The 67,296-nt window shown below is 39.6% G+C and overlaps 1 protein-coding gene across 1 annotated transcript; it reads left to right on the forward strand.

The window, feature by feature from the left end:
• Positions 1-6,794: 6,794 nt before the first annotated feature.
• On the forward strand, positions 6,795-36,056 carry LOC131234003 (rhamnogalacturonan I rhamnosyltransferase 1-like). The gene is made up of 8 exons (XM_058230947.1): positions 6,795-7,457; positions 26,719-26,786; positions 27,956-28,044; positions 28,139-28,301; positions 29,057-29,346; positions 31,065-31,269; positions 33,464-33,621; positions 35,485-36,056. The coding sequence occupies exons 1-8, from the start codon at positions 7,178-7,180 to the stop codon at positions 35,750-35,752; spliced, it is 1,521 nt and encodes a 506-aa protein (XP_058086930.1). The 5' UTR covers positions 6,795-7,177; the 3' UTR covers positions 35,753-36,056.
• Positions 36,057-67,296: the final 31,240 nt, after the last annotated feature.

Consider the following 67,296-nt stretch of genomic DNA (forward strand, 5'->3'; position numbering starts at 1 on the left):
ACTTAATAATTACTCGGCTAACATGATCATTTATCACATCGCATTAGTTTAGAATATGGTGAAACAAGCGTTGAAGTCGCATATTGAGGAAGTGTTGTCATTTGCAAACCAGGTGGTCAGAGTTGCGTGTGAGAGAGTGTTGTTTGGAAAGGGCATGCATCATGTCATATCTTCATATCCACTTTTAATAAGAGTATTTAGGAATTGTTTGATTTCTTGTTTATTATTAATTACACTGATTGTGTCGATAACATGTGTAACTTTGAACTAATGGAACCATTGAGTTAGCTACTCACTCCCACCTCGGACAGTGTTTTAAAACACCAAATAGACGTATCATTGATGCAGGTACTAGTGAGACCTCAGACCAGTAGGCTAATATCAGGTTGTGTCAATGCTGTTATGTTTTGGAGAATTGGCGTAAACTGAAAGCTTTATACTTTAATAATCTTGGGTATGTATATTGTGGCTTGTATAATCCTCATTTTGGGCGATCATCAGTACTATAATTGTATTTTTGACTCTTAGCCCTATATTTCTGAATCTTTTGTTATCTCTGCCTCGCTTTGGTTCCGTTAAGTTAAATTGTGCAACTTTGATTATTTATGTGCGGACTTAATGTGAATTAGAATGAAGACGCATGTGTATTTTATTAAGTTAACACCTGAGAACTCGGGATCGGAGTCTATGTACTCGGGTGCCGATTTTCGGAGCGTTACAACACATGTCCTAATATAATCCAGCAAAATAGATGGACAAAGTGAGTTTCTCATAAACATCACTGCGGGTCCCACCTACATTATTGTTGTAGGAAGTGGGAAAGGTTTCGTTCATTAAAAATGAGGAAGCCTAATGTGACACCATGACCTCCATTGTATTTTGACGTACCAAAATTCTATGGGCCCAACCATAATATATGTGTTAGATCATTTATTTTGCAAGATTATTTTACGACATGAGCCCAATACAGAAGCAGATCTAAACCTTAGGTGAACCACACCATACCAATCTATGGGGAATGAACGCCTACCATTGAAAACTTCTTGGGAGCCATAGAAGTTTTGTATCAAGTTGATATTTGTGTTTGCTCTTCATCTAGGTCTATGTGACCTTATGAATAGGTTGGATGGAAAATAAACATCATGGTGGGCCTTAGGAAGGTTTCAATAGTGGAATCATTGTCTCCGCTCGTTAGAGAAGGATATATTGTTAAAGATTTTTTATAGCATAATACGAACTTAAAGACTGATGAAAGAACTCATTTAAAAGTAATTAACCCCACCCTTTCTTAAATCGCTTGAACATAGTGCAAACCAGTAGTTGAGAGGATAACTAGATCCTGATCATGTCTCTAATTTTTCCATCTCAACGCAAGAGAACATCAGCATTTCAATCATAACCTATAAGTCAAGCAAACTTTAGTACATACATGCATCTCACTCTCACACGAACAACTAATCCAAGCCCTTGTTTACACGTGTGGCATAATTTAGTTGAATTGACAGCAATAGAAATTACCCATGGCAGAGCACCTGTGATAATCTTTTATAAAATAACCAAGGCAAAGCACCCGCATATCCTAATCTTTTAAGGAATAACCCAAGGTAGAGCACCCATTTTTTCATTCATTAAATTCTTCTTTTTAGGTATGACATATAACATGTAACATATTCTAGTAGCTGCGATATACACTAAATAATATATTCACAAGTTTGGAGCATAAATAACTATACCTACATTCACGTTAATTTCACATGACAATACATCTAATGACAATAATTAAACAAGCGTGCTAAACATAATTGGAATTACAACATCTACAAGCATCGAGTGAAAATGTGATACACATGCTAACAAAATTTGAAACAATGCATCCACACATAAAGAGAGAAGACAAAATCGCATGTTAAACATAATAAGAATCATCACATCTACCAACATCAATTAAGAAGATGTTGACATGAAAGCTTAGCGTATGTTGAATGTGAAATATTGCACATTTCCCCTACAGTTGTGCATTGGCTTTATACGCATAGATGTGCTAAGTTGATTTAAATATGTGCATTTTTCTACATGAGGTGATCTGGAGAGCTAAGATGAAAAAGTGATTAACGTAATTATTTAAAGCTCAAAGAATGATAAAGTAAAGGATTGAATGTTTAGAGGACGATATTGAATAATTTAAGCGTCCAAGATCCAAGAAATTCAAATGTTAAAGATGAAAAAAAAAAGTTTGAAAAACTACATAGTCAACTAATAGACTGTCTAGTCCCACCAAAGTCAGATTCAGTTCGACCGAAAGTACCAACAACAGTCTGTTGGTACACTAATTTATGTATCTTATTTGTTAATCACGTGAGTCTGTGTGTCATGTAGTCGGTTGAGCCCTTGAAAGCTAAAAACATAAGACATAAGAGGACATTGTTATGCATAAAAATGGGATGACCGGAACATCCGAAGTAGGAGAGTGCAAGCGCAAGTAATGGAGGACGAGTAAGAGCTCGGTCCCCTGCCACCGACTGAACTCTTATCCGAGCTGAGCATCGACCAGCATGCAAGCCACGTGAAGCATGAAAAATGAGATTAGCTCGGTCTCTGCTGCCGAGCCTTACCTCTACGATCGGCCCAAGAACTGACCGTGAGGGGTGTCCAGTTAACACCCTACTATCAAGACCAACAAATGATTGTACCGAATCGACCTTAAGGGTGGATCCCGACCATGATCAATGATTTTTCTTGGTCCATGGGACCTTGACCAGATTAACTTCAAGGTCACCCTTGGTCATCAAATACCGACCACGAACCTCGACCACCCCGCCTATGAGGTCGGACTCGGTCATTAATCTTGAACTCCTCGGAGGCCGACCACTTAGAGATGATGTTAAGATAAGATCTCCCTGAGATCCTCGCCCAAGATCTCAAAAAGATGAGGGCGACACACCAAGAAGAAAATTCCTTCTATGATACACACCTGCCAAGTGGGGAAGTTTTTCATCCACAAAGGAAGAAGATCCCTTCTATGATTACACATCATATTTGATTGGCTAAATCTCTTAATTAAGATTAAGGGGTGAAGCTTTTAGTTATTTTAAATATTTTAGTTTACTTTAATTCAAGTTTTATGGTTTGAATTAACGGTTTGTTGATTTTAGTTTGAATAAAGCTTTGATTTTAATTTTTTTTAATTTACTCACAGTCGGTAGCTTTCAATGGGGAAGATGATGTGTTGTTAATGGCAGCTTGCCATGCGATGACTCTTTCTTCATATGATCATTACAAACAATCTAGATGGGTCATAGGAAGGTTGTGGAGTCCACTTTTTGAAGGTCTAGATTGGTTTGGCGGGTGGGTTCTGAACTTGGAGGTCCCGGTTACCGCACACACGCTGTTTACAAAGAAAACGATAACCGAAAGTGAGGAAGTATCTAGTTGTTAGTAGCATTTTATTATAGGTTTTCTCAATGATGTGGATGATCGAGATATTCCTAGATGAACAACTAAGATGCATGGAAGATAACTCCCGATTCGGGTGTTACATTACAATTCCTTTGAAATGAGAAAGAAGCATAGTGCAGTTTCACTTGTGGGGGAACGAGGGTTGCTCCAGAAGGCCAGGAAAGCTAAGTGGGGTCCACTATGATGTTTGTGAGAAAGCCAATCAATTTGATTAGGCTTGTCGGATCTTACATGGTCATAAATCAAAAGATGAGGTGGATCTCTTAACTTCGGCGGGCCATAAGATAAAACAACTGGTTAATGATGGTCATTGAAGGGGAGACTAATGAGCGGTTTGGATAGCCTTCATGGGTTCGACATATGATGAGCAGTGATGGATAGGTCAATAGGGGCTCTCAATATCATGGTTGTGATGGTTTTATGATATGAGGTGTCTGATGGTTTGGAGCTCGATTTGCATAAGGAAACGACCAAGGTTTGGTTCTCATAAGGTAATCACTTGTTATGACCTTGAATGGTTTGGATTTATTACAAGCTAATTTTTAAGTCAATTATTCAAAATCAGATAGTTAAGAAGTTTATATTTGAAATTTGTAGTTATATTAACTTTAATCACAAATTAAGGGCCCAAGGGAATGTTGTAGTATAGATGTAGGGTCTACTTCTTCGATTCACGGTTAGATCATGACTTAATGGTGTAGAATGTTTAGTAATGCCTTAATATTATGATGGAATGTTTAGATTCATAGATGATCGGATATAAAGTGTTCAAATTAAGTCTTTGTTAAATTTCATAATGATGTGATGGTCCGAATTGAGATCGAATGGTTGGATAGTCCAATAGGTTAAATATTGGTATTCCAAATAGTTTAGATTGATCATAAATCAAGTGAGTTATGATGTGAGGGCGTAGGATGTCTAGAAGGGTGTGTATGTGTGTGCATGCACTCGTGAGCAGAGTCATTAGATGGCAATCTCAATGGTTGGATATGCTTATATATGGATGTTAGACAAGACAAATTCATGGTTAGATGGGTACTTGAATGGATGTGATTATCCTTAGATTGATTTTCTATGATCAGGTGGTCTGAAAGCAAGATGAACAGTTGGATTCTTAATTTGGCGATGAGTAACTACTTTGATGGTTGGTTAGATGGTTGATGGAGTATATACAAGTATGTTGGGTTTTAAAGGATAGTATAAGGTATATGTGGGTCTAAGAGTGCATAGACGGGTGTAAGTCCATGTGTCGTTCTCCTAAAGGCATGAGTTCCAATTGGGATGCACTATGATACACACCTGTGTACCACATGAACATGCAATTATTTTGGGGTATTACATGATCTCACTGGGCTCCTAGCTCGCCCAAATTTGATAACTCTTATAGGTCTATGAGAGGAGAGAGGAGCAAAGGTTGAATAATACTTGGATCATTATTCTATTAGAGTTTAGATTTTAGTTTGTTTTGTTTATTATTATTATTTTGTAATGAACTTATCATGGGAGTTATGAGAAGGGATTTGGTAATGATAGATTGGTTGGACCTTGGATTCATAAAGCTTAATTTAAAATTAAAGTTTAAATTATAGTTTGGATGATTTAATAATGGTTTAGTTTGGATGTATGATAAAATGAATGTCAATGTGATGTATGAATGCATAAAAAACTAGTTCGCACCCTAGAACTCAGGATCAAGGTCATCGTACTTGGGTTCCATAGTTCGGGGCATAACACTTACCCTTGAGATTTAAGACTTGAGTGATCTTACTCACATCTCGTGTTTAGAGGCGTGACACCCTGACCCATCAGCATCTGCTAGGTGGACTGCGGGACTAATGAGATAGCCAAATACCTCATAATATGTTAAAAAGGCAATAGAGGGTCGGCGCCCAAAAGTGCTCGTTAGCTCTGATACCACTTGTTGGGGAATCACAAAAACACTCATAGACGAATCAAGCAAAGTACTCACAATCGCACAATTAAATCAAAACAAGAATAATCCAAATTTTACGTGGAAAACCCCTGCGGGAAAAAACCATGGCACAAAGCGATGAGTATGCACTATGAAAGCATAAATTACAAGAGATAGAGTATTACCGATTCAAACAAGTCTCGAATCCACTTCATAAACCCTAGCTACGTCATTGAGACTCTTGCGGACGAATTAAGAAGTGCTAGAACACCTCTTTTATTCTCAAATCCCGATCACGCCTAATATATAAAATATCACCACTCGAATATGAAACAAATACTGCACTTATGCAATTTTGCACGACGCTCAATGAGACATTTGATGGCATCAACATCCCATTGAAGGCCTTGATGGCATTGAACACCTTCGATGTCATTGAGTAGCAACACCAAAGCGTCCCCGCAACCAACATGGAATTTTCCTATGGCAACGTGCACTTGTCGATGGCATCGACAAATCCTGTTGCTTACTGATTTAAGACATCAATAACAATCCTTGATACAGTTCTAGTCATGTGCTACTAACTTCATGCCACGACTATCTAATAGTTTTCATAGTCATTTTATCAGCAGAAGCTACACTAAGTATTTTATTATCTTTTATACCTAGTTTATTTCTTATTGGTTGATTGTACTGCTTTAACTTTCAAAACAATAAGATTAACAATTCAGCCTTATGTTTTATTTTGTTCAATCTTTTACTGCTTTATTGACAAACTCAATCTGCCATTAATATTGGAAGAAAAGTCCTTGGTTTCAAGACAAAAAGATAATATTTAAATGGACTAATTCTCCATTTATTAAATCATTTGATCGGTAGCTGAAATTTGATATTAATTGGACTAGTTTGGTGGTACGGGTCTGGAGGGTTCAATTAATTTGAATCCAATATGACTTCAACATACCCAACACTAAACCTGACGTGGAACATTTGACCAAATTCGAGTCACTTGTAACATGAAAAACAACTAGAGAAAAAGAAACAAAGGATCTGCATGGGGTTCAGTGGAGCAAATTCGAGCCTACCGAAACTACGGCTACCAGGATAGAAGAGGGCGAAGTGTTTGGGGCTCAAAACATGGGGTTCAGTTGAGCATGGATCTGCATAATTTTTTCGCTCATATCCTAAGATGACATGACATAATGGATATACGACGTAGATAAAACCCACACACCACGGTGGGCCCACAGAGTCTCGGCTTCCCTGATTCTTGGCAAAAAGCATTAATGTAGTGGTGGCCCATTCCGATGGATGGATTGGATCTGGGACCCATTAGACCATGTTGTAACATGTGCGGCGCGTGCATGAGCATTATTGCACACGTGTATGCACATTGGAAAACTTCCAGGAAGAATTCTGGAGTTAGGACTGCATTTTTTTCGTAGGACTCGTTTGCCCGTTTTTGCAGGTCAGGCTTTCATCCCACAAAGCCTTGTAAAGGATCGGAGAATGAGAACTCCCATTTCCAGTTCTTGTTAGAAGGAATCAAAGGCGAGAGAGAGAGAGAGAGAGGGCAGATGCAGTCTTCATTTCCAGGGTTATTTCTCTCATATTCTCCACTCGATAGGTTTTAAGAGCGATCCCCAATCCCCAGTCGGAGGAGGCGAATTTCCAGAAATCCTGAATCGAGGCGAAAGGGATAACGGAATCTTCTATGGTTATGGTTCCTGAGAAGGTTCTTTCAAATAAGAGATATCGTCATTGTTATTTTTCAACATCAGTGTCGAATGAGGCGGGAAGAAACGGGAAATGGAGGTCAGATCTGAGGTGTTCGGGCTGAAATGCGATAAATTGTTCTCTCCGATGCTCCTACGTAGGAGTCGTCTGCAGGTCTGGCTTATCCGTATCTGTTCCTGCATTTTGCTCTGGACATGCCTCATCCAGCTGGTTGCTGTTGGGGAGCTCTGGCATCCCCGCTTGCCCAAGGCGTGGAACATTCGTTTGGGTTTTGGAGAGTTGTCCAATCGGCTGAACAAGATCACGATCCCTTTTGATGCTGTTCCCGCTCCGCCGCCCCTCCTCCCTTTGAGTATCTTCTTCTTCTCTTTTATCTCTTCTCGTCCTTTGCAAAAGCTCGAATTTTGACACTTTTCAATTGAGGGGTTGCATGCATTGTTATAAGGTATTTGGAAAAAAAAAACATAGAAACGATATGTAGTACATTCTTTATATGAAACAGTATCTCATATATGAAACCATTTTGATCAGCAACTTCTAGATGATGTCGATCATCTTCTCAAAAAAAAAAAAAAAAAAAAGCACGTCTTTTGCTCCCCTGGATTTGCATGCCTGTACTAGGGCTGCAACTTGGATTCAACCTGAGTTTGGGTCAGGTCGTCAAGGTCCTCGTGTTGGGTTGGTTTTGTGTTGAAAAACGCCAACCCTATTTGAATTCTGGTTGGATTCAGGTTGAGCAAATTTGGTCAGTTTCGGAATAATCACATCTACTTGGATCAGGTTGCGTTGGGTCAGGTTGAGCATAGAGGACTTTGGGTTGTGCACCTCGTGTTGGATTTTGGGTAGAGTCTGGTTGTGGGTTGGGTCCTCTTGAGGTCAGGTTGGGCTCAGGTTTACCCTCAATCCTCCCAAGCTGTACCTCTAGCCTGCATATGCTGCAACTGGCGCTGATGTTTTATACCATGGATTAATGAAAGCATCCCACTCGAAATCTCCAACATGAACTCCAGAAAGTCCTACCTTTTTTTTTGGACAAACCTTTTCTTGATTTCTCAATTAGGATGAATGCAATTATGAACAAATATGAATACATCAGTCTGGTGGCTTCTAGGGCTGCAACTCGGGTTCATGTCAACTCAAACCTGATTGACACAATTGAGTCTGGGTTGAAAAATGCCAACCTGATTTGAATTTGGGTTGGCTTCAGGTTGAGTAAATTCAGGAGGGGTGAGGCTGGGTTGGGAATAATCACATGTATTTGGGTAGGGTTAGTTTGAGTATAGAAGACTTCGGGTTGGGCACCTCATGTTGGAATTTGGGTCAGGTCAGGTTGCAGGTTCGGTCCTCTTAAGGTTGGGTAGGCTCGGGTTGACCTGTTGGGTTGGGCTTGGGTTGACCCTCAACTTGACCCAACCCGCCAGAGTTGCACCCCTAGTGGCTTCCACTTCACTCTCCTTTATCATTGAAAATCAGGATTCCGAATTCCTTTATCTCCTTCCTTTTCAGTCTAAGGAATAAGATAGAAAAAAAAAGAAGAAATCACTTCTAGATGATGCATAGCAAATTTGTGAATGAAAGTCACTTTGGAATGCCTCCATGTAATCGCAATAGTTTACAAAAGGAAAACAAAGATCTGTTGAATGAGATTTCAACTGTTTCTAGGGCATCTCACCACTAGAAAGGATAGAACTAGGGCATCACAACACTAGAAAGGATAGAACTAGGGCATCCCACCACTAGTTTATGAAGCATCACTCACCACAGCACTTGTCTATTTATGTTGAGAGATAACACCACAATACTTAATTCATCACCAACTTTTGGAAAACGAAAGATTTTTTTAATCACCAAAATAACCACGACTGGAGTCATGGGCATGACCTTATACATATAGGTCTTCGTAAAACTCTTTCCTTTTTTAACCATGACTCTTGTGGTTTTAGCTTTATGAAAGAGATTCCTATTGAAAATAAGGAAACTTAACTTGAATAGAATAGGGGACTAACCTTTTGTAACTAGGCTAATCTGTGCATATGTATGGATGAGAAATGCAAGTCTATAATCCAACTGGAGTGCCAGCAAGGCCCCCTAATCTGATCGGATCGCTTGTGGGACCTACACCTTTGATCAGAGATGCCATGGTGAGGCAGGCTGGTTGTATTGAAGACATCTTTGTTGATGAATGGTTATCCATTCTCTAATTAGAATGAATCTTTGCCTGCATCAACAACATTGCCCAACTAATATTTAAGGAATCTTCGCCTCACCTAACAATCCAAGACCTCAACCAATTGGACGAGGAAGTGACATTGTTTGTTGCTTGCTGTATTTTGGGTGGTTTGGGCGGAGAGAAATAACCGAATCTTCAGGAATCTTAGTATGTCTTCTGCAACGGTTGCTCCAAAGTGTTGATTCTTTTCAGGGATTGAGTGCCGTAATTGGGTTGGCTGCCAGGGTTGAGTCTGGGGTGTAGCCTTTGTTTCTGCCCCTCTTCTCTACTAGTTCTGTTAGTTTGCTTCCTCTTTTCTTTTTCTCTCCCCTTTCTTTTGCTTGTTTGTTTTTGCTGGGGGGATTTTTCTGTAGCCCCCTTTTAATTAAGTCTCTTATCTTTCAAAAAAAAAAAAAAAAAACCAATTGGACAAGATCATTTACTCTTTTGCAAACCTAACAACTCTCTTTAATGCCTAATGATGGATTGGAATGGAGAAGTTTCAAATCACCCCAATGATCTCTAAAAAGTACCTCATTGATCTTTAAGTGAGCCTAATCTCTCTAAAAAAAATAGAAATCTTTAAGTGAGCCTAACCTAGGAGGTTTTGCCATCCGTCTTATATATTTCTTCCTTATTGTGAGCAATGTCTCACTCATGGAAAGAGTTTACATATGTACACAGAGTCATTAACAAAGAGTTGTTGTTTGTAATTGTTTGGGTATTGGGAAAGTCGTACATGCGTTGATAAGATTGTTGGGGTATTACGTATCTCCTTGTTGGTATTTAAATTTCAACGGTTAATACAAAATTATAAATACTCGATACATGGCATGATGATGCAGGACAACTAACCACTTGCTCTAAAAGCTTGAACTGATAGAGTATGGCGAGTCCATCCCTTTATCTCATAGCCCAAGCCCCACTTCACATGGGTTAGGCCCTCGGCCGACCTCCCCCTGCCGACCTCCCCCTCGTGACCCCCACTTCACATGGGTCTCGCCTCACACGAGCCCCCCGCCTCACACGGGCCAAAAGCTTGAATTGATAGAGTGTGGTGAATCAATCCCTTCATCTCATAGCCCAGGTCAAGCCCTTGTCCGAACCCCCCTCGTGGGCCCCAATTCACATGGGTCTCGCCTCACACAAACCACGCACCTCACACGAGCCGTCCATCCCGAGTGTGCCCCCGCTTCACACAGGCCACCTCACTTGAGCTCGATATGAAAATGCCCCTGCATTAATCACCCTTGGTGAGGAGTCTCGAACATGAGACCTCTTGCTCTGATACCACTTTCGATGCAGGACAACTAACCACTTTCTCTAAAAGCTTGAACCAATAGAGCGTGACGAATCGATCCCTTTATCTCATAGCCTAAGTCAGGCCCTTGGTTGAACCCCCTCATGGGCCCTACTTCACATGTGCCCACTTCACATGGGTCTCTCCCCAATGAGCCACCCGCCTCACACAGATTGCCCGCCCCAAGTGTGCCCCCGTTTCACACAGGCCACCCCACTCGAGCCTGGTGTGAAAATGCCCTTGCATTACATGAGTGAAATAGTTTGCTTCAAAAATTAGTAAGCGTATTGGCCATATTTGTATCGATACACGCTACTTATCACCCTGCAAACGATATGCCTACTAGAAGTTGTCTTTTTTTTTTTTTTTTTCCCCACCTTTTCCTCACAATTTTTTGGGTGCATTTTCTTCATTTTAAGTAAGGCTAAGAACTCATTTTCGACTATATCTAGGCCTATTTGGGAGATTAAAATACAAGATTTGTATGTGACTCAATAAAGTGGAGTGGAAAGTAGCTCATTTGATATTCATGTTTATGGTAATTGATAATATAGACTTGACAGCCTCTTGATTTGGGTCCACTTCCTATTGCGACTAGACTAATCTAGGTTACTGAGGCTTTTTTATAGCATTTGAAGGAAATGCATGAGGAAGTTGGGCTGGAGATAACCCTTAATAATAGAAATGACAAAGGGCATGCAAATGTTTGGTGGAGCTTCCAACAACTTCAATAATGAGGTGAGGTAATGGTGTGCCTTGAACCTGAGAGATTCTTAGCAAGAACGTATAACAAGCTCAACTCCTGAAAGGTGGGTTCTTATCTTGTTATGAAGAAGCTAGGTGATAGTGCATGCTTGAGCTTTAATCCGAAAATGAAGATCAACCCTATTTTTAATGTGGAAGACCTTACAGTTTATCTCGAACATGGAGATGAGAGCACAAAAAAGCAAGCTATCCAAATCCCCAAAGTACTGTGTTAATTTATTGAAATGTGATGGGTGATCAAATAGTGTCCACATGTCAAGGAGGGTAGAGGAGGTCGCCCGAGATTAGACAACACGTGGGTTTCAGCTAACGATTTCAAGTGCACACTCAAGCTCTATAAGGAGTAGATGGCCATTAACTCAATGGAACCGAGTCCTTTCAAGTTGAGGGGAATTAATGTAGTCGCATCCCATCCCACACGTGCATGCTCCAACTTGTGTGCAAGAAGGGGCCCAGATGGGTACCTTGTTGATCATACCTAGCAGCCTACTGAAGGAGTAGTTTCCTTTTTATTGTTTGACTATGCTAGGAAAATACATTGTTAGGGTTATTTTGATAGGTCTTATTTTGTAAATCTAGATTATGCTAGAGATTTTTTCCAGCACGGATTTCATATTTTTGAAACTCTATATCATGCTAGAGATTTTTTCAAGAACGGAAACCTTGTATGCCTCTCTTTATAAATAAGGCATAGACCATATGTAATAGGACAAATCGATACTATTTTTCTTTGAGCCGAAAATAAAATAAAATCTTTATTTCTTTATGTTAGTAGTATTGGGGAGTTGTATGATCTTTAGTGCAAGGTTCGAGGGCTATTGAACCTGCTCATGGTCTTTGCTTCTTCTTTCTACTCGCACCTTGTGGAACTTCCCACAGTTTTATGTGATTTTAACCTTCAATTTGGTGCGTAGAACTTCATCTTGTAATTCGGATCTTTCTTGATCTAGTTGCATAATTTTGATATTAGAGCAAGTTCTGCTCCTGAGAGAGTCTCTCCCTCCCTCTTCTTTGCCAAAATCTGTCTTAAACTCCCTCTATCAGCCAACCCAAACCTCGCATCCAAAGTCCATTAACCCCTTACTTAAACCTGTACTTCCAGCTCAAAACAGCCCATAAGGTTGCATTTAAACAAGTTCCAAGGCAATCCATAGTGCTATTCAAAACCAAATCTGGCCCCCAACAGCCCCATAACTTATCTATTCTCAACCGTAATCCAACCCAGAAAGGTTGACCCTAGATAGTCCATGCCCTGTCTAATTCTAGGTCTCAATTTTTATTTTTTTATTTTTTGAAGAACAACACGATTTTATTGGAGAACAAATACTATACAAGAAGATGATATGGCATCATGTAAGATACAATGCTGAATGAGCCCCCCAACAAGAAAGGCTGTGATGCAGGACATGAAAATTAAATATGCTATGCAAGATTTCAGGCTTTAGATCAAACTAATTTTAAAACAATCACAAAAAATTCCACATCCTACATAGAAGTCAAGCATTCAACAAGGGGAATCTATGCGGGTCCAACCCTACACATGTTAGAGCTGGATCAATTAAAAATTATAGACTAAACAATGCTCGAAGGAGAGTAAATTCATCCACACATGCAAATGATTACGTCCTAATCCAAGGGATTCACATGTTTCAAATTGGGAAAACCTAGGGTTTGCAAAAGTGGAATAGGACTTGGGATTTAGAATTATATAGGTTTAGGTTAGGGAAATAAGGCGAGAGATGAGTGAAATAAAAAAGAGAAACAAACCCAAGATGATCCACACATGTGGACAGCGGCCCGAGCCGACGCACATGCGTGGGATCCTGCCCACACGTGTGTGGGGCCATGAATCTGAAATCAGTCAGCTAGGTGTTGGTCGGCCAGGGGAGGTCCACCTTCATGCTACGTTTCACGCCGATTGGATGTCTGGTTTGTGCACGGTGTTCCATCGAAGTTTCAGCCCTCCTGTAGGGCCAGATTCTGGAAATCTGTTGTAGGGGAAAGATTAGTTGCAAACGTGGGTGGATTTGATGAGGGGATGACTGTAGGAGATGAGGAATATGGATGGTAGGAGATGTGGACGATTTGGGATGGATGTGGTTTTGCACCACGGTAGTTAGCCCTTCGAAGAAGGGAGGGTTTTGCGCCCAATTAGGCTTCACAACTTAGAGAGGAGCAGGAAAATGCAGAAATTTTATTCAATTTTCAATGAAAGAAAAGACTACAAGGGGTGCCTATTTATAATAAAATCCTATACTCCAAAACTCGCGCCATGTGCGCACCCTATTACTTGGAGACGAAGTAATTAAAAATAACAACTAATCAAAGCAATCTAAATCGTCCATGATATTCCTAATAACAATAATAAGCAAAACCCAAAGTACTAGATCATCTCGAATAGTGGGCCACGATCATGAGATCCCATGGTAGGATTCACATGACGATCGAGTCCACCCCAAGGAACCAAAACAGTCCCCTAGCTAGGGGGTCCCCCTTGGACGTCGACATCGATCTAGATCGATGGTGGGGCCCTCCTTAAGTACGTGCATAGGGGGGCGCGCGTGTGCGCGAGATGTCCCCATCAATTCTCCCCGGCTGCGAAGGTTTCGCCATTGGCGAAACAAAACTCCTGAATTGCTTCGAGATGTTAGGATCAAGTCTCTGAAGCTCCTCCTCAGTGAGTCACGTACTGTTTGAAGCTGGGCGTGACTTCCACTTGACCAAGAACTTTTGAAATCCGCCGTCCGATGTCGATACTATCTGATTGTCCAAAATATTCTCTATCTCTTCTCTGGGTGTGAGAAGGGTAGGTATGGGAGGTAGAGGCTGAGAAGATGGGTCGGGAGGGGTCCATAGATCAAGGGAAAGGTCTGAGGAATTAGGATGGTTAGGTGAAAGGCCGGACAATGTGTCAGTGGTCCCCTGAAATGCAATCAGATCCTCCATATTGAATGTGGAACTAATTCCCATGGAAGGTGGAAGATCTACCACATACGCATTAAGACTGTTTCGTTTTATAATTTTGAATGGTCCAGCGCTACACGCGTGTAATTTACGAATAACTCCCTGACGGTACCGCTCTGGCCTGATGCGGACCATCACAGAGTCCCCTACATTGAATTCCTTGAATCGTTTATGATGGTCTCCAGAAATTTTGTAATGTTCATTACTAGTTGTAATCTTTCGCCTGATTTTTTGATGCAATGAGTGAATGTGATGCGCAAAAGACTCTGCAGACTCTGATGGCCTATGAGACAGTGACATAGGGACAAGATCAATAGGTTTCCTAGGTTTATAACCAGTAACGACTTCAAAAGGACTTAGACCTGTGGACCTATCGATATAACTATTAAACGCAAACTCGGTTATAGGTAGTACGGTGTCCCACATCTTGGTGTGCTGTATATCCCTCATAGGGGGAAACTCATTCAGTAGATCATTAGGAAAGACATCATGAAACTCATCCACTATCGGAATGGCCTCAGTGGGTAACTCTACACTAGCCTCTAGTGCACTCTCTCTAGCCACAAGGCCGTACATGTCATACAACTCAAAATAATAGTCCATGTCTGCCAACTAATCTAGAAAGCTTTTGGGTCTAAGTGACCATCAAACTTGGGAGCATTTACTCTAACTCCTTTGAGAAGTTGCGCATCGGGGTCATAGTGGTCTTGATGTCCCTCATGGGGTGGGTGCAGGGGTGTGTGCCCATGACCGATTCCTGGGCCACCTCCATTCCTTGGTCTATCCTCCTGACTACCTGCCTGAGATTGGACATCTTCCCCAATGGTGGGGTTTGCCCTGGCGGAGGTCTCTAGTTGGGTTATGCGCACATCAAGCTGTTCAAAACGTTGGTCAATACATTGTTCTAAGCGCTTACCCAAAGAATCAAACTGCTGGGTCATTTTGTTCATTGGCTCTTGCAATTGCTCCATGTTTAGTGTAGGGTGCAAGCCAAAACCATGACCCGTACGTGTGGGCATACAACTACTAACTCAACTTAGAGACCCTCTACACAACTATATGCGTCTAAATGAGACTAAATGATCCTATAGGACTCTATATGAGGGAAACTACGCAACGCTCCTAAAATTCCAGCAACATAACTGTCCAAACAGTTTGTTAACAGAAAATTCAACAATGAAAATTTGGGAATTTTTGATAGTAGAAAATTCAGCAGTCTATGTTGTGAATGAGGGGTCCTAAACAACCCTATATGATGAAATTTAATGCAAAATAAACGTGAGTAGACTAAACCCCAAACATGCAATGCATTCCCCTATAAGAACCCTAAGCTCTTATACCAAATTTGATGCAGGACATGAAAATGAAATATGATATGAAAGATTTCAGGCTTTAGATCACACTAATTTTAAAACAATCACAAAAAATTCCACATTCCACATAAAAGTTAAGCATTCAACAAGGGGAATCTATGCGGGTCCAAGCCTACACATGTTAGGGTTGGATCAATTAAAAATTATAAACTAAACAATGCTCAAAGGAGAGTAAATTCATCCACACATGCAAAGGATTACTTCCTAATCTAAGGGATTCACATGTTTCAAATCGGGAAAACCTAGGGTTTACAAAAGTGGAATAGGACTTGGGATTTAAGATTATTTAGGATTAGGGTTAGGGAAATAAAGCGAGAGAGGAGTGAAATAGAAGAGAGAAACGAACCCAAGATGATCCACATGTGTGGACAGCGGCCCAGGCCTGACGCACGTGCGTGGGATCCTGCCCGCATGTGTGTGGGGCCCACGAATCTGAAAGCAGCCAGCTAGGTGCTGGTCGGCCAGGGGAGGTCCACCTTTGTGCCAAGTTTTATGCCGATCGAATGTCTGGTTTGTGCACGGTGCTCTGCCGAAGTTCCAGCCTTCCTGTATGGCTAGATTCTGGAAATCTGCTATAGGGGAAATATTAGCTGTAAACGTGGGTGGGTTTGATGAGGGGATGGCTGTAGGAGATAAAGAACATGGATGGTAGGAGATGGGGGTGATTTGAGATGGATGTGGCTTCGCACCACGGTAGTTAGTCCTTCAAAGAAGGGAGAGCAATTAGGCTTCACAACTCAGAGAGGAGCAGAAAAATGCAGAAATTTTATTCAATCTTCAAAGAGAAAAAAGACTACAAGGGGTGCCTATTTATAATAAAATCGTATACCCCAAAACTCGCGCCATGTGCGTACCCTATTACTTGGAGATGAAGTAATAAAAAAATAACAACTAATTAAAGCAATTTAAACTGTCCATGCTATTCCTAATAACAATAATAAGCAAAACTCATAGTACTAGATCATCTCGAATGGTGGGCCACGATCATGAGATCCCATGGTAGGATTCACATGACGATTGGGTCCACTTCAAGGAACTAAAACACAATCCCCTAGCTAGGGGGTCCCCCTTGGACGTCGTCATCGATCAAGATCGATGGTGGGGCCCTCCTCCTTGGGGGGGGGGGGGGGCTGCACACAGGTCGGTTCGGTCTGGTTATGGGGTGAAACCGGAACCGAACCGTTCCTAACGGTTCTACAATTTTTGGAACTGGAACAGGACCGTTAGCACCCTAGAATCGAACCAGAACCGGACTGTGAAAAATAGTTCGGTTCGGGATCGGTTCCACGGTTCTGGGTTACCTGCAGTTTCTTCAAGCCCTCAATTTTCACCTTCAGATCTTTGCAAGCATTATCAAGACTTTCAAACTCCTGTTTGACCCCAACAATTACAAACCTCATCATCATAAAAACCAAACCCAGTATTACAGAGCAAAAGAGAAGCTACAAAATCAAACAGACCTTCTTCAAGTTGGACTTCTCCAACAACAACAAATCCACCTCTTTCTTCAATTCAGCATACGTCTGTAGATACCGAATCAAGAGCATTAGCCTCGTTTCATTAGATATCCAATAAACATCCGATGCATGTGAAATTGTGGTATTCACAACGATTTATTTTCTGCCAATGTTGAAAAAGGTGGGCCATGACATGAAGATTACTGAGAGAGGAAATTGGAAGAATCCACTCACGGTGAGAGAGAGAGAGAGGGAGGGGGGGGGGGGGGGGGCAGCTGTCAGCGAGAGAGAGGGCAGGGGCAGGGCAGGGGCGGCAGCATAGTAGTCGGGCTAGAGAGATTGGATATTTAGGTTTTTTTTTTTTTTTTTTTTTTTTGTTTTAAAATAAAGGTTCGGATCGACGGTTTGGGTCACGATTCGGTTCTACAGGGCCTTAAACCGGAACTGATCTGTATCCAACCGTTCTCGAAATTTTGGAACCGGAACCGGAACCGGTGCTGTCTAGAACCGGACCGATCCAACGGTTCCAGTCCGGTTACACGGTTCTACCGGTTCGATGTGCACCCCTAATGTGTGCGAGATGTCCCCATCAGGCTGACCCTAGATAATCCATGTCCTGTCTAATTCTAGGTCTCTCGATTGATTAACTCCCCCCAAAAAAAAAAAAAAAAAAAAAAAACTAAAAAACACACACACACCCACACACACAAAAATGATCCCCAATAACCTTGGTGGCAATGGCCCAATCTAAGATCAACCTCTTCACTTTAACCACTACCTCATCTGTTTGGCATGACTTGTATCAATAGGTCCAATTGTTTTGCTCCCCCCAGATCATTCATAATGTAAGCAGGGATAAACATCACATGGACATCTTCCTTGAGCTAAAGAGGCTCCCGCATACAATAGAGGTGAAAGGGCAATGAACAAAAGGTGTTTCACTGATTCCTCATCTCTATGGCATAAGGAATAGACGTTAGTAATAGAGAGCCTTCTTTTTTTAGACTATTGATTGTAAGCAGCTTTTTCTTTCCACAAACCAAACTAAAGCCAAAGCTAGACTTGCACTTCCATATGCATGAGAAATTGGATCCCTGGCTGATGGTTCCGAGTTCCCAAGTCCCAACAATAATTGAGTAGCTTAACAGAGAAGCTGCCAACACCCATTTATTTGCATTAGCTTGCAAGATGTTAACATGCTGAATGTGGTCCATGAGGCGAATAAAATCCTTGCTCTTTTGTTAGTCAGATCAATCTTGGGGCCCAAACCACATTATCCCCCTTTGAGCTTGTGACCTGCAAGAATTTACTGTTCTCCTCAACCGTGCGTAAACAAGCTAAGGATATTTGAGCAAAGTGTATTGTCCCCACGCCGTTTATCAAATCAAAACCTGACCCTATTGCCATCTCCAGGGACAAAAGATCTCTCTCTTTTGAAAGCATGCTCCATATTGAGAACTGCTTTCCACAGACCAGAGGATGCTAGCTGGAAATTGAAATTGTGACATGTAATATAAAGGGCATACTCGCCAATGCTGACTTAATCAACATAATTCTTCCCCAGGGAAAGATGCCAGCTCTTCCATCCAGGTCTCAAATTTTGCGCCTGTCCCTGAATCTGTCTGAAAATGCAGCCAGAATCTGTCTCAAATTGTAGCCAAAATCTGTCCCAAATTCAGCCATAACCTGACCCAGATTTCAGCCTTAAAATTTTCCAAAAAAATTAATCCCAGACCAGTCCATAAACATGTCTCTAAATCAGCCAATGTCCCAGCCAATTGTTCTTCCCGAATCCTGCTTCAATCAGTCCATACTTCAGCCTCATTAACAAATCTCAATACAAACTGTTTCCTAACCCTATCCTTAGTCCAGCCAACCTATAACAGTTTCTTAACATCCCTAGTTTTCTGACCTTTATGACTCCTTGAAAACCCCTGTGATAGTATTACCCATTATTTATGTCCATAAGAATATAGTCCTAGGATGGTGGGAGGAAGGTAGGATGATGTATTATCAGAACTCGAACAAATTTTGGAAAGATTTGACCGGATGGATGTCCGGTTTGAGAACAATGAGGGTGAACATGTTGTTTTTTTTTTTAATTTTTTTTTTTTATTATTTTTTTAATTTTTTAAAGATAGAAGCATAAAACTTTTTTCCAAAACCAATTTTAATAATGTAATAAGGATCTACTTCCTATCTAGATGATATCAAATTTCCAAAAGACTCCAATTAAGGTACCTTTTGATTGGATTCTTTAGTTGTCTATCTGCCTGATGCCAATCTTGAAAGAAGATCTTTCTTTGATCTATCCCCGGTGAAGGGAAGCCCTTGAAAAGCCTTCACACACCAACATTAGAGGGCTATGGACGTGAGAGAGATGAAAGCCGTCCACAATGTTGACCACATGTGTGATGGAGAGAGAAGGGAGGAGGAGCAAAGAGCCTCTTAAGTGTCTCATCCTAGAGCTCTATGAAGAGTAAATTTCCATTAACTTGACGAAGCCAAGTTGGGATTGATACAATTGCACCCCATCTCCCACATGTATGCTCCACACGTGTGCACAAGAAGAGGCCACCCACTTAGTCATATGTGGTAGCCTACTGAAGGAGCAGTCTCCTTTTTTGTTATTTCCAGTTTCCTTTTTATTGTTTCTATGTTTGGAAAGTATATTGTAGGATTTCCTTTTTATAGGTTTTCATATTTCATAAATCTAGGTTATCTTGGAGATCATTTCAAGCAAGGATTTCTTATTTTTCAGAACTCTAGATTTTGTTAGAGATCTTTTCAGAGAAGTAACCTTGTATGCCTTTGTAAATAAGGCACAAACCATGCGTAATAGGACAGATTCACGCTATTTTTCTTTGTTTCTATACAGTGGCAGTTTTGGGGAGCAGTTGTGTGATTTCTAGTGCAAGACTAGTATCGAGATCTCTGTCTTTGCTTCTTTTGACTCACGGCATGTGGATCTGCCCACACTTGTGTGTCCTTTGAACATCCAATCTGGTGTGTAGAATTTCATTTTGCAATTAGTGTCTTTCTTGATCTAGTTGCATATTGGTCTGAGACACCCTGTATGTCATATTCAGGCTTGACTAATACTCCCTCTGAAACAGATTTTCAGGAACTTGGAAAAAAATTGGGATGGAAAATGCAGTTCTCCGTTTTAGAAAGAAACACTTTACTACTGTCACAGTTTGCAATATCAATAATATTGGCCGATACTATTGATGTCGCATGTCAGCGATACGAAATCAATGGGTAGTAACAAAGAAAAGCCCAGATTCTTGAATATCGATGATAATACTGCTGGATCTCGTAATGTATTGGTAAGTATTGTTGATATTGTGAGGTATCGCTGTTGTTTTGTAAAAGTTTTTATTATGTATTGACAATATTTGTCGATAGCAATAGATATGGTTGATACTTCACAGGAAATGTACGCTGCCCTTGGTAAAAACACCAAAAATCGATTTTTTTCCCATTCTTCTGTAGATTTCTCTCTTCTAAGCTGTTAGCGGGTGGATTTTGGTCTATCCTTTGATTGGATTTAGGAGAAAAACCCACATCTGAAATCAAAATCAAGATTTTCTTGCATTTGGGGCCGTTTTTCATTGGGTCAGTAATTTTGCGTTTTGATCTTCTTCTTTTTTTAATCATATAAAATGATTGAGAAATGATAAGAAATCTTTGATTCTTCACGTTTTGCTTGGAAAATTAAGGATTTCAACATTCGATTTCGAGATTTGATGTAAGTGGACTGATTTAGGGGAAATTGGGAAAAGAAAATTTCCCCGATTTCTCCCAAATTGCTTGCAATGTTGCACTCCAAACATGAAATTAAGCATGTATAAGCCTTAATCTATTGATTTGTTAACTTTTGATCAAATTTCAAAAAATAAAATTATTTTTTAATTAAAAAAAAAATATTAGATTTTTTTTTTTTTTTTTCGAAATTTCCCTTCAACTAGCGACCAACAAGTGCAATTTGAAAGTATTTAGAAGTATTTGATGAAATGATCATCACAGATACTCTAATTTCCCGATTTGAGTGTAGGTGGCCCGATGTGGGGGAAGTTGGGAAAAATTTGAAATTTCCCCAATTTCTCCCAAACTGCTTGCAATGTTGCAACTCGAAACATGAAATCAAGCATGTATGAGGCCCGATCTACTGATTTGTTAACTTTTTTCTAAAATTTGAAAAATAAAAAATATTTTTAATTTTAAAAAATAATAATAAAGACATTTTTTTTTTCAAAATTTCCTTCAACCAGTTGTCAATTGAGAAAAATTTCAAAGTATTTAGGAGTGTTTGATGAAATGATCATCACATGCACTCTAATTTTGACATTCGAGTGTAGGTAGCCTGATTTGGGGAGATTAGGTTTGTTAGACAACGCATGGCTTAAGACCCTATACAAAGGTAACCTATTATGTGCATTTTTTTGAGATGTTATGATTTAAGGTGTGTATTAAGGTCTTTTTTAACAATCCCTGGTTTCATTGAAAAATTCAACCAATTTCCCAATGTTTTCCAATGTTTTCCAAAAAGTGTGATAAATTATCTGATACAGATGATATATCCCGTGCGATAACTGATACGTATTTGTATCCCAAGGGTGCAATACGTAATGCGATACCTATATTTTGAACACTGACTGATATTTTGTTGCATGGAGTTTCCACTTGTAAGCTCCTTCCACCTCTTTCCTAAAATCCAAACCCAAGAAAGTCTTGAAGTTCTGAATTTCTGTCAGAGACTTTCCCCACATCCAAACAATCACCTTCCGACTAAATAAATCTTTGGGTTTCACATGTGGCAATCTTTGATATTAGGTGTTGAAGAAATCATCATCATTCCAGAAACCCATGATTTTTTTTAAAAAATCCATTTTCTTGGGATATCCTTTTTATTTTTGTGTTCTTTCGATGTAGACCAATGAATCACAATCAAATAATGCTTCATATCATCAGAAATGACCATAATGGTCAAAACTCCAAAAAGACAACAATGGATCTTGTCATTACTCCCTTGTTCCTACTAGTGAAAATATGGTACACCTAATTAATGTGGAAAATGGACATTGCATGAGCAACTGGTTCACGTTCTCTTCTGTTGCTGCCCACATTACACTCTAATATGGAATTCAGATCTCGTTGAGACCTGTGTAAGTTGAGCTATAGATGTCCTTTAGGGGGGTATAGGACTTAATTCTTGTTGTGAATTTATTTTCTGCAATTGATTGTAAAAAATTGGTTAAGTCCTATAACTCTGTGTGTATTGTGATGATTGATAATCTTATTCTTGTTTTTATCTTGAAATATTGATATAAAGGACATCGTGAAATAAGGTTGTCCTACCTAAGATTTTATGTGAAGGTTGTCCTACAACTCAATTGAAACTAAGATTTTAATATTAATTGTTGTTGTGAATTTATTTTCTGCAATTGATTGTAAAAAATTGGTTGAGTCCTATAACTCTGTGTGTATTTTCATGATTGATAATCTTATTCTTGTTTTTATCTTGAAATATTGATATCAAAGACATCGTGAAATTGATTGTAAAAAATTGGTTAAGTCGGGTATAGGATTAAAAAATTGTAAAAAATTATATTGGATTATCAATTGTAAAAAATTGTAAAAAATTATTTCACGATGTCCTTGATATCAATATTTCAAGATGAAAACAAGAATAAGATTATCAATTATCACGATACACATAGAGTTATAGTGGTTCGGTGTTTAACACACACCTACTCCACTCCCAAAATTACTACTTCATGTAATTTTGGCTTTCCACTATTTTCAAAAATTTCACAAGTTAACCTCAACAACCTCTTACAATTTTTATGATTTTCATAGGCTTATCATAACAAAATCTTAAGTGATTTTCACGGGCTTATCACTCCTGAAATCGATGAGATTTCTGGGCAATCTCAACAAACCTAAACCGAAAGTAATTTACTGAAATTAAAAACTTATCTTCTTGAAGACATGAGTCGAAGCGAAGATATCGATGAAGCCTTTGAAGTTGAAGCATCAATCATGGTGTGCAGTAAAGGCTGTTACGGGGTCGTAAAGGCCATTATGTAAAGGTAACGGTGGCAACCATTAAACGTTACGGGGTTGTAACGGCTGTAACAGCCGTTATGGAAAAAAATGACCCATAATTGCCGTTAACGGCACGTTACATCCCCGATAAAGGCCATAACAATCCCGTAATTGTCTGTTATGAGGAATATACGGGTTTTCCATACTTTTTAATCAACATTACGGAGCAGATACAGGTTTTTGGGTTTTTTTTTTTCCAATAAAAAAAGAGACTGTAAAGGCCGTTACGGGGGCTGTAACAGCCGTTACGACCTGTATCGTAAAGGTAACAGTGGTGGCCGTTACGGCCACCGTTACCGTTACAGAACACCTTGGCATCAATAGATGTAGCTATCCTTTTTCTTAGATAAAGATGAACCAATGTATGCACAACCAAGAAGGATATATGGATATATGATTTTTCAAAGAATAAAATTCTAAAAGCTGCAGATTCAATCCTCTAGTCTCAAGTTGAGTATCGGGCACTCTCTAATTGAATTAATCACTATTAGAGAAGATAATTAAATAAGTTACAAAAATAATATAAGACTGACAATGTAAATAGCTTGAAAAAGAATAGGATTTTTCTCTTTTGTTTCTAGAAGTTTTCTATTTTTTTTTTCGTTCTTTAAAACAGTGAGAAATGATCTCTATTTATAGCCAAAGATATGGATCTTCGGTCAGCCTATGAATCCCTTCGGCTGGCCGGAGTTCCTTGATATTGTTCCCATGACTATCAAATTTCGCGGGATTTGATTTGATCTAAACTTAAGCTAGCTTGAGCCAAACTTCGGCTGGCCGGAGATGGGATTCGGCTGGCCCAAGATTCCGGAAAATAAAAAATATGCATTGCTGTAAACTTGACTTGGGTCACTCTCGGGTTGACCCGAGCTGGTTCGGCCGGCTGATGGCAGGGTCGGGTTGGCCGAAGTTCCATAAGACTCAAAGTTTATTTGTTGTTGAAAACTTGACCTAGGCTGATCTTGGCTGACCCGAGATGGTTGGGCTGGCCGAAGGAAGGGTTGGGCTGGCCAAACACCTTTGAATTTTCATGTAAAAATGCCATAAGTTAAATCTTAGAAAACCACTAAGATGTACTTTAACCTAGGGTCATTCCTAAGTTCATCTTTACCTGTAGGTTGGCCTACAAATGATTATTCTCTTGAAATCCTTCCAAGCCTTCTAATCTTAAGATGTTGAGTCATCTTCTAGTCTTGAAATGTTGAAGAGAGCTGAAGTGTGCTGAAGTTCCATACGCTATATATTTTGTCTACGAAATTTGACAACATACTTATGTGCTTAAAACATTAGCACTTACAACGTGCAATGTTAGCATGAGCAATAATCCTAGTGGTTATGGATCCTGGACAAAGCCTATTACCTACTACTGGAAAGACCGTACTGCCTTTGATTTTGACTCACTCTATAGAAATCCTAATTGAGAACCTCCCTGACCTCTTCCTAACATCCATACAATCACCTGGAATGTCATCCCTTTCATTTCCAACATCCTCTATAACTCATCTCTCTGCCATACCCTATATAACCCTAGGAAAATCTCAATTTTGAAGGATCATCAACCCACCAAATATCCTTCCAAAATTTTCTCGTGCTTCCATTGAAATTCTAGAGCGAGCATCCGTCATTAAGAATCTCTTCACTTTTCTGATAGCCTTCCAACTAAGAAGTCAGGCTTGACATTCTGGGTGAGCAGTCCTGAGTTACACTGAACTCAGCTAAAGCTTCTGTGTATCTCAAAATGCACACAGTTTACAGATCAATATTGGCAGTTTTTGGCAAGATTTGTCAGGTGGCCATTTGCATCATTTTTGGACAGGACTAAGGTGATAGTTCACCACTGTTTAAAAAATGGCAGTGACTCATCCACTATACATTTGGTATAGTAGTCTTGACCATCCAAATTGGGAGGTCCTTTGTGATTGGAGCATAGCCCCAAAATCACACTGATCAGACAAAGGTAACCATCCAATGTCTATCGATGACTGGTTAATATAAGTCGTTCATCTATCCAAATTCAGTAGACGGATTAGATGGTTAAGATCTTTTGAATGGTAGCATTTTGGGCTATGCTCCAGCCACAATGGAGCGCTTGATTTGGATGATTAGGTATTCTGTGCGCGTATGGTAGATGCGTTTTTGCCATTTTAAAAATTGTGATGAATAATCGCCCTAGTGTGTCCTGTTGTACCAACTACTGCATTTGTTTTCACCACCATTGATAGAATTTAAAGGAGTAAATCTTTCAGTCTCTATCATGGAGGTCGCTTTGAGTCCTTGACAGTAATAGAATATCACCAAGTTGTACTATGTGTTTCATCATGACTAGAAAAAGCAGGGTGTATCCATCAAACAGTATGCTGCAAATATCAGTTCCCTTCAACAGCGAGTTGTATATGAATGCCCGAGCAATATTTTGTCTCAGTTCCTGTTTTTATTTCAGTTCTAATATTTCACATGCCATTCAGTATGGACCCTATATATTTCATTTATTTTCTAATTTGTTATTTTATATACTAGAAATTATTTCTTTAATAGTTCCGTTGAGTCTTAAACAGCGGCGTAAGTATGTCCAATTATGGCCTTGATGTACAATCCACTTAAGAAATATGGAATCGATTACTGTGGCAATATTACCTTTATGACTGTTGCCTACTGACTGTTTTATCATTACACACATACATGTGTATGTATGTAGAGGTGTGCTTTAGTGTTATAGATACCACCTGTAAGCTTACGGTGGTACCGCGTAGATGGGGGGCCCACATGGTACACACCCAACCCATCCATCAGATGTGTCGCCTCAGATTACATCCAGAGCCTCAGAATCAGAATAATCCAAAACTCTAGTGGGCCACAGCATGGGGAACAAGGTGGAGGGGATGCCTATCCTTGATTCTCACTGGAGTCCACTTGAGTTCTAGAACAGCCTGATTTTTGTCCTAACCCTTCATCCATGGCAGATTAAGGGTCTGGATGGCCTGGATTCTATATGCACAACATTGTGGGCTTCCTATGCAAGTCAATGGTGGGCATTCACTTTCAACTTGTCTCCTGTTCTGTGGCCCACCTGACTTTCCATTTGGGCTTAAAAATTTGAGCCCTTGTTGTAACAGGAGTTAGCACATTTGATGGATGGTTTGGATGTCTTTAACACATCATGTAGACCCCCACTTCTGCCACCCCATGTTTGTATATCGTCGTCGTCATCATCATCATCATCATCTAAGCCTTATCCCAACTAGTTGGGGTTGGCTATGTATGTATATGTACATGTACACACACGTGTGTGTGCGCGTGCGTGCGTGCTTATATGAAAGGTCTGCTTATATGAAAGGATTGCATTATCATTATATGGGAAAACTACATTTTACTGTGCAGGTTTTACTGAAGCTCTGTACTCTGTATCAACTAACAGCTTCACAAACATGTTGCAGGAGTCTATAATAGCAATGGCTATCTTAAAGTATCTTGCAATGGAGGCCTGAATCAAATGCGTGCTGCGGTCTGTTGGTTTGTTTTGCCTTTTATTCACAATTTTCCTTCCAATGATATTAAAAAACTTGGACTTAATTCTGAAATTGGTCTTTTGATTTCAGGTGTTGACTCGGATTAGTCAACAAGAACTCACCATTTATATCGTCATTATCATCTTAGCCTTATCCCAACTAACTGGGGTCCACAAAAACTAACCATTTTTACAAAAACTAACCATTTTTGTATTAAAAAAATCCTCATTGCTTTTATATGAACAGAGTTCAAACTCGGTACTGGGGAGTCTGATCAGACCAAGTTGAGTTGGTTAAGTTGCAAGTGAATGTATGAGTTTTGAGCATGGGGTGTGCTCCAATGGTACCAGCAGATGTGGGGCTCTCGTGATGCATACATACAATCCATCCTGTCCATTGTGTGCGTCTGTGCATGTTACCTACGGGGCCCTAAAATCAGGCCGCTTCGTGAATCAGGTGGGCCACACCACAGGGAGCAAGTTGTAAGGGAATGTCCACCCTTGATTTGAGTGGAGGGCCCATTGTGATGTGTATATGAAACCCAGGCCATTCAGACCATTCATCTGGTCTGGATGAAGGGTCAGGTCGAAAGTCAGGCTGTTTTGAAATTCAGGTGGGCCCTATTGTAAATCAATGGCTGGTGTCTGGTGTCCCCTCTCACATTATATGAAACCCAGGCCATTCAGACAATTCATCTGGTCTGGATGAAGGGTCAGGTCGAAAGTCAGGCTGTTTTGAAATTCAGGTGGGCCCTACCTATTGTAAATCAATGGCTGGTGCCCCCTCTCACATTATTCCGTGTTGTGGTCCACTTAAGTGTTGGATCAGACTTCAGGGTGCTATTTGGGGTAAAATGAGGTGATTCATCTGATGGATGGGTTGGATGGAGTTCATGTCACTTGGGCCTGCATCTGCCGGGTACCACTTGAGGCCATCCCTTTGAACATTACTTCCACATTTGCTGTGCTGGTATTTGTGGTCAAACTTAATCAAATTGCTGAGTTCTGGTTGTCACGGAATTTATAAATATTGCTTCCACATCCATTGCATTACTCAGGGCCTGGCCAAACTGAGTCAAACATGGCTGAGCTCTTGAGTTTAAAGAAACTTTCCAAACATTGCTTCCACATTGGTCGTGCTGATTCTGTTAGTTTGGTCATTTCAGATCTGTGACATGGTAACAGTTGCACGCTTTTTGAACCTCACACTGGTTGTTCCAGAGCTTGATAAGACATCATTTTGGGCTGATCCTAGGTATTTCATTAGTCTTTACAACTCAAATGTTTTTTTGCTTATTTTCTTAAATGTTTGGGAAAAAAAATCTCATCTCAAGTGACTTTTGTGGCAGCACTTTCGGCGACATTTTTGATATAAGGCATTTCATAGATTCATTAAGAGATGAAGTCCACATTGTTAAAAGGCTCCCAAAGCGCCTTAATCGTAAGACAATCAGTGACTTGCTTGTGATGCCTCCGGTGAGCTGGTCCAATGAGAAGTATTACTTGCAACAGGTCTGAAGACTCTGAACTACCTTCTAGTTCTACTCGCTTGATTAGTATTGATTACTAAGGCTTTGTAGTTGTCTTTAGATTATCCGAAATAGCAATGAATTGGTGAATAGTCTGTGTAAAAACACAAAAGGATTTTGACATATAAACTCTTCCTTTTGGCCCATGCCCAAATACCCCCTACCTTTTAAGCATTCCTAAATAAACCCCTATGTTTTGAAATGTTAGTATCAAAAAATTCCTGCTGTCAATGGATGATACATTTTGATCACCATATTTAAAAAAATATTCCAAAACAGACCTTGTATTTGCTTATGGGTCATTACACCTTTTATGACAATTGTTACCAGCTGTCTTGCACATCTTTACACCTGGTACCTACTCCCTTTGCTAGTGCAACATCTAAAGCTGTACACATGCACATGTTGGCAAAGTTGTAAATGAAACATGTGTATCCGTCCATAATGTTGGAAATAATCTATAGATCCTTCTGCCTGTTGCTAATGGTTACTTCTTTTCCTTTCTGTCAGTCTCGTGTGATGGAATACTGCTGGGGGGTGTATTCGACCATGGTTTGAATATTAAGGGTTCGCTTAAGAATACTTAAAGAGGTGGGGGAATTTGGTACAGGCAAAAAGCCACCTGCCACCCCCCTATGAATCCAGTTATTCTGCTATGTTGTGGAGTTGGTGGCTACTGCCCAATTCCAACTGTTCCTGGCATTTGTTCTGTCAGCTGAAGTTCTTTTTCTATTGCAGATTCTCCCCCTCTTTCAAAAATACGAAGTCATCCACTTCAACAAGACGGATGCACGTCTAGCAAACAATGGTCTCCCAACTGAGCTACAGAGGCTTAGATGCCGTGTCAATTATCATGCAATAAAATTTACCTCTCGAATAGAGGCTTTGGGAAACAAATTGGTTAGAATTCTTCAAGAGAAGGGATCATTTGTGGCGTTGCATTTGAGATATGAGATGGACATGTTGGCTTTCTCTGGTTGCACTCATGGCTGTTCATTGGAGGAGTCAGAGGAGCTCAAGAGGATGAGGTTTGTAGCTCATAGCTTTTACAAGTAGACTCGGAATAACTGTGATTCGTCTATTTGATTAGACACTCAAGTGGTTTCAGACACGGCCTACATGTCAACTGTGTGAAAATCTACCCTTAAACCTACTGCCACAATGGGTTGTGCTCCAGTGGTACCGGTGCCACAATTGAGAGTCTGAGACCCACATGATATATTCATGACATCTCACGTTACCACCAGGGCCCCAAACTCAGCCCAAACAGAAACTCAAGTGGGCCACAGCACAGGGGAAATGTGAAGAGGGGACAACCACCCTTGATTTGCGTGAGGGGCCCACAATGTTGTGTATACGGAATGCGAGCCATCCAGAAGCTTCATTTGCCCTGGATGAAGGTTCAAGACAAAATTCAGGTTCTTCTGCAATTAAGGTTCCAGATGAGAATCAAGGTTGAACGTCATTTACTACATTGTTCCCTGTTCCGTGGCTCATTGCTCACCAGAGTTTTGGATGAAGCCAATTTTCAGGCACTGAGGTTAACCGGAGGGGATGCATTTGATGGGCGGGTTGGATGTGATACATACACCATGTGGGCCCCAAATCTTCCCGGCACCATCATAAGCTTATAGTGGTACCGGTACCACTCCAGTCATACCTCCACAATTAGATGGTAAGTTCTAAAGATAATTAAGTATTACATTATTAGTTCATAGAACTGTTGGACGTAGAACAAATGGCTGCTAGTATTGGAAATTCATGAAGAATATGGCTTAGATTGTCTCATGATTACCATGTCCATGTATGCTAACATGTGTGCCTGTCGTGGCAATTTTTCTGAATAACTGAATCCTTATCTTTGAAAAAAAAAACAAAGAAAAGAAAAAGAAAGAAAAATTCTGAAAAACTATATCACTGTTTCATAGCATAAGATGTGCTTAGATTTTACTGTAGGGGGTGCGCTCCAGTGATACCGCTATCACAGGAACTGTATCGTAGTACCGGCCGGATGTGGGGCTAACGTGATGTATTCACACCATCCAAGCCATCCATCGGATGCATCATGTCAAAACAGCCCTAACGCCCAATACTCAGCCTGAAAACTGAATATTGGGCTACAACATAGGGAACAAGCTGGAAGTGACTGTCCACTCTTTAATTCTACAGGGGCACACCTGAGTCGTAAAATAGCCTGGTTTTGTCATGACCCTTCATCTGGCCTGGATTCTCTATATAAAACACGGTAGGCCCCTATTCATCAACAATGGACGTTCCCTATCAATATGTTCCATACTTCCATGTGCTATGGCCGCCTGAGTTTTGTATCAGGGGGCTGGGTTTTCTTTGAGGTGATGCATCTGACGGGTGGTTTGGATCCCGTGAATACATCAAGGGCGCCACATATGGCTGGTACCACAAAAAGGTTAAGGTGATACCGGTACCAGTGGAGCACGCCCCTTAATGGGGAGGTGGTTCTGAAAGTTCCTCTTGCCACTCATTTTTCGGATTTTATGGTTTGAGCACTTATATATGGAACCAAGGTCGAAAATGTTTGCTTATAGTTTTCTATATGAAAGTTCGGGGATTTCCTTCATTCCAGGTAGATCAGTTGCAGGCTCACAGTTTTAGTTTTTCCAAATCAACTGCATCAATACTATTGGATGAGAGGTTTTGGTTCGTTTTGTGAATTGTTCAACATGTTCTTATCTATTTAGTATATTTTTTACATGGTGCACCCATTAAGGTATGCATATCCATGGTGGAGAGAGAAAGAGATAGTGTCTGAAGAGAGGAGATTGCAAGGTCTGTGTCCTCTTACACCGGAGGAGACTGCTTTAATTTTACAAGCTTTTGGTTTCAAGAAGGACACTCAGATATATGTTGCTTCTGGCGAGATATATGGCAGTGAAAGGAGGCTTGCTGCATTACGAGCTGCATTTCCTAGAACTGTGAGTCCCTCAATGCCAAATGGAACAGTGTTTTCTTTTCCTGATGTCTCACTAACCATTTCTGGATGACTGAAAAACCAAATCATTTGTGTTTGTGTCTAGTTCATTGTTTAATATCTTCAAATTGACTTGGAAATAGCCATTCCAATTTCCTAGGTAGGGCCCAATAAAAATTTAAGAAAGCATTGACCCTGGCCATCTTGTGCAACGATTGGGATATCCCTGGTGAATGAGGGTTATACTTCAGATGAGCTCAGTGGGATTCCTATTTCCCGTCTCCTCGAGTGAAAGTGAGCTGATGGCAATTTGGAGGCTCCCATCCAACCTTTGATTTAAATGATTTTAGGATGCAGCATGGATATCAGTTTTCATCAGGTCCCTTGAGAAGTTAATATATTCAGAGCAGACACTCTAGCAAGGGAAGAAATCCATAACTCATCTTTTTGTACGGGAACTCTTAGCCTTTGCCTCGATGGATTTGGTGAACATGTGTATCAGTATATGTTCCTTGTTGGTTTCTTCAATAAAGTCTTTTTTGTTACTAATCAAAAAAGAAAAGAAACAAAAAGAAAAAGAGAGAAAAAGAAAAAGAAAAAAAATTAAGAAGACAAGAAAGGGGAAAACCACTGAGAATGGAAAAAAAAAAACATGAAAGACGGGAGAAATTAAAACAATATATATCTGGTGACTTGTATTGATTGAAATTGATGTCTAAGATAGGTGGTTTAGGTCAATATTTCATGAGGTCGGTTAAGGTTTAGGCCCTAGATGGAGATGGTAATTGGACTATTATAAAATCACAGGTTAGTCCATTGGCCTGCCAATTTTTTGAAGGAACTGCCCAACTAGTTTTGGGAACATGGTGCTTGGTCTTCAGCTGATTGATTAACTGGTCAAGTAAAGAGGTACGGTGTTACCTGGATACATGGCATGGTGCCAAATGCGAAAGTCTGGCATGGCAAACTCCAAAAATCTAGGCAAATGGACACTTCTGTATGCAGGCGAATAATATTTATTTAAAAATAAAAATAAGATAAACTACAAATGACAAAAACAGTAGAATAAAGGAAATGAGAAAAAGAATACAAAAATAGAATTGAATATTCACAGTCCGAATAAAAACCAATTACTAGTAGTCTAAAGTCACTCTAAACTGACAAGTAATTGATTAACAAAATATTGAAAACCATTTATAATCACCCAAAAAATGTTAGTTTGTATGAACATTACTTGTTTAAAAGATTAGAGAACCAACAAAAGAACAGAAATGTAAAAAGAACACCAAAGCTTGCGCGTTGTTATACGGGCCATGGTACCTGTAATGCAAATGAACTAAAAGCTAGAGAGTGAGAGTAAGTGCTTATGAATAGTTTCTTCAACAACAAGAGTGAAGGCAAGCTTGAGGGAGACATCTTTTGACTTGAAAAGAGAAATTCATATTAAAATTGTGAAAGATGAAAGCAAAGTTTTGTGAAGAAATGTTTGGACACCTCACATAAAATGTCTGACATGCAGAACTTTCTGATGATGACATCACCAAGACATTCTGTACAAATTTTGAAGTGCTGTGTCGCGTCTAGGAGTCCCCAAGTGTTAGTAAAAACCCAGAAGGTAGAAGTGTCCTGATAAAAGTGTTCTGAACAATGCTCATTCTGCATAAAGTGGGATAGTTGGTAATTAATTGAAAGAGATTTGCTAAACGCACATGCTTGTGCAATGAAGCTCTTTTATACTCCACACATGTGCCAGCATGGCACGATAGGTCCGAGATCCAATCCATCCATCAGAAAGGAATCACTATATTGATGCCTCAGTCCAAGAATCAGATTGATCCGCTGGCCAGGTGGGTCACGGTCTGCAAAACAGATGTACAGTTCTGAAAAACTTGTCTGAAGTTTTCTAACCCATCCCCACCTGTTTCCAATATTGGGGCCCACATGCTGAGTGGACCAGATTTATTTTTGTGGAAACATGAAGAAGTTCGGACTGACTTAATGGATTAATTGGATCTAGCACAATGTGTCATGCTGGAACATGTGTGGCATGTACATGAGCTTGAGTATACATCCGTGTGCTTATTAAATCTCTAATTGAAATTTACCTGCTATTTTTTGCTGCCTCCTGTAGCTTGTTACAGATTTTTCATTTGGTGGTCAGTTTTTAACTGTGAATTGTGCTCAAATTACAATGTTAGGTAAAAAAGGAGAACCTACTAGATCCTGAGGAGCTGCATCAATTCCAGAACCACTCATCTCAGATGGCAGCTCTAGATTATATGGTCTCAATTACAAGCAACATATTCATTCCGACTTATGATGGAAACATGGCAAAACTTGTTGAAGGTCACCGAAGGTTTGATATTTTATGTGCTCTCCGGCAAATACTCTTTTCAGTGGCAGCATAGTTCTAAAACTCAGTGATTCAACTCGAAACTTGGCTGAGTCAACTTTGACTAGATTTTGAGCCAACTCTCTTGGAAACTCGTTGACGACCAACAAGCTTGATTCGGTCAAGACTCGATAAGACTTGTTGAGTTGAGTTCAGTGTTCGAAATATCGGCATCACGTTACGTATCACACCCTTGGAATACTGATACGTATCGGTTATCGTATGGGATATATCATTTGTATCGGGTAATTTATCGCACTTTTTGGGAAACATTGAGAAAATAGTTGAATTTTTCAATAAAACTCCAGTGATTGTTAAAAGAGACCTTAATACACACTTTAAAATCATAACATCTCAAAAAAGAAGTGCACGTAGTAGGTTTCCATTGTATAGGGTCGTAAGCTATGTGCTGTTTAACTGAACTAACGCAACTATATTAAAATTGAATGCATAACATTTATAAATGTATGGAGACATGTATGAAAACACAACCAATTCATTTATAAATGTATGAAAACATAACCAATATTTTAATATATATATATATATATATATATATATATATATATATATATATTTTAAAATTTTTAATTAAAAATAATTTTTATTTTCTGAAATTTGAAAGAAGTTAATAAATCGGTAGATCAGGCTTCATACATGCTTGATTTCATGTTTGGAGTGCAACATTGCAAGAAATTGGGGAAATTTTGATTTTTTCCTAATTTTCCCTAATTGGGCCACCTACACTCGAATTTTGAAATTAGAGTGTATGTGATGATCATTTCATCAAATACTTCTAAATACTTCGAAATTATTCTCATTTAACAGTTGGTCAAAGGGAAATTTTGGAAAAAAAAATATTTTAATAATTTTTAATAAAAATAAATTTTATTTTCTGAAATTTGAAAAAAAAAACAAATTAGTAGATTGGGCCTCATACATGCTTGATTTCATGTTTGGAGTGCAACATTGCAAACAATTTGGGAGAAATTGGGAAAATTTTGAAAATTTCCCAATTTTTCCTAAATTGGGCCACCTACACTTGTATCTTGAAATTGAAGGTTGAAATCCTTGATTTTCCATGCAAAACATGAAGAAGCAATGATTTCTTATGATTTCACACTCATTTTATATGATTTAGAAAAAAGGATCAATACAAAAAATTACTCACTGGATGAGAAACGACCCCAAATGCAAGAAAATCTTGATTCAGATTTCGAATGTGGGTATTTCTCCTAATTCCAAGCAGAGGATGGACTAAAATCCACTCACTAAGAGATTAGAAGAGATAAATATGAAGAAAAATGGGGGAAAAAAAATCGGTTTTTGATCTTTTTGGGAAGGGCAATGTGCGTTCCCTGTGAGGTATCAACGATATTTGTCAATATCGTCGATACATTGTAAAGAACTTATTAAAAAAACATCGATACGTTGTAAAGAACTTCTAAAAAAAATCGATATCATGATATCACTGATATTTTGCGATCTTATCGCCGATGTACAAAAATCTAGACATTCTTTTGTGATTCGCCACCAATTTCGTATTGATGACATGCAATATCAATAATATTGGCTGATATTCCAAGGGGCACTACCAGTTAGCTATGTGATACATTTTTTTTTTTAGATATTGGCATTTTATGTAGTAAGTGTTTCCAAATACATTAAATATTCCATGCAATCTTAATACTTCTTAGTTATTAAAATATCAAGTTAACTAAAGACTTGCTCAAGTCTTCGAGTTGACCCAACCCGATTAGATATTGAGTCAAGTCTTAAAGTTTTTGAACTATTATTGGCAGAGCTCAAGGTCCAATCTTCTTGCAGGTATCTTGGTTTTGGAAAAACCATCTTGCTGGATCGAAGGAAAGTTGTGGAGCTGATTGATTTGCATCAGAATAACATGCTTTCGTGGGATGAGTTTGCTTTTGCTGTCCAAGAGGCACACAAGAATAGGACGGGGCAGCCATCTCACAGGAGAGTTATCACGGATAGGCCCAAAGAGGAAGATTATTTCTATGCAAATCCTCATGAATGCCTGTGTGAACCAACAGAATGCCTTGTCAGGTCCCATAATACGAGTTTCATCCTATGAGGCAAGCTGTCGAAAATGGTGCTCCTACCTAAGGTTGGGAGTTGGATGAATTGGACCTCTCGAAGCCCATGAGAGCAATCATACGCACACAAGCGTGTCCGCCAAATGCCTGATTCAATGGTATTTTTATAGCTCTCTTGAGTTGCTTGTTGCTTTGCCCTCCATTTCTTTGTTAATATCTTTATTTGTTTGTTGGGTTTGAGATGGCTCCATCGGGGTATTTGTTGTAAATCTGTTTTACTAACTTGAGATTCAGGAAAATCATTTAATTGGGTCACTTCAATCCAAGCATTGTAGCTTGCAATGTCTTGACTACTAGGACTTGTAACAAAGATGATACATATAAAGATTATATTCAACCTGTCCAGCAGGCTCGTACCCTATGAAAATTGGACCCCCTAGTGATTATGCATCCGACATCCAACATTTCAAGGTGGGCCCCATGTGAATTTGCTGGTTTATGTGGTTGTCCAACATTTTCTATGGCATGTGTCCACCTAATAGTTGGATTGCCCTGATTTTGGGGGCATCTGTTCTCATTGTGGGCCAACCCTGCTCGATAGGTTAATGCAACTAACAATTACCAATATATATATATATATATATATATAGAGAGAGAGAGAGAGAGAGAGAGAGAGAGAGAGAGAGCTAATAATAACTAATCAGGAGATGGAAGATCTTGAAAAAAAAAAACCTGAATTTGCAAATTGCGAGTCTTAACCAAAGCGCCGTTTTCCTACTTTCATCTATTCCAGTTGGCGATGGTGTTTTTCTAGGACCTATAGATCCTGGAGAGACTGATGATCTACCGTATTCATCCATTGGAGATAGCCACTTAACTGTACCAAACGAAGGCTTAAACGGCTCATTTGAAAGTTTTCTGGGTGGACGGCGGCAATATATTGTCCAACCTATCGAGCATTTCTCCCCGTGTATATATTTATACTCTTCTCTCTACATAAAAGCAAATTTAGGTTATTGCATTAGAACTTTTGCACGGATGAAAATTCCTTCCATAATCGTAATAACCAAAATGCCCTTGCATACAAACCTAACCAGCAGTCAGGTTGCTGAGAACCCATTAAAAGAAAAAAAGAAAAAAAAAAAGAAAAAAAAATGCAGGGCTTTGATTTGCAAGCACTCAGAAATTGTTGGCGTGACTGCATTAACTCATATTAAACTGGCAAAATTGTGGAAACCATGGTACCTAAGTCACAATCCTCAAAGAGGATTGGTTGAATAGTCTTGGCCTTTGATTCGTGGACACGAGTTGAAATAGAACCATTGGATATTTTTCAATTTAAACCGTCCACTGGATGTCCACCAATCCAACAGGTAATCCAAATAAGATTACTTTTTGGTTCATGAAACAAAAAGTGGGACCATTAATTTTGGACAGTTACTTTGTATCAAGTGTATTCTGTGTATGGGGGTCCTCACTTATTGTCTCAGTGGTAGAGACTCACAAGAGTTTGAGCACAAAAAAAGATAAAAAAGAGCTTCTCACATTAGAAACTTAGAGAGACGCCGGTGAGATCCCCACTGTTCCTCATTGGGTAGGTCACAATACATAGATTTAGAGATGTTCATCTTTAATACATGATGATGAGTTCATGTTAATTACAGTAAGCATGTGTCAGAGATCCAGATCTTCATTACATAGGTACTCTTAATTTAATTAAGATGAACCCATTTTTATAGGTGTCTGTCTACCAAACAGGGCAGGGCGTACGTACGACTCCTGCTTTAAACCCGCACTCCGTTGGTATTGGTACTTGTCATATGCAGGGTCCAGTGGTGCGTTCAAAGATTCCAACCCGTCTGCAAGTTTTGGGGAAGCACCCATATGATGGTTTGGAAGGTGAAAGTGCATGCCATCATCACGTGGACTCTGTCTAGTACCACCGTAAGCTTTATGATGGCACCGGTACCATTGGACTGCGCTCCTTCAATATTCTTGTCTTGCGCATTCCTACTTATGGATCCTTGCGCATTGGTACCCTAAGAATGATTTTAGATGAAACTGCATCACATCATCTTTGCCATAAACGCCAAGAGAATCTTGTTCAAGTATCATTCATCATATAATCATCAACATCATCGTTGTTATAAAGGCCAAGCGAACCCTAGCTCAAATATTACCCACCTGTTGATAAGTAGATTAAAGATTGAACCGATGGATGATCAACTAAAAACCCAATCTTAAACCCTACCTTGGAGGGCTAAACTCTAGGAGTCATAATCCAAACCCTAAGCTTGACTCGACTCAACCCAATCGATCTAGTCCTAAACCCCAGGACCCTAAACCCTAGAGCATTGAGTCAACTCGACGAGTTGACTCACCGGGTTAACTCACTGAGTCAACTCATCCGGTTAGCCTACCTAGTCTATTAACTCAGTCAACTCATCTAATTAAGCCCAATCCAATAATTAGGCCTAGACCAAGCTCAACCGGAGTATAATACACAACAACAATACAACATCTTTTACAACAAAGCCTCTACACGAGTGGGGGAGGTAGCCTGCCGATATAAGGGGTCGTGTGTGGCACTAGTGGCTCCCTAGGAGCCGTTAGCCACGTGGAACACCTCTCAGGGCAAGCACTGTTCAAGCATGTAGAATCTCCCTTTTACAACCCCAAGTGTGTGGCCAATGTGTATTTACTCCGATGCCCCTTTCCAAATACACATTTACTCTTTTACCACTCAATCCAAGCCACGAGATTTTGCCACATGGAAACCTTAAATCCATACCATTAATACCCTTTTCAACCCTAGGATCACCCAAAATTATAGGAAAATCGAGTTTGGGGGCTATAAATAGCCCCCTCCTCTCCCATTTCAAAGTATCTAATAATCATCCAAGAATCCTCATCTATTTAGAAGCATATTCATCCCTTAATCCTTTGGTCATCTAGCCACCTCGTCCCTCCACCAAGGAGAGTGAGAATGAGAGAAAGAGAGTGAAGCCCCAATCTAGCCAAGCTTAGATAGAATCCAAGCTTCCTGAGCCACGTAGTCCTGATCCAAGCCACTCAATCTAGCTTTGTGATACTACCATTTATCCAACCATTCAATCGTCAATCAACTTTGTCTAGTTCTAAGCATTAGCATCGTGAAACATTCATTCCTTTCTCAACTCCTCTGCTCATCAAAATACAACATTATTGCACCTCATGACTTCACTTCTTACACCTAATTGGCTTGGGTGTATGCTCTGTGGCTCGCAGATATAAGTGGATATTGGCCATAAAATAACCTTGTCAATTAACCTATGCATAAGCATTGCATGCACCTCCACATCATTGCTCCATATATATAGCACTCAACACTCAGTCAGTTCGAGCATATGTTCTATGGCTTGACGGTGTAATTAGATCCTACTCATAAGAAAATCGGACAGATTAAGCTATTTCTATTGTTGCATTTAATATATTTCATAATTTGTTTGTGAAAACTAATATAATCCCTAAAAAATTAGTCAGATCTTGCAAAGTAGAGACCATACGTTCGTATGGGCAGAGTGGGTGCGCAATACCTTCTCTCCCTTATTTAGAATCTTTAAATGCAAACTATAGAGTTATTTTAGGGTAGAGAACCCTAGTATCCTTCCTCCTAATGTTTCCATAGGGTCTAGCCGAATGTAGAGATGAATTAACTGGCTAGTGGCGACTCTGGTCAAACATAACATCCCTTTCATATCACCCTGCGATAAAAGCCCTTAAAAGAAGGCAACCCGTGGAAAAGCCACGAGTCGATTCCATTCGGGATATCACGTCCATAGAATAATGACTCTACTGGGGATGTCTTTAGTCCAAACAAGCTATGACTCAACTTAAAAAGCAGGATTTTACGACCTTCTAGGGATTATAATTCTTGTGCATTTGCATTTATCATTCATCCCAATCTCCAAAAAAGGTAAAAAGAAAAAAGTAAAAAGAAAAAACCACTGTTGAGTGTGAAATATTGTATATTTCCTCCTTATTTTACCTTGGTTTTGTGAACATTGATGTGCTTAATTGATTTAATTACACATGTTTTCTCTTATGAGGTGATTTTAAGAGATAAGGAGAAAATGATGCTTAAAGCATGGATTTAATGCTTAAAGAATTACTAAGATGAAGATTGGATCCATGGAGGTCAAGATTTAAGATTTCAAGAGTCCAAGATTCAAGAAAACCAAGTGAAGAAGGAAGAAAATTGAAGAAAACAAAGTGCAGAAAATCGAAGTGCTGAAATTGATAGTTCGATGCCATCAATGACTGGTTTGATGCCATTGAAGTAAGCATTGATGCCATCGAAGTAAGTGTCGTTGCCACTTCGATCCCATTGTAAAATCGGAGAAAAATAGATTTACTTGTTGGACATGTTTGAGCACCCTTCGATCCCATCGAAGGAGTGTTCGATGCCATCGAAGCTAACTTGATCTCATCGTAAAAATCGTGAATTTCTGATTCTGGACGCTGGACATATTGAAGCATTCTTTGATGCAATCGAGGAGAGGTTTGATGCCAACGAAAGCAGTGTGATGACATCGCTGCGATAAGCAGATTCAAAAGTCGGTTGTTAACAGTTTCCCAATTCAACCCGAACTCTTTAATGGGACTTCGATGACATCGAAGCTGTGTAAAATTGAGGTGGTTTTGAAGTCGTGCGAATCAAGCCTATTTAAAGGGATGTTTTAAGAGTTTTTAAGCACAAGTTAGGGTAGAAATATTAGAGCAAGGAGTTTTGAAGTTTCAAGGAGTCCTCCCCCTTCTTCAATCCTTCAGTTCTAGTTAGTTTTTATTTTTTCTTTAAGATTTCTAGTTCAATCATGTTTATGGTTGGCTAATCTCTTAGTTAGGGCTAAGAGGTGAAGCTTGTAGTTCATTTTGATATTTATTCTACTTTGATTCAAGTTATTTTCTTTATATGTTGAACAATTCATTATTTTGGTTTGAATAAAGAAGCAATTCTAATTTATTGTGATCTATTGTCGACTCTGGGCACATTAGATGCTTATGAAGACTATGAATATTTTCTTACCAATTTTATGAGGTTTTGATCTGTACAATTCATTGATATATCATTGACTCCTGGCATGATATATGCTTTGAATGAACTACTATCAATTTGCTGATGCTTTATGAGGGAACCAATTCAATGAAAGTTTAGAATCTGTTTTGATGAATGAATGATGTTTTAACCGCTCTATCATCCGATTGCATAGATTAAGACTTCAATTCCAGTTGTGTTATCCAATTGAATCAAGTTGAGTAACATTAAGATGGCTATAAGTGGATCCTTGGATCTCTAGTTCTTTCATCACTGATAGTTTCTTCACAATTGATCTCTTTAATTTAGAATTTAGTAGTTAGTTTAGATCTCAATTCTAGTTCTAATTTATTTTAGAAATTGCACAAATAGCAAGTCCTTATGGATTCGACCTCGCTCTCACCGAGTTATTACTACATCGCGACCTGCACTTGGGGTTGTGAATAAGTTTTTGACATCGTTGCCGAGGACTTTAGTTGCATTTTTTTGAGATATTTGAGTACTAGAATTATGTTTGAGTATTTTGTGTTTTTAGGATTTTTTTATTTTTTATTTTTATTTTTTTAGAGACTAACTTTGTCTGCTGTTTTTGTAGAATCTAACATAAAAGCCCCAATCCGGTAATATCCTTCCAATTCCTCTGTTGTAATATTTCAAACTTTTTATTTTTTCTATAGTTTTTTTTTTTTTTTTTTTTCTGAATTAGGTTTTAGTTTAGACTTGGGGAATTAGAGTGTTTCATGCCCAAGTGGGTTCGTGACAACACTCTATGGATTAGACATGCTTTAAGATCCTTTGAGTTAACAGAAAATATGGCTCCAATCAACCGCACCATCTTGTTGAGGAACAATAAAATGAGAACGATGTACAAAACATTTCTCAACCTAGAACGCTGTGTAATTATCTTCAACCCGTGAGGGCGAGTACACCTTCCTGCATGGTGTTTCTACTTAATGCAGGAAACATGTACTTTAAAACGTGTTTCTACTCAATTCAAAAACTTTCATTTCATCTCATCATATGTTTTCTTTATATGTATGTCTTTTCTTTGCTTGAAAAATAAAAATAAAATACAATAATTTTCACCATTCACGTACCATACAAAAAGCACATATGGACGACCTAATAAAAATCCTAAAACCAAGCAATAAACTCTCAATCCTTGTCAGAATCTCCAAAAGGTAAGTATCTCTCCCCATGCTCTAATACTTCAATCATATTACTAAAATGCTCTCGATCTTCTTGCAGGTATTAAAGCCTCGTCAACCACAAAGTTATCTTACCTGCTGGCATGACCTAATGTGCCAAAATGGGTAGTCAACATGACATGGCTTGTAAGAACACCATGTCAATTAAAAGCACATAAGAAGCCAAACACAACATGTTAATAGTTTTAATAAAAACCAAAATTGATTGTCACTGTCAACTCACGATTTGGTAGACCAAATCATTTATAAAAAATATTTAAAAAATATTTTTGATAAAAACTAGCATCGATCGTGGCTGTTAACTTGCGTTCCGGTGGACCGGATCATCTTTAAAACAATTTTTAAAAATATTTTCAATAAAAATCGGTATCAATCGCAACTGTCAACTTGTGATCCAGTGGACTGAATCATCTTTCAAAAACTAAAAAAATATTTTTAATAAAAATAGACATCAATCTCAAGTGTTGGATCGTGTTTCGATGAACGAGATCATGTTTAAATTTATATACATATACATACATACATACATACATACATACATACATACATACATACATACATACATATATATATATATATATATATATATATATATATATATATATTTCTAATAAAAATCGGCATCCTTCGTGATGAAAGGTCAAGTTGAACCTTATTCTAAAAATTCAAAAAATATATTTCTAAAAAAAAGTAGCATTGATCACAACCGTTGGATCACAATTTGATGGACCAGATCACTTTTCAAAACTTAAAAAATATTTTCAATAAAAATCAAAATCGATTGCAACCGTTGGATTGCAATTCCATGGATTGGATCATCTTTCAAAATTTTAAAAATATATTTTCAATAAAAATCAGTATTGATCGCAACCATTGAATCACAATTCGATGGACCAGATCATCTTTTGAAATTAAAAAAATATATTCCAATAAAAATCGACATCGATCGTAACCGATGGATCATAATTAGATGGACTGAATCATCTTTTAAAATTTGAAAAAGAATATTTCCAATAAAAATTGACATTGATTGTAACCATTGGATTGCAATTTGATGGATCGGATCATCTTTCAAAAATTGAAAAAGTATTTCCAATAAAAACCAAGATTGATCGCAACCGTAGGATTGTAATTCAATGGACTAGATCATCTTTGAAAAACAAAAATATTCTAATCAATCACAATTCGATGGATCGGATCATCTTTTAAATTTTGAAAAAATATTTTTAATAAAAACCCATCGATCGCAACTGTTGGATGGCAATTTGATGGAGTGGATCATCTTTTAAAAAAATATTCCAATAAAAACGAGTGTCGATCGCAATCGTTGGATTGTGATTCGATGAATTGGATCATCTTTAAAATTTTAAAAAATATATTTTCAATAAAGCTGGCATCGATCGCGGCCATCCACTCATGGTCCGATGGATTGAGTCATCTTTCAAGAATACCAAAATACTTCAAGGCCCATACAAGAGTCACAACCACACCAAATCTGAAGATATAGTGTCACAACAGACCCAATTGATCATAAATTAGAATCCTAACCACCATCGATGGTCAGATATGCACCATCTTTAATAAAAGTTGGATGGAATCACAACCAACGATCTGGATTAGTCCAAAAACAATCTCTAGTGAAAAGATAAACATAAAAGGCACAACATTCCTCAGCAAGTCTGATTACCCTGTGAGACAATAGTTCTATTCAACCATCTCTGATGAATCAAAATCTTGATCACTACCACTATAATCAGACTCGCACCAAATAAGCAGCAAAGATAGTTCCTCCCAAACCATCTCTGGTGAATCCAAAGTCACAACTGTTAAAACCCAAGTAATAAGACAATTAGCCCATGATCCTAAAATCTATACATCCCTATTAGAGTCAAGCTCAATCACAACCTTCATGTCATAAGAAAACACACCAGCCCTTTGCATGATTTCAATAAAAGCTAGTTTATTGAAAACCCCATAGGCATCTCAGTCCAGTGGAGGTGACCAAGTAAGCTGGATTCATTTCAAAATCATTTTGCAATAAAAATCCCCACGAAGTATCTACTCGTCAGAGTGGGACGACTTTCAAAAATTTCAAAAGCATTTTTAACAAAATAAAGCGCTTGGCTTTCGAGGCGCTAAGAGATCTTCCACATCACTAGGTGGAAGCCAATGCAAAAATCAAATAAGATCAAATGCCTCGAGGTTTTCTTGGAGATTATCAGATCCAAATTCACAGCAAAATATGATCGGATTGAACTCTAGTGTCAACTCCATCATACCAAATGCTAACGTAAGGAAAGATGATAGGTTAAACCTCGTCAAAGAGACTATCTAAATGGCGAAAAAGATAAATTGTAACTTAAGTGTCAAAACTAGAAGATTAAATGGAAAATTTCACATGCATATACCTAGGCCTGGATGGCATAGTGAGATACTCGTAAGGCAAAGCACTTTGACGATCTAGTAAAACAAGTATTCTTGGGGTTATATGGGAAGCAACAAATATTCTAGTTCGAGTCAGTATCCTTGCAAGGTTGTAGAAAGTGTAGGGGCTCTATTAACAAGGCCGAGAAAACCAAGATTCTTGGATGTGCAAACTGGTTCTATCGGTTCTATATATGATCTTACCAGAACATGGCAATGGCCCACATAGTTTCGGACAACCCAAATTTCTTGGAGTTTTAGAGTTTTTAGGTTCGAGTTGCAAGAAGAATGCGGAAGGGTCAAGCTTTGTTTGCTATTTGTGACAAAACCGTGTTAATAGATGAGACTTTCTGATTTTGGATGGTTGATTTGATAAATGATTAAGTATAGAAGGGTATACGAGGTTCATAATGGCGTATATATACATATATCTACATATCTAAAAAAAATTCCACTCGTTAAACCATACATGTTTATGTACATGAGAGAGTACTCATGTACCAACTTGTGCTTGAAAATTTTCAAGATACTACATTTTGTCACCTTACAAGAATTTCGTCCTTGAAATTCAATTGCATGAGAGAGCATTTGTGTACCTACTCATGCTAAAAAAATTTCAGAATGTTTCATGTACCTATATATTAATACCAAGCATAAACTACAAATAATAAGTGGAAATCAATGACATAACTTTGTCTCATCGGCTTGAAGATGAAAGACTCCTATCATCATCTACGTGATCCAAGGAGTAGACACTTTTGGCTCACCTTCTTACTAATTCTCTTCAAATTTATGTGTTGATAAATGGGCAACCTCATACATCATTAGCTTGGATGAATAAAGCCAAAAGTTCGTAATGTATCTAGCTAGGTTCCCTTATCCCAACATAGAAAATAAATCCCATCAAGCCTTATCACATAATTGCATCATCTCACAGATTAAGATCATCCTTTTGAAACTAAAAGGGCCCAAGTTTATCCAAAACTCAAAAAGAAAAAAAATGCAAATGGGTGCATGCAAGTGTGAATTCACAAGGGCTACTATAGAATAGAGATACATGCCAACACGATCAACTTGGTCTCATCTCCAAGTAACTTCCCATGGATGAAGTGAACTTTTATATACTTTGCTCTTGCATGAAAACATGTTTTTGAAGCTAGTCAACTGCCGTCTTGATTATTGAAACATATTTCAATCGATTCTCAATGGCATGGGAAATATCTCCAATGATCATTCTCAACCACACCTACTCTTGAGCAGTAAAAACTCTGGCTATATATATTCAGCTTCTATACTAGGTAATTCTATTGTTGCTTGATTCTTACTACACTATGATATAACTGTTAATCCTACACGAAACATATAACTGAAGTAGATCGCTGAGTACTTGGATCGCTTGTTCAATCCACATCGATGAAGCTGCAAAGTTTAAAATCAACATTTTTTGTATAACAAGCATAATCATATGTACTTGTCACGTACACAAAATTCTTCTACTAGCATCAATATGGTTTTTTGAAAATGATTTTGCATGAATTGGCAAATAACTCTAAAAACATATGAGATGTCTAGTCTAGTGATAGTGAGATAAATCAAGCTTCCTACCATCATTCAAAACATAATGACGTCTTTGAGTTCTAATTTTTCATTAGCTGTGAGCTTGTGATGTTTTGTCAATCAGAGTTGTTGATGGCTTGCCTTTTTTTATGCTAAACTTCTTGAGCATCTTCTCCATATATTTCCTTTTTGTCAAAAATAATCTTTCTTTGCACCTTTTCACCTCAAGACTAAGGAGTTGTTTTAACTCTCCAAGTTCTTTCATCTTAAATCGAATCGACCATTATTTACAAGGCCTCGTGGTTTCTTCAACATTATTTTCCTTGACTATCATATCATCCACATACAAGAGTGCTATAACATGCTGATTTTTATCAATCTCAACAAACACATTACACTATGAACTTGCTACTTCATAACCACAAAATATTAGATTTTATTATACCATGCTCTAAGATCTTGTTTAAGTCCACAAATTGCTTTTTAGCTTGCAAACATGACTTGGTAACTTAGACCTAGGTGGTTACTCCATGTAGATGTCATGATCAATTTCACTATAAAGGAAAACATTCTTTACATCTAATTTTCAAAACTTCCAATCTTTACATGCCACAAGAGATGATATTCCAAACCGTCATCATTTTAGCTACCATGCTAAATGTTTCAAGATAGTCTAACCTATAGTGCTGTGAAAATCCTTGTGCCAAGAGCCCTACTCTGTATCATTTGATGGGGCCATCTATTTTACGTTTTATTTTGTAAATCCACTTACTCAGGATGACTTGAGCATCCACCGGCTTAGGAACTAAATTCCACTTCTCATTTGTGGCTAATGCTGTATTTTCTTCTTTCACTACAGATTCCTACTTCAGAATCCCTTTACATTCTTCATATAATGTTGATTCTTCATCATCTATCAGCCTTATTATATTCACATAATCTGCTCGACACTTTATCGGTACCTATAACGACCTACATTTAAAATATATTTAATTTGCCTAAATATGTAAGTATTATTAAAGTGTAACAGTAGGAGTATGATTAAGTGACGTAGATAGCAATAAATGCACTTAGTAAGTTATATTTCCTACCTGACAGAGGTTACTATGAATACAAAAAGGTGATCGATGAAATTTTATTCATAAAAAGTTGTAATAGTGGCTAGAATGTCTAAAAGTGCTCTTGATCGTTTGTTGGTGAGCCATTGATCATGAAATTATAGGGATATATTCATCTTAGTGGGCTCAACGTTCTATATAAATTAGATGTTTGAGATCATACCCCAAATCATACAACTTAGATCAAAACCAAATATTGTGAGTAGGGTTGTACATCGAGTCGAACTGAGTCGAGCTAGCCTCAGCTTGACTCGGCTCGGCCACTAGCTGACCTCAGCTCGAACTCAGCTCGGCTTGGTCCTTGAGCTTGACTGGCCAGCTTGGCTTGGTTCGGTTAGTAGCTCGGGCTAGTTCGAGCCAAGATCGAGCCGAGTTCCCCATTGCAACATTTCCACAAACACCTGGACTGCACTTTCAAAATCCCATTGTTTGTAAAACAAAAGCAATGGTTTTACAAGTATTTTATCAAACACCTTCTAAGCAACATAAAAAGCAAGAAAAAAAAGGGTTTGTTTCATGTACATACCTTCCTTGGAAACTGAGACAAGAAACACTGCAAACTTTACTATCAAGGAACATAATTTTGTGCACAAATTGAGAACAAAAGAAATAAATTTTAAAATCCTTGAAATGCTGTGCCTACAGAGACTAGCACCATTCATTATGATGACCCAAGAAAAGTTTGCACACTCACCATTTGTATCAGTTCTGGAAGATGGATCATGAGCTACCAGAATGCATACAATCATGTCAATGATTACTAAAGAACTCACATGCATAGACTCATTCGTACACAATATTTGCATATAAATAGATAGGAAAGAGAACTGAGAACCTACACACTTTCAGCTACCAGCCACACTGTTACGCCCCAAATCCGGGGACGGACAGCTTCCGTGATGCCCCGAATTCGGCACTCGACTTCCATACACCAAGTCCCGAGTTCGGCGCACCACAAGGAAGATTTTTGACTGAATTTTTTTTTTAAATTTATTTATATACATAGTAATACCTGAGCATAAAGATCCATGATCAAATTACCAAGCAACACTCTCCAATAGAAATCCTGATTGTTACAAGTACAATGCTTTTCAAAGGTACACAACGTCAACATTGCCAAATCAAAAAAATAGATGCAATGCATCGAGAAAGCAAAGTCTTCCAAGCTACTCCAGCCCAGAAAAAAAATGGAAAATAGGATGCTTAGGCAAAAAGCCTAGTGAGTACACATGTGTATGCAGTGTATCTTACATGCAAGCAAGATAAATATGCTACAAGGAAATCATACCACAGCCATAACCACATTACATGCATCCGTAATCACATCATCATCATCATATTGTCATGTCATAATTATGCAATATCGAAAATACTGACAAGTTCATGAGTCATACAATATCAGAGTACGCAATATAAATCAGCTATGCAAATGAAGAGTTATAAGAGCCAAATATCAGATGTCGAGGATGCAATGCAATATATAGTTCCGGATGAGTTCACGAATACCGTCAGCTATATCTAAATACTGAAACATAGTAACCTGAAATGCTAAATGTTACTAATGTAATGCAATATGTGGTGCGAATGAAATGACTATGTTGGAGTGAAGTTGGGATGCTAGTACGTAGTATCGCAGACTATGGGGTTTATCACAAAGGACTTCTATCCAAACTAGTCCTATACCTAATTTGGATAGTCTGACTCAATGTGGTAAACTCCTGATTTCAGGTTAGTCATGCGTCCCAACTGAAATCCTAGCCATTGCGAAGGTACACGTAATAAATAGTTGCGCACCACCAGCCCGAGTGGATTGTGAATGAATGAATGAATGAGTATGCAACTCCTGCTCAATAAGTCCACATATCAGTACAGTTCATCTCTGGGATCATCACCGGGGTCTATTACACTACGCCAGCTTGTCGCCCCTATCCGAGCGCACAACTGGGTAAGTGGAAGAGATTTCACTATCCGCCTACCAATATCGAGCCCGGCTCGTCGATAGCGGACCCATTCCTCAAGCTGGTCAAACTCAACCTAGATATTGCCCCCTCACTCAGGCGGGTAAGGTCACACCCCCTCCCAACCGACCACGACACAATGAGAGACGCGGCCTACTGGTATACGACCCTCATGCGCTCATATATATCCATTCGGTCTCGACGTTGGGGCGTCTCCTGGCCACGGAGGTTAAGGAATTTTCATCCAGAGACATCTATGGCGTCCGTATGCTAGAACCAAACATTTTCGGTGTCCCATTTGGCCATCCACAATACGCCTGTGGAGGCTACGGCCCTGGTGTCGCTAGGGCATACAATAATCATAATGCGAGATGCATGGGTCATACAATCCAGTCATGCATCAATCCTGTGCATACTGGGTGCTCAAGTGAGATAACCTCCGCCTATCGGGGAGTCTCATAACAATCTGCCCAACGACATATGCAATGGTCAACCACATCTCATAACAAACATGCAGATGATGCGTATGAGCATGTATAATGATGCTATACTGTCACATACTCATAATCAGTATCAATAACTGGCCTCAACAATCGGCCTCAACAATGTGGACATTTAACCAACATTGCCCCCAAGGAATGACCCACATAAACATCAATACATACATCATGGTGAAATCACACATCACATCAGTCCTCAGATATATCGTTTTGGGTCTCACACAAGGGCCACACATTCATCGCATTGGGCCTCACTCATGGGCCGCATATACATCACATTGGGCCATATCATATGGGCCTTACACATCGCAATGGGCCTCGTCACATGGGCCATGAATACAGCACATTAGGCTTCACGACCCATGGGCTTCAAACACACAAGAGGTGAGCACTACACATGGGCCTCAAATACATTACAATGAGCCACAACCCATGGGTCTAAAATACACCTCAATGAGCCACGCCCATGGGTCTCAAATACATCACATTGGGCCTCGCCCATGGGCCTCGAATACATTGCAAGTGGCCTTAAATCTATTTCACAAGTAGGCCACATACCTGGGCCTAATTCACATCACTATGGGCCACATCACATGGGCAAGAAATACATCATAATGAGCCTCATCATATGGGCCGAAAATATATCTCAATGGGCCCATGATCAATCTGTCACAAGTCCTAAGTTCATATACCTAGGAGGTTACACCATCGGCATAGTCCATGAGTCTGAGTAATCACACAATTTCTCATATGCCCACATGGTCTTATGGCCACTCCATTATCAGAAGTCCGTATGGTTGAGTGGCCACACAAATGTCACTCTACTTGTCATAATAAGGGACTTAAGGTGAGATGGTTACTTATTATTATTATTATTATTATACCATATGTAAGACCCGTGTCCTAATCCGTACCATTCCGTTGGCTTCCGCGGTCCTTCCGGTCAAATTTCGGCAACCTTCGCACCGAATTCGGTGTTTGTGCACGATCCTAAGCCAGGTCCCGCGCACCGACGTCGGCTCGATCTGAAACTTATGTCTTGACGATGGCGTCGTCGCCGCGGTTCCAACGCCGTGACTTGCGCACCGAACCGATACCCAGGTAAGAAGATGCCGATCAGCGTTTATTCCGAAGAAACACCGCGCGTTGCGGATTTCGAGGGAATCTCTACGCAATAAGTCCCATCAATCATCATTAAATGCAACCTTATCTCAAGTACAACAACCCATACCTCTTTCTTCACAAAGTCAACTCTCTCTCTCTTCACCCATCCCTCCTTTACTCACTTTTCAAACAAACCCATGCCCCATTAATTACACCCATCACTCCATCACCTCATATCACTCCCATCCTCTCATTTTCTCTCTCATTTTCTCATATCTCTCCAAGCAACCCCAAGCCCCAAACGTCCAAGCCTCCTCTCCCTCTCAAGTGTGGTCCACCTTCCATCATCCATCTACACCCTCCCATCTCTCATCCTCACCATCAAGAGTCCATCATCCTCCATCAAAGTTGAAGCTGAGGGGCATTGGAGTCTAAGAGACCAAGAAGAAGGAAGATAAGGTGGGTGCTTTGTCATTATTTTGAATTTCAGGGCCCACTTGTTGGTGGGACCCATTTGGATGTATGTGATCTAATCAAGAGGGCCCATAGTGGCGGGGTTCCTCTATCTCACCGTATATCTCCCTTTATCTCTCTCTTTCTCTCTCTTTGTAATGGTGTGGATCCCACCAATATGTGCTACGTCTACCCCGTCCATCTACACCAGACGGCGTGGCCCACTCTATCACAGGTGATGATCCACACCATCCACTGTTTGGATGGGCCCAATGCACTTTTTTTGTATATATATACCTATATGTTATATTTTATATAATATATATAATATATATAACTTAATATGTATTATATATATAATATGATATATATATTATATGTGTATATATATATATACATATATATTTGGTGGGCCACGTCCATGTGGGACCCACCACAAGACATGTGTTTATCCACGCCGTCCAGCGTCACTGGACGCTGGACGAGCAACTCCCTTTGTGTTAAAAAAAAAAAAAAAAGAGAGTAGGGAGAGGTGGGCCACTCATGCAGGCCCCACTTTGATGTATATGTAAGATCCAAACCGTCCATATTGTTCATCAACTCATTTTAGGCGTTGAGCCGAAAAATGAAGTTGATCCCATTTTCTGGCGGGCCGTACCATAGGAAACAGTGTTCCTACCTTCGGTTTACTCCCTAAGGCTCCTGCATATCAAAAATAGCCCGATATTGGACTCTATGGGCTTGTATCAAGCCATAGGGACCCATGGCTGGAGTGGATTTTGCGGATGTGGGCCCCGTCTATGAAAATCCGTAAAAAAATCAAATTTTCAAAAAAAAAAAAAAACAAAAGAGGGAGGCAGCAGCGCTGACGCTGCTGCTGCCATGCCGTACGGCTGCTGACGGACGGACGAGCTGGGGCTCACGGCCCCAGCTGTGGGCCCCACTTTGGTGTTTTTTTGTTGATCAACACCGTCCATTTGATGGGTCCCCTCAGCCCACACGTCCACTCCAAAAATCAGCCATAAACAAAGCTCAGGCGGGCCATACCATCAAAAATCATGTGAAGACATTCCTAAACATATAAAAACACTTGGTGGGGCCTACCTGAAATTTGGATGAATCTGAAACTTGGTCTGAACGGTCAGTTAGGTGGGACTCACATATTGGATGGGCTGGATTGTGAATCACATCTCGGTGGACCCCAAAACAAAAAAAAATATATTATAATTTTTTAAAAAGCAGCAGCGCTGCTGCTGCTGAGTGACGAGCGGACGGACTGGCTGGGGCTCACGGCCCCAGCTGTGGGCCCCACCTTGATGCATTTTTCCCATCCAAACCGTCAATTTGATGGGTCCCCACAGTTCCACCGTCCACCCCAAAATTTAGCTGTATATGGAACTCCGGTGAGTCACATCATTTAAAATCCTGGGAAGACATGCCTAAATATATAGAATTAGTTGGTGGGGCCTACCTGAGTTTTGGATGTTGTTGAAACCTGGGCTGGACCGTTAGCTAGATGGGACCCACATAATGAGTGGACTGGATTTGGGGACCACCTCCCAGTGGACCCCCTGTCCATGTGAATATAATAATAGTTATTATAATAATAAATATATATATATATATATATATATATATATATATATATATATATATATATATATATATATATATATATATATATATATATATATATATATATACATTTATAAACATGCATTACCATGGGCTTCCCTGGCTGTGTACACAGCTCCCCAGTCCAGTGGGCCCTACCCCAGTACCATAAGACCCTTTGAACGGTTGGGTGACAAATAAATAGTACAATGGGCCCTACCTTGGTCCACGTAATTTTATGAACAGTTGGGGTAGAAAATAAACATTGTGTTGGACCTTAGTTGGGTGGAAAAGAAACATTATGTTGGGTCTTAAGCTGGGTGGAAAATGAGCATTTTGGTGGGCCCCACTTAGGTAAGTATTGTCAACCGCACTCTCTATTAGTGTGGGCTCCATCATAATGTATGTGTTTCATCCAACGGCCCAACTATTGTGGAGATAATTTAAGGCCCATTATGGAGGCCCATTTTCATGCATTAGTGGTCCTTGTTGAGGCCCACCTTGATTTGTATTAGGCCCACATTATGAGGCCCATTAAGGCCCACCTTGATATAGATATGGGGCTCATGTTATGTAGCCCATTTGATGTACTTGGGTCCTTGGGTCAAGGCCCAATTAGATGTATAAAAGGCCCATTACAATGTGTGATTTATGGAAGGCCATTCCTTGGGAGCAATGTTGGTTTGATGTCCACATTGAATCGATAATGTTGGTTAAATGTCCGCATTATAACTCTCCCTAAGGCCCACCGATAGGCCCATAATTATGGTAAGTAGGCCGTATAGGGTCATCTCCATTATACCTAGAGCTCATCTCTTTATACATGTTTAGTATAGATCCATGATTCATGATCATTCGCATCATATGTATGCCTCGATGTGAGGATGACTGATCATAGCATACACCTTTGGATAGACTGTTTTGGGCTCCCCGATAGGCGGAGTTGCCTCATACAAGTGCATGGTATATACAGGATTGTTGATGACCGATAGTGTGACTCATGCACTTGCATTTGTGTGATTGTAGTTACTATATGCCCTAGCGACATCGGGGCCATAGCCTCCATAGACACATCATGGATGGCTGGGTTGGATACCGAAAATGTTTGGTTCTAGCATACGGGCACCATAGATGTCCCCTGGTGAAAGTCCCTAAACCCGATGGTACCAGAGGATGACTCCAACGTCGAGACCGAGTGGATATACGAGCGCACGAAGGCCGAATACCAGGAGGCCGTGTCTCTCACCTGTGTCGTGGTCGGTTGGGAAGGAGTGTGGCCTTACTCGCCCGAGGGTAGGGGGCAATACTAGGCCGAGTTTGACCACTCGCGAATGGGTCCGCTATCGACGTGCGGATAGGTATTGGCGACTATTGGTCGGGCGGATAGTGAGGTTTCTTACGCTCATTTGGATGTGCGGCTAGGAGAGCGACAAGTGCCATTTGGAGTGTATCAAACCGGTGATTATCCTGGATGAGAACTATTGATACATGTTGAGGATTGGCATGCTTGAATTGCATTTCACATCGCATGGTCATGGTTATGGCGATGGCATTCATATCTTGCACCGCCTAGCCTGGGTACGGCTGATTGCATTCATGTGCTCATTACCATGTTTCCACATCACTCTGACCTTGCATTTGAGTACGTTTATATTGCGCACATACTTACACCACCCTCTAAGCTTTCCATAAGCTTATGCACGATTGATGCGTGCAGGTGACGCCAGGACGCAGTCGCAGCCATAGTCTCGCCGTAGTTGGACCGTGCAGACGAGCTTCTGGAGTTTTGTTTCTTTTATCACATTGTATTTTCCTTTTCTATCGCATTGTACTCAAAATTTTTTGATCTTAGTGGATTTTGTGGTGGTGTTCTTGTGGTTATTGTTTGTGGGTTATGCTTTTGTTATGCTCATTATGAATCAGACTGATGACTTGAAATCCTCCTTGTAGTATTCCAGGATCGGAACCTGGTGAATGGGTGCCGGGATCCGAAAATGGGGTTCTACGGAGGCTGTCGGCGCCGGATTCGGCGATCGGGAATTTTGTGAGCCCGGTTTCCGAGTTCGGGGTGTGACACCATATTTCGCATAATGGGGCAACCGCTTTACTAAATTTTCACGTAGTCGGGCGGCCAGTACCACAATTTCATATAGTTTAGTAGTCACCAAAGCACTACTTGATCATATGGTTGGGCTACACATTCCCCACATACTCACATGATTTACGGCTATCCACGTCACGCATGATCACGAGATTTATGAGCTACATATTTAGCACCATTTTGTCAAATCTAGTTATCACTAATCCCGTCAGTGATCATATGGTTAATGGCCACAACAATCATAAATCTACTTAAACAAGTAGTCACACGATTTCTCCAAATTTCATACAGTTAGCTCTCATGTGGTGATCCACACAACTTCCACCAATCCACACTACTAGTTGGGCCACCCGAGATTCCAAATTCCTATAGTGTAGTGATCCACATGATTCCTACCAACTGGCAGACTAAATGAGGAATAACTATTACAATAGGCACTATGAAAACAACTTAGATTGCCGTAAATATATAGGCAGCCCCACACTCTAAAATGATCTAATCAAATTAGATGAATGGCTGGTAAAACATGTATATTAGGTGGTCCATGATCGATTAAAAAGAATAGATGGATAGATTTCTCACAAACATTACTGTAAGTCTAAAAAATATTTAATGGTGGACAAGTGATCAATATTGCTCCCGTGGCATGAGATTTGGATCTGACTAGTCTATGGAACTATACCCTAAAATGATGAGGATAAATCGATGAAAGGCATAGATCTACATCATACTACAAAGTGGAGTCCATGGCCAAGGAAGCATCCCAACATATAAGGGCATACTAGAGCATAAGAATTTCTAATGGTTATTACACTGTTTCTACTTGTAGCATGGCCTGGCCCACCTAAAATTGAGTTCTACTTCATCTTGTGTCCACGGGCAAGAGGCGGGCTCACTTCCTAAGTGACTGAAAAATACATAGGCAGTGTGGGTATACAATACATGCACCTAGTTGGGCTTCACATGCATCACATTATGTCCAGGGAAGCTTTCATTGGTAAGCATGCAATTCCGTTTCCTTATTATTATTATTATTATTATTATTATTATTATTATATTTTGTATAATTGTGGGTCTCAATGACATGGTGGGGTTCACCCCATGAACAGTTCATATAACAAACAACATCATAACTGATACCACCCACTAGATGAATGACATGAATATAAGGTACATACGTCGAGTGGGACTTATGACACATGGATGGTCTAAATGATGGACGACTGAGATGTAAAATACATGTAACGAGTTCGCTCCATGATCTAATGGCTGACTCAACTTTGGTGGCAGTCACACATCACAGTAGAACTCAAATGATTTAATAGTAGGGAATTTTATTTCCATTGTTTCTTATAGTGTGGTCCACTTAAGTTGTGGATCTGCCTCATTCTTTTACTTATGACTTAAAATGGTCTGAAGGAGTGAATGAATGGCCCAAATATACCTTTCATCACCAAGGTGGGCCCCAGAAAAAATCTAAGTATTTTGTGTACAATTTCCACTGTCCAAGTGGCATGGCCTACATGAACTTCTAATCGGCCTGATTTTTGGGACCATATAATAAATGGTGCTAGTAAGATGGATGAATGGTGTGGATTTAGCACATACATTGTGGTGTGGCCATGATCGACCCACAAAATTTTACCCCAAATGTGGACGTCACTTCCTCACACCATTATTTAATTTTGATATTATTATTATTATTATTATTTGTATATTTTCTCATCAAGGTAGGTCACTTGAGAGATCCAGTCCATCCATTGTGTGTGTCTCACTTGGTGGAGGGGTCAGTCCAAGTTTCAGACGCATCAAAGTTTCAGGTGGGCCCCATCAAGTACTTTTGTATATTTTAGCATGTCTTTACATGATTTTTGATGGTGTGGGCCACCTGAGTTCCGTGTATGGCTAAAATTTGGGGGTGACCCATTTTTAAACGGGACCCATCAAATGCATGGGACTGATGTTCGACACACATCATGGTGGGGCCTGTGGTGGGGCCCACCTCTTTCCAGTGTCAGCAGAGACGCTGCTTGCTGCAGCGTCAGTTTTGCATTTTTTTTTTAATTTTTCATATTTAGGGCCCACAACGGGACGATCCAGTCCGTCTATTGCGTGTGTCCCACTAGGTTAAGGGGTTATTCCAAGTTTCAGATACATCAAAATTTCAGGTAGGCCCCCAGAAAGTACTTTTATATGTTTTAGCATGTTTTCACATGATTTTTGATGGTGTGGCATACCAGAGAACTAGATTGGCTTCATTTTTTTGGCTTAACGCCTAAAATGATCTGAAAAATTGAATGGATGGCGTGGATTTGATACATACATCATGGGTGGGGCCTGCTGTGGACCCACAGTCCAAACCCCTTCATTTAAGCAATCGGACGCTGCAGTGTATTCTTTTTTTCTTTTTTTTTTGTGTTGTGTGCACGTGTGTGCATGGGCGTGTGTGTGTGTTTGGCCAACACAATGGGCCACACTTTGGATGATTTGGATGGCCTACCAAATTCTAGTGGGGTCCACAATCAATGGGTCCCACCAATATATATATATATATATTTCTATTATTATTCTTCCCATATGTATTTTCCCATGAATCCACACCATTAAACACACCATTATCATCATATCATCACCATTTTTTTTTATCATCTTTTTATATGTACTCTCCTACATATCCACACCATTGATCACATCATTATCATCAACATCATTTCCACCATACAAAAACACAATAAAAACAAAATAAGAATGAGTAGGGTGGGTGTACTCACCTTGATGAATTAGATGGATGGTTGAGATGGAATTGATGGTTGAGATGGATGGAAGGGATGGGATTGATGAAGTTGATGGCCCACCAAGATCACTCATCTCTCTCTCTCTCTCTCATAAGGAAAAATGGTGAAATGCTAAGGGATGGAGGGGTATTTATAAAGAAATGGATAAAATTTTGGTTAAGTTAAGCTAATGTGATTAATATTATCTTAGGCTAGGATTATGGTACTTAATTCATGCTTTGTAATTAATGGTGGATTAAAGGAGCATGGGATGGCATGGTGTGGTGATGTCATGCATAGTGTATGGCATGGAGAAAGGTTGACTTTTCATGCACATGAAAGAGAAGAGGTATGGGTATGTGACATCACACACATGGGTAGAGATTCTCTCACCCATGTGTGGCATGTACATGTGTGCATGACATGTGTTGTGCACATGTGTGGAATGGAATACATGGTGCCATGTGCACATGATACACTTATTATTCTTCATGGCGTATCTCACTAATGGAGTATCATACCGACGCACGGGTGGTACCTCCACGATCACGACAATGGGGCAGTCGATATGAGATAGGTTTCAAGGTCTTGAGGTCCCAGTCAGTTGGGTGTGTACTATGAACGACTAATTTAGGTCTAGCTAAGGGCGTAGATTATCATGTACATAAACATAGAAAGTCGTACGGAATAGACGGGGTCTTACACACACTTGGTTGAGTCATTTCATCAAACTCTTGGTGAGCAACATCAATAGCAAAGTAACCGAGTCACCAAACAGGTTCAATGCCAGTTCGATTTGAGCTGGATTCGATCCGAGTCGAGTCGAGCGGGGGCCAGCTCAAACTTGGCTCGAATTCATTTTCGAGCTCAAAAAATCAGCTCGACTCGGCTCGAATTCAGCTTCGAACCAAGTCGAATCGAGCTTTTTTGAGTCGAGTCGAGCGAGTTAACCGAGCTAGCTCGGTTTATGTACACCCCTAATTGTGAGTTGCACGACTCACCTCAACTTTTCAAATGAACATATATATAACAAAATTCAGCTGGCTATGGGTTAGAAAATTAGAAAATTAAATTCATATTTTAGGGTTTTTAAAAGGGGTTTTGTTAGGATTTCTTGACCGAGTAGTTGGACATTAGATGGTTTCCTTTACGGATGGTCATTCAGGGTATAACCAAATAAGATTGCACTTAAGGATGTACTAAAGATGGCTTTCAGATGTCTTGGACCTTTGGGGACTTTCGGTTGGGTAGTGATGCTATTTAGACTTAAAAATCCAAGGGCTACTTATCAAAGGGCCATGAATGTAATTTTCCATGATATGATTGGTTATTTCATGAAAGTATATATGGATGATGTAGTAGTCAAATTGGCCAATGTGACTGAACATTTCACTTACTTGTGTAAATCATTTGATCAAATGAGGGTCCACAAGCTAAAGATGAACCCCCTTAAATGTGCTTTTAACGTATGGGCCAATTTTATTTTATTTTTTAATGATTTTTAGATATATCAGCAATGAATTGAAATAGACCAGAACAAGGCTCGAGCAATTATAGATGCTCGACTGTCAAGAAACAAAACAAAATTATAGCATTTTCTCAGCTAGGTTAATTTTATGCGTAGGTTCATTTTCAACCATGGAGGAAAGACTAACATATTTTCTCCATTGGTGAAGTTGAAACAATGAGATAAATTCAAATGGGAAGCAAAACATTAGTCGGCTTTTGACCAGATCAGAGTAAATGATGAAGCCATAGGTGTTAATGCCGTCAGCAAAAGGTCGACCGCTTAAATTATATATTGCGGTCGCTGCAAAGTCGATTATAGCATTACTAGCACAAGATGACAACGTTTGAAAGGAACAAGTTGTTTAATATCTCTGCCGAACGTTGTTGGATGTTTAGAGACGGTATTCTCTAATAAAGAAATTATGCTTGTCATTGTACTTTGCAGTCACTAAGTTACTATATTATTTATTAGCTGAATTAGTCAATGTAATTGTGATTACCAATTCGATCAAATATATGTTAAATTGGCTGATTTTGAATGGCTGAATCGACAAATGAGTGTTAGCATTATCTGAGTTTGATATTAAATATGTGCCTCAAAAAATAGGAAAGGGATAAGACATAACATATTTCCTAGTTGACCTTCCATTTGACATTGAAAGTCAACTTTCTCCACAAGTATTGGACCTATACATGGTACATCTGTTGCCTTGGATATTGATGTTGGACGAATAAAAAACCAATGAATCATCTGTTGCAGGGATTATCTGAATTGCCCCAGATGGGAAAAGACAAAAATTTACATTTCAATTAGAGTTTGAATGCACTAATAATGTAACACCCTGAAAATTAGGGGTCGAGCAGGAGCCGACCAACTCCCAAGTTCCAACACATCACTTATACAATATAAAAAATGATGATTAAATATTGTCTGTATTAGTGCCTTAAACATGAGTGGGATTATACCAAATAGCATATCATACTTCAGAGACAGTTAAATTACGCAAGCGGAAGACTGTGATAATTATATAAAATGTATAAACTATTGTAAGTCTCTAAAGTGTGAACATGTTACCAGGTTAAATATATACATGTATGCTCCCAAAATGGACAAAATGAATATACATGGGTGCCTCAAAATGTAAAATGACAAGTGTAATGACATCTAGACAGCATCCCTGCAACCTTGTCGATCAGAACACGGTCTACATAGACCTGCCTAATAGCTGTATATAGGAGAACTCCTCCTCATTATCGTAAAAGTCCAGCTCTGCCTTGAAAGCATCGCCATCATCTGCATCTACAACAGGTTCTGGTTGGTGTTCAAACACCGTCCCAGAACATGGGAGTGAGTGATCAACTCAGTGGAACTATAAAGCAAATGTTAACATGTTATCAGGTCAGTCAAGCAGTAATGATAAAGCAATACAACAAGCATTCCTAAGTACTCTGGTTAATGCAAGGATGATATGTGTTAATGATGTATGCCCTCACCTGCACTCCCTCTTACAACAACATCTCACGATTGCGGCATGCAACACTCCCGCTGTGCTCAACTCCAACGCCAAAGGCACATGCAATGTGGTGCATGTGCGTGATTAGCCAAGTTCTTAATTAAGCATATTCATACAACAGGATTGAGAAGCTAAGACACTTTCCTTTATATCATATATCCAAACATTGATCCATCTAGGGTTGTCAATCCTAGTTAATCACATACGATAGGTAAGTTCTAGGTCGCTACGGAGAGGCTCGTCACTACAGAAAGACTCGTCACCTTAGCGTAGGCCTAGTGTATACTCAAGGTCACTCCACCAATGCCCTACCAACTGGCAATCTATTTTTGAAGGCTCGTCACCAACCCGACTGGGGACCACAGCCAGGCTGCGCCAGTGTAGGCCGACAGCTCGAATATAGTGTCCCATACACCACCATATTCGGGTCATGAGTTTGGGTTACTCACTGGTCACTACGGGGAGGCTCGTCGCCCCAGCGTAGGCCGACAGTTTGACCATGGTGTCCCATACACTACCATGTCCGGCTCATGAGTCTTAGCGGATCGAGGTACCAAGGTTAAATGGGATTTTCACTGATAAGTTGGTACCTTAGATTCAAGCAATAGCGTTTATACATGATGAACATATAATGGGTCAATTGGGTTACTTGACAAGCTCGGTTAGTACGGGCGTACGTTGACTTGGTCGACATAGAGTGCGTAAGCACTCCGTGTGGCCTAATCTCTGTCGGCAAATCTGCACATGACTCAGATTCCCCGAACACATCTGATGTAGCGGAACGACCTCGGCTACTAACTCGGGAATCTTTACCGATCACCTGGACTATGTAGTAGTCCCAAACATACTTAAACATAACAGGAAAGCATATGTGATAGGCATATCAGCAAATAAATAATTAATTCAAATAAGGGAACCACTTGAGCATCTTTATGAAGTACAAATAAACATGCTTTCATACCTATACATTTCATACGTAAATCACATCAAATAATTTAAGTTACATGAATGGATTTGTACACATATCTAAGGTAGTTGAGAATCTTATCTCAATACCCATATAAAATACAATTTACTAAATATTTACTCAATCAAACATTTTTACAAACACTTAGACTACACACTATAACATACATGATGATCATAACATGTATTAGGGCAAATCCTTTCACCAAGAAGTTGTCACCTATACAACAATCATATATCCATGATGGATAATCATGGCAAGCATGAGTCCAAATTCCATACTCATTCAAACATTTTAACAAACACATGGAATGCGTTATAAATCAATATAGTCTATATATAAGCATATGTACGAAAAATCTCGTATCTAAGCACATGTGATAACAACCATGCCAGTCATAAATCATTACTGACATTGAAAGCCTTGAAAACCATAATCTAAACATTTATAGTCTACACCTTCCGCCGGTAAACTCGTAACGAACTCAGTTCGTACACTGACTCGCTGTCTACGCCACAAAGGCAACCTAAAGTACGAAATAAGTTAGCTATTTCATCATTTACTCTATTTGAAACCCTAAAACAGTTTAGGGTTATGATTTCTTACCCGAAAATGGAATCAGAATCTCTGGTATAGCGACACGGAAGTGTGGTTAAGCACGTGGAATGGCAGGGAAGAATCCCAGGAATAATCCGCCACTCACTCTCTCACTTTCTCTCTCTTTCCTTCTCTTTCTTCTCTCTTCTCTCACCTAGGGTTAGAAATTCGTATGTGAAGGGTGAGAGAGGGTTTTAGGCCTTTATATAAGCCCAGGACTAATGGAAATGGCCCCAGGGCCAAGGTATACTTAGGTTATAGCCAAAGAGCGACAGTTTCGGTCCAACAGAACACTTTCGGAGGCCCCTTTTCTGCATGCGGTCGGACTTAAGCTCCCTAACATTGGATCTAGGTTGAGTTAAGTTTTCGGTCCAATTGGATTTATAGATCGACCGCAGAGGACTAGTTTCAGTTCAACGGTCACCGGTATTCGATTAGGGCCACAAGTACACTGTCATGTGTTGGAAATTTTCTCTAATCCGAGGGTGTAATTTAGGTCAGATTCCGACGGTCTGAATCCTTAGATTTGACCTACAAGTGAACGACTCAATTCACTTAAGGTTTAGTTCATTTCCTAAAGATATTTGCGTTTCTCACACACTTCGCTCCGGTCTCAAGATGTGCATTTCAGAATACTATCTGGACTTGATTTCCAAGATGGTAGCCAAGCCCAATAAGTTGGTCATAACCGTATAGTTTCGCGGTAATCAGACTTCCGACGTGCGGTCCAGGTCCGATACGGAGTTTCATGATGCTCCCGAGAGCAACTGGGTTTTGAGATGGATCCTAAGTTTTTAGGGAATATAACATTAGCGGTTTTACTCGTTTTGGGTCTTACAGATTGTATTTAAAGTGATTAGTGCTAATTCCATAGATAATCTAGTTTAACACTTAGCTAATCGTCGACTAATTTCTAAAGGATTTATTCCGTAGCGATTTCTGCCTGAGGTGGTAATCGGGTCTTTGTACGGATTTTTCCTAGATGTTACAAATAACCAAGTCGAATACAAAGCTTTGATAATCGGTTTGGAAATATTAATGGAATTGGGTGCCAGAAATATATCGGTAATGGGTGATTCACAATTGGTGATGAACCAAGTAGCGGGTTTGTACAAATGCACATGTATTATGTTATTGCCATACTACACTTTGACAACTCAGTTCATGAATAATTTTGATGACGTCGAACTAAGGCATATAACTCGAGAAAAAATATTGATGCCAACGAGATGGTACGACTGGCAACTAGACTTCAAATTGCCCAAGGGACCAATGTGAGAATAGTTGTTATGCAAAGGTACCTTCGGTCCTTCAAAGGGAATCGAACAAAAAATTTGTTAGGTTGAGATGGATGAAGATGGTTGGAGGATTCCGATTATGATCTATCTTCAGTGTCCTTGGGCCAAAACTAGTCAGGATATTAAAAGAACAGCTACAAATTATGTCATGGTCGAAGATGAACTATACAGGAGAGGGGTCGATCGTGTGTTGTTACGATGCTTAGATAAAAAAAGAGATCATGTTGGTTATGGGTGAAATGCATAAAGGAATATGTGGAGCGCACTAAGTTGGAAGAAATATGAGGCTTACACTTCGATTTTATGAATATTTTTAGCCAAAGATGATAGTTGACTGTATTCAATATGATAATGGATGTAAAGCATGTCAAAGATGTGGGCTGATGTAACATAGCCTATGACCGAATTGCGTCATATTATCAAACCTTAGCCTTTCAAGGATAGTCCATCGATTTAACAAGCCAAATCTATCCATCTTTATAAAAATGGATAGTTTCATTATTGTGGCCATTGATTATTTTATATGGGCGACATCAAGGTTATGGCCTCCACAGGCATATTGTGGATGGCCAGATTGGATACTGAAAATATCTGTTCTAGCATTAGGGCGCTATGGATGTCCTTAGGTGAAAGTCCTTAAACCCTTGTAGTATCGGTATGATGCTTCAACATTGAGACCGAGTGGATAACATGAGTGCCCGAGTGCCGAATACCAGTAGGCCGTGTCTCCTACTGTGTCGTGGTCGGTTGAAAAGGGGTGTAACCTTATCTGCCCGAGGGTAGGGGGTTATATGCTAGGTTAAGTTTGACCAGCTCGTAAATGGGTCCGCTATCGACGAATCGGGTGGGCATTAGCATACCACTCATAAGGCTGATAGTGAGGTATCTTTCACTCACTTGGTCATGCGCGCGATGGGGGTGGTAGCCAATGTTGGAGTGTACTAGACCCCGGTGATGTTTCCAATGACGAATCGTATTGATACGTGGACTAGTTGAGGATTGACATGCTTGCGTTGCATTTCTAGCATATGACATTCGGCCATGTAGGCCTTGCATTGCATAGCCTTAGTATGGCTAACATTATTTATGAACTTGCCAGTTTAGCCTTCCATCATTTTCGCTTATTCTGACATTTGTATGCTTGGCACATGCATTGCGCACATACACACGCACTCTTTAAGCTTCGTAGTAAGCTTATGCACGTTCGTTATGTGCAAGTTATGCTAGACCGCAGCAGCATTGAGGCAGGAGCATGTGCCTGATCTTTTCAAATTTTTCTATATGGTGTATTTCCCTTTCAGCACTGTACTCAAATATTATATTAGTGGATATGAGGTGATGATGTTTTGTGACTTGGGTACACTTGTGATTATGCTCCTTTACAAAAAAAAAAATTCACCATGAAAATCCTCCTTATAGGATCCCAGGATCAGAACCTGGCGCATGGAAGCTGGGAGCAGAGAATGGGGTACTACGGAGGCTGTCGGCACCGGATTCAGTGGCTGAGAATTTTGTGAGTCCGGTTCTCGAGTTTGGGGCATGACAAGGTGTGTGTAGTATTCTTACTTGGAGCTTTGGAGATTGAGATGCTTGGGTTGCGTGTTCTAGTGCATAGCACTGGAACACATGTACGAACGTGCGCGTGGTCGAGCATGAGCGTGGGCAAGGGCGAGGGCAGTGTGGCTGTAGTGGCGTTAGTTGGCACACTTTGCACGAAACGGTCGACCGTTTTTAAAAACGGCTAACAGCCTTGAAAGCCACAATAGTCCAAAAATGGACGGGCCATGATGATCCAACAGTCAGATCTTTTGAACCGACGACTAAAAACGACTCAAATTAATGATCAAGGGTCAGAAATATTTTTCAAACGTTCTGAACTATTAATGGCCACCCAGCAACTGTCCACTCCCTGGTGCCTATATAAGCTAGACCATTCCGGTCCAAAATCCAATCAACTCCTACACATCTCTCCTCATCCATCATATCCTCCAGATAACAACTCCATCATAAAATACTGTAAACACGTCCTCTGTTTAAGTCTGCCAGAAGATTTGCCCCGTTGAATTGTTCCTAAGTGGACCCTTCGTGATTGTTGCACGCAGGATCCAGACAGACTTGTCTTATCCTGAAAGCAATTCGCTTGTAACCCATCATCAATTGATAAGGGGGCAAATCACACTTTAAGGACATCGTATATTTTATGTGATTCAGCCTAGTGAAGCGAAAATAATTAACCTTATTTTATTTTTTATTTTTCAGTATTTCCAATACATTTTCAATAATCTTAAAACGTGATTATGGATACCGAAAGTGTTGCATCAGTCAAACTGATGAACCAGGATCTGATCAGATTGGACTGGTTCGATGGTACAAATTTCATTAGGTGGCAAGACAAGCTGAAATTTCTGCTAATTGCTATGAAGATTTTCTACATCCTGGACCCGAATCTCCAGCGTCTGCCACAAGCGACAGATGTTGACACTCCAGAACAGATCGCTGCAAGAATCAAGCGATAAGAAGACAAGTTGCTTTGACGGGGCCATATTCTTAATGCCCTCTCTGATCGATTGTACGATATGTACATAGGGACCACATCAGTAAAAGAAATCTGGAGTACGCTAGAATACAAGTACAAGGCCGAAGAAGAAGTTATACAGAAATTCCTAATCACCAGGTATTTCGTTTTCACGATGATAAACAATAAGTGATTGTTGGCTCAAATCCATGAATTACGATTAATTATAAACAAGATAAAGGCTTTAAAAATAGATCTACTTGAATCCTTTCAAGTTGGAGCTATTATCGCTAAATTGCCTCTGAGCTGGAAAGACTACAGGAAGAAGTTACTGCATAAATCCAAAGAATTCAACCTGGAACAAATCCAAAAGCATCTTCGTATTGAAGAAGAATCTTGTAACCGAGATAAGAAGGATGATGCAAATGGTGCATCCTCATCTAAGCTGAATGCAGTAAAAAGACCATCCTAGAACAAGAACTATGAGAAAAATGATTTCCTAAAACCTAACAAAGATCAAGGGAAATTCAAGAAACCCCAAAGAAGAACAATGACAAACCCAAGGGTCCTTGCTATGTCTGTGGTAAGACCAGACATTTTGCCTGAGTCTGTAGGGACTGCAAAAAGCTTAAGAAAGATACTAATGCAATAGACGATGATATTGTAGCAATGGTCAGAGGAGTGAACTTAGTTCAAGAGAAAGTCCCCACTTAGTGGTATAATACAGGTGCCACAGTCCATGTATGCAACGATAGATTTGCCTTTAAAACCTATGAAGATGTGACCGATTGTCAAGAGGTTCAAATGGAAAATGAAGGTCAATCGAAAGTCGTAAGCAAAGGAACCGTGGAATTACTGTTTACCTCTTAAAAGAAGATAATCCTGACCAACGTATTGCATGTCACAGACATAAGGAGGAACTTACTCTTAGGGGATATCTTGAGTAAACTTGGGATAAGTGTTGTGTTTGAGTCTGGGAAGTTGATCTTATCCAAGAATGGAAACTTTGTGGATAAGGGTTATGCTTGTAATGGGATGTTCAAATTTTCTTTAAATGAAAATAATTCTTCTACATATATGATTGAGTTTGTAACATTGTGGCATGGTAGACTAGCACATATTAACTATAGTATTATAAAACTTATAGCTAAGAACGACTTAATATCATACAATGATAGTGATGACGATAAATGTGAAGTATGCATACGGTCTAAAATAACTAAGAAACCATTCCCAAGTGTTGGGAGATCATCTCAAATATTAGACCTAATACATATTGATATATATGAACTAAATG

The sequence above is a fragment of the Magnolia sinica genome, chromosome 18 (assembly GCF_029962835.1).
Source record: "Magnolia sinica isolate HGM2019 chromosome 18, MsV1, whole genome shotgun sequence".
NCBI classification, from domain to species: Eukaryota; Viridiplantae; Streptophyta; class Magnoliopsida; order Magnoliales; family Magnoliaceae; genus Magnolia; species Magnolia sinica.

Bases quoted from the DNA above. Each gene is read 5' to 3' on its own strand.
- LOC131234003 (XM_058230947.1), top strand. From the start codon at position 7,178: ATGGAGGTCAGATCTGAGGTGTTCGGGCTGAAATGCGATAAATTGTTC. The intron at 26,787-27,955 runs GTCTGTTGGTTT...TGGTCATTTCAG, and splicing joins TGAATCAAATGCGTGCTGCG to ATCTGTGACATGGTAACAGT. The intron at 29,347-31,064 runs GTTTGTAGCTCA...GCACCCATTAAG, and splicing joins GAGGAGCTCAAGAGGATGAG to GTATGCATATCCATGGTGGA.